At 36.6% G+C, this 72,089-nt stretch overlaps 2 protein-coding genes and 1 pseudogene across 5 annotated transcripts; 1 reads left to right on the top strand and 2 right to left on the bottom strand.

The window, feature by feature from the left end:
* Window positions 1-26,083: 26,083 nt before the first annotated feature.
* Window positions 26,084-46,676, top strand: bnip2 (BCL2 interacting protein 2). Of its 4 annotated transcripts, XM_067378895.1 has the most exons (12): window positions 26,084-26,916; window positions 31,083-31,178; window positions 33,686-33,759; window positions 33,874-34,059; window positions 36,954-37,136; window positions 37,513-37,615; window positions 39,497-39,628; window positions 40,874-40,960; window positions 41,054-41,152; window positions 41,445-41,480; window positions 44,939-44,986; window positions 45,575-46,660. In XM_067378895.1, exons 1-11 carry the CDS (start codon window positions 26,567-26,569, stop codon window positions 44,949-44,951), a joined length of 1,359 nt encoding a protein of 452 aa, XP_067234996.1. In that variant the 5' UTR covers window positions 26,084-26,566; the 3' UTR covers window positions 44,952-44,986; window positions 45,575-46,660. The 4 variants fall into 4 exon arrangements, with proteins under 4 accessions (XP_067234996.1, XP_067234994.1, XP_067234992.1 ...); XM_067378893.1 differs by having other exon boundaries at window positions 44,939-46,676; XM_067378891.1 differs by lacking the exon at window positions 44,939-44,986 and having other exon boundaries at window positions 45,575-46,657.
* A 464-nt stretch (window positions 46,677-47,140) lies between these two features.
* On the bottom strand, window positions 47,141-48,254 carry LOC137015145 (beta-1,3-galactosyl-O-glycosyl-glycoprotein beta-1,6-N-acetylglucosaminyltransferase 3-like; annotated as a pseudogene).
* Window positions 48,255-58,752: 10,498 nt separating this feature from the next.
* On the bottom strand, window positions 58,753-60,395 carry LOC137015183 (beta-1,3-galactosyl-O-glycosyl-glycoprotein beta-1,6-N-acetylglucosaminyltransferase 3-like). Its single transcript, XM_067379956.1, has one exon. It carries the CDS (start codon window positions 60,333-60,335, stop codon window positions 59,031-59,033), a length of 1,305 nt encoding a protein of 434 aa, XP_067236057.1. The 5' UTR covers window positions 60,336-60,395; the 3' UTR covers window positions 58,753-59,030.
* Between the last annotated feature and the right edge of the window lie 11,694 nt (window positions 60,396-72,089).

The raw sequence follows: 72,089 nt of genomic DNA, 5'->3' as shown, positions 1-72,089 counted from the left end.
AGATGTTCTAAGTGTCAAGTGTTTTTAAAAAGTCGTTATTCAATTGTTAGGGTGTTGCCAAGTTTCTAAAATATTCCTCCTTCAGTGAAGGTTTAGGGGATTTTTTTGTTTTGTAAATTTTATTATTTGCCAGATAAATATTGTATGTAATACCACACCCCTTCTCAAGCCACATGATTTGAGGTATTGTTTATATTTTTGTAGCATAATCGGTGCAAGACAAGTTACAGGTAAGGTGTATTTTGAAACCCATAATGTAGGTACCAACAAAATGAAAATTCTGTCATTATTTAATCAGCCTCATGTTGTTCCAAACTTGTATGTATTTCTGTCTCTTGTTGAACACAAAAGAAAACATTTTGAAATTTATATATATATTTTTTAACCACACAGTGTTGTTTTGAAACAAACAAACAAACAAATAATTTATTAATAATTTGAAATGTAAACTTTAATATCCTACATTTTTTTATTATTATTCAAAGCCATTAGTATGGGCACAAAGTGAGACACAAAGTTGACCAAAAAAAGTGCATTTACAATTACAAAACACATACAAATGAATAGACGTCGACACCTCCATCATACTACCTCACTTAGCCACAAGCAATAATTGTGCCGCTCTCATAATGTGCTTAGATGCCATCCTCTCAACAACTTAAGCAATGAAGCCAGGCAGCCCCAGGGTGTTTGTTCTTGTAGGAATTACTTAAAGACTTGTCAAGATGCCACCATCACTCCTTGCGTTCTCCGGCTTATTTTCTGTTTGTTCTTCTCACTTGTGTGTTTTTAAAATTACAACAACAGGTGCAACAGATTTGCACAACAGCGGTCTAGCATGTTTAGTTACAGACAAGAAGTAAGGAGCTGCTTATTGCTTATTGGTGACAATACTGTATTCATTTAAATGATTTCCAATGCACAATATCTGTCCTTACAAAAAATAAATCGATCAATGATGAAATCTGAATCAAATTACATGAAATGCTGCATAATCACATTGCTTGCAGTTACGCATGTCATGTAATCCAGGGGATTTCAATGTTTTAGATCCCACTGACCCCCAAATATGATCATCCTTGGGTGAGGGACCCCAACCTAAAATTTAAAAGGAAGATATCTTTTATAAAAACCCAATTTATATACTGAAAATTTGTTACATTATTATATATTTTTTTCCACTCAATTGCACATTTTTTGTTGCATTATTTATTTGTTGTGTAAGTAATCACACAAAATATGGGTTTTTGGCAAATTCAATGATTTCTCCTCACTGTGAGTTTATTTCGGTGGTTTTGCCTCACTCTAGGAGCTCAATGCAGCTGAGACATTCTTTGCCATTATTATTTGATTCCATTCATCATCCGGGCTCACAACAAAGAACCCTGCTATGTACAATTTAAATAAAGCTTTGTGTGACACCCGTGCTGACAAGCTGATGTATCCATTCAAGAAGCAGGAGAATATGTGCATGTCTATGCAAAATAAAGATGAATGCTGGGGGAAACAGACAGCGTGTGATTAAGGTGTGCGAGATCGCGGCCGATCCGTCATGCTATCCCGTTGTCTTATGATACCTTATCATTAGTTTCCCTGACAATGATTTAGCAGTCATTGTCAGGGAAGTATTCCCCCTCATTGCCTTGCACTGTGTTTAAACGTAACCTTCTTTCAGCAATGGCTGCCATTCATCACTTTTGACCTGTCAAGCACGGTAAAATTGGACACTTCCAACCATGGCCTTTTGTCCTGATGCAGGCAGGCAGGTATGCAGAATCAGGATGGAGGACGGAACCGTATGCATCCATAACGTTTAACCGCCTCTGAATGATTACTGCCTCTAATTTCTTTGGGGACGGTGGGACTCTGGTCCTGCTGCCAATTCCGTTTTTTTCTTCTTTTTTTGGTTTGTGTCTCTCTTTCTGCTTTATTTCGGGTCATGGCCTCGTGACTGTTAAATAAGAACCAGGGGCAGGTCAGCGTGCAGGCCAAGGAATGGAGGAGCCCACCGGTCCCTGTCTCTGGCGGCCAACAGCTGATGCAGAAAGTCACCATCCATCTCTGGCAGGATGCTAATGATGCAGTTTTTGGAAGAGAGGAACTTAGGCCTACTTTGCAGGTAATTCTCTGTTGATTTGTGCCTGCTGTTTAGAGCGTACGCCAGCAAAATAAGATAGGAAATGGGCCTCTGGAATCCCTTGAAGACATTGAAGGTGTGTTTGATGTCCTTGCAGTCTCGGTTCAGGCCTGTGGTTGTGTTCTCTGAGCTACGCTCGGAGAAAACTTCTCCGGTGATATTGCGACAGAAAAGTCAATGCTGCCTTTTTATGGTCCTACCCAACACACATCCTGAATTTGCCAAGTTAGATGCTTTCCTGGGTCAACATACACTGCCCAGCCAAAAAAAAGTCGCTGTTTGGATTTTAATAGGCAAATACTTAAGAATCTAGGAATGGATCATTATTACAGTGATTATGTTTCTAGCATGTTATATGTTTGGCAATGGTTCTTTTAGCCCTTAAAGATGGAGTGTGTAGCTTTTCATAATCCAGGATGACAATGTCAATATTCACCAGGGTTAAAATTGTGAAAAAATGGCACACATTGGCACCTATGAGTCCACATTTCATTGAAAGTCTTTGGGATGTGCTGGAGTATACTTTACAGAGTGCTCACCTCTTGCATTGTCAATACAAGATCTTGACCAAAAATTGATGCACCTCTTGATGGAAAAACATCACAACATTTATTTCCATCGAGAGGTGCATAATTTTTTGGTCAAAATCTTGACAATGCAAGAGGTGAGCACTCTGTAAAGTCTACTCCAGCACTTTTTTTTTTTTTTGGTTGGTTGGGCAGTGTATTTGTTGATCCTGGAACAACATTCTTATCCCAACCACCTAACCATATCCCTACCCCTAAACCTAACCCATATAACTTATCCCTAAAATCAGAGGGAAATGATATGTAGACACTAGCTGGTTTTCCATCCAAACGTGAAGCAAATCTTTTCAAATTTCGCAAAAAAGAAAAATGCGAATTAGGTGCATTTCCATCAAGTTGTTTGAGTGGATGACAGTGGTATTGGTAAGCTAGTAACCAGCAGTAAATAAAACACTGTAACCAAGCATCCGTGAAGGGTTCACCTAAACAATTATGATTATATAATAATGAGAATAAGACTCTTCTTGACTTTATTAAGCGTCACACACCTGTGAAAGAACAACCCTGAAAAACCCACGACACTCCAGTACAAAAGTGCTCACGACCCTTGGCTATCTACGGCAAGCCCCAGGGGAAAATGCATTGCACACACACACATACAATGAACGCCAGTACATCCATAACAGAATCAAACATAAAGTGTTAAAACACCATCAGCAGAAACAGACAGAAACAGAAACATGTGGGTTTAATGTTTGCTATGTCAAAATTTATCCAGCAAAAGTGTTTCCATCTCCCATTATTCGCATTAACTCTTTTTCGCACAAGTCAAAATCCACATCAAGCGAGCGTAAAAACTAATGTTGTAAACTTGACACAAACTGTAAACTTTTTCCTTAAAATCTGATTTGTTGATTGGAATATTGTATCAGTATCAACAAAGATTGATCCAGGAACATAGTGCACTTGGTGAAATCAGGTTCCAACACAATGCAGTCATGACAAATTTGCAACTATTTTACATTTTAGCCAATTGGTGGCTAATTCGTATGATATATAATCTTCTTACGCCCCACTGACAATTAAGTTTAGGGGTGGAGCTTCATGCTTTTTTTCTAAAAATTGTTTTTGTACTAATAAGGGGCCGTTCACACAGAATGCAGTTTTTTATTCCACTGCACTACTTTTCCATTGTTTTTCTATGTAAACACGTGCTAGACGGATGTGTTTGACTGTTACGTTTGCGTCTCATGTCTTTTGTATCGTCTTGCGCATGGCAGGGGTTTCTAAAAACGTTTTGATCAACTTTTAAAAAACGAGTCTCTAGGCCATTTTTGTGTTACAAATTCATTTGAAATTGCCACTTTGTAAAATAGTTATGTTTTCGCATAAGATTAGGTGTCCTTTCTGTTTCTGAAAATTTTCTGAATGGTTTCAGACTCAGTTGACGCCCCTTGGTAATTCTTTGGAGCTGTTTGCCAAACGTTGATTTCATCTGGCTGCAGTCCATGTGGAAACAGTAGTTTGGGCAGGTGGGAAACTGGCCCTCCGAAACGCCGAGATATAACTCACGAGACTTCTGTGACATTTTCAGACTGAACATGTGTTGCCAGGGAGTGAAGCACATGTTGTCCACAGGAAAGATGTAAATAATTATCTGCTCACAACAGGTTTTCTTTTCCACTGGGTGTTCTTACAAATTTGGCTGGAATAAATAAAATTATACTAATGATCTACACCCTTGAATGAAGAACTTGGGCCAGCTTTTTTAATGCTATGCAAAATTACAATAACATGCCCAGTATTTGCATTTGTAGACTAATCATTTGAGGCAAAAAATGAGGTTGTACAAATGCATATGATCTACATCACCTCTAGATAGTTCAGAATATGAACCAAGTGTTTCCCATGAGCAGAATTCAGCTGTAGATACTTTGTTTTTGCCTATAGTAAATACATATAAAGCATGAGAATTAATTCCTAAATTGACAAAATATTTTGTACACTGTAGAAAAAGAAAACCCTGCAAACCAAAAAATAAAAAACTTAAAATATTGTTGTGTAAAATTGTTGTGGTTGGGTTCCAAAGAACAATTAAATTTAAACTGATAAATAAATAGTTCATTTTAAAAAGAATGTCTGGAACACCAATGAGACCAAAAATAGCATTAAGAAATGTTGAGAAATTTAAAATATTAATATTAATGAGTTTACATCATCATTGTCTCGTTTACTCACATAAAGTAATTGTAGAATCTAGACAAATTAGCATTAGGCAAACATTTTTGTGCAAAAAATTACCTATAAATATACCTATAAATTAGAGGATTATGTTTAAAGGATAACTGTCTGCTTTTTGGATTGTGATGATCAGTAACAGCAGCAGAAATCTCCAGTGTTCTCCATGAAATATGATTAATCAGTCTTAAATCTGACAACCAATGACATCACAGTCATTATTCTGTAGCTGAGGGCTGGTTCTGCCTCGGGTGAAACCTTCAACTACAGCAAATGTCAGTTTTGAATCTCGCTTGAGCAAAGTTGTCGCTGCAAAGATGTAATATGTTTGCCTTTCGATTCAATTAGCTTACAAAAGACCTTGAAGCGATGCAATCAATTATGGGATGATGTTCTTTTACCTTACAGTAATGCTGCCTTCAACTTCAAGTCAAGTAGAAATTATTGCATTTACAACATTAGAGTGCACTCAAACCTCAACACAAGTCACAACTGCCAGTTTTTTTATCTTTCTGAGAAAAATGATGGTGAAATGGTTTTAATCATAATTCGTTGTCAGTAAAGTTTAGTATATGTATTATGTACTGTTGATTGAGAAAAGCTACAAAACATCCCAAAAAATTTCCCATAGTTTTCTTTCACAGCACAAGAATGATAAAATACATTGGGAAAAAAGTTAGACACCTAGGGTTCTATCATACACCCGGCGCAATGCGACGCCAGGTGTGACGCAAGTGTTTTTTGCTAGTATCAGCCCAACGCATCATTTTTACATCTAGTGCCCACATAGTTTAAATAGCAAATGCACTTGCACCCATGGGTCTGAAAACGAGATGTGTTCAGGCGCATTGTTGGCGTGTTGCTATTTTGAGGCAACTGAAAACGACTGCGCCATTGACCAACAAAAACCTGGTCTAAAGTCAATGCCACAATATATATATTTTTTTTGTTATTTAAAGGGCACGTTAGTAATATGCGCCTATATGTGGATGCACAACGCTTGTACACTCTGATTATTATACACACAGGGACGCGCACCAGCACACAAACCCCTAAGTGCGCCTGCTCTTCAGACAATGTGCTTAGATCATTACAATAGGGCCAGCGCAAACCCTCTTTTGGCATTGAAAAACTACTGTCGGGATTTACTAAAGACACGCAGTGCAAAATTTGCACTGAAAAAGCATGGCCTGAGTTGTTTTTGCAGCTGACCTTATTGCATATACATTTGTAGTAGTTTCCCTTTCAGACTTTCAGATTTTCAATTTATGTGAGGAGGGTAAATGAATCACACAACGCGATTTACTAATGTTTGCGCTAGTCAATTTACTGGTATTTGCGCCATTATTTAACGCGCCACCAAAAAACATGTCTTAACCCATTTTGCGACATGGCTGCAATTGTTGCTGCTAGGAGGAGACACCACAGAGAACAGAGAACGTGGTAGAAGGGAGAAAATATTTTCCACTCGTATTAATTTCTTTGGAATGCCAGAGGAAGACGTTATCCGAACATTATCGACCCGAACCTGATGAGCATCAGCTCTGCTTATTTGCGTCCCAACACTAATTTGCACTGCTCTTAGTAGATTGCGTTGGTCATTATGTAAATGATTTGACTGCGTATATGTGTTCTTTAATTTTCACGTCAGCAAAACTTGCCACTCCCATCGGCACATTTGTAGAATTGCGTTCTCATGCTAATTTGCGCAGTTTAGTAAATCTGGCCCCTAAATGTGCAACTTTTGCAACTCATTTGGTTGCACTAGTGCTAAAAGCCTCCATAATCATGATTTACTTTCAAAATACTCATGCAAAAGAGCTTTCTAGGTGAACTTGAAGAAGATACAATGAAAGAAAGTAGCCACATACTTTTGTTATTGCTAACATGAATAACGTAGTTAGCAGCCATACCAACATCTATGTTTTTATAAATTCACACAAAGTCACAATTCAAATTTTCAGATTTAAAAAAATGCTGATTATGGAAATAAGCTTCCACAGACCTTATTCACAGCAGCGCAATCTTTGATTTTTAACGGGGATGACAGCGAGGCTGTTGGGGATAGACATACATATTTTCAGTTGGTGAAACTGTTATGTTGTGTTTTTGGATTGTTCTGCTGACAAAACACTGCAAAAAATCTTTCCAAGACATTTCAGTAGACAAAAAAACTCCAGACAACATGAGCTGTAGAAAATTATAACTATCGCTTTCATAAATGGCATGGCGCCGCTCTGAATACAGTCTATAGATTTAATTGAAACTACACTGAGAAACTCCTTTAAAACAAACCAGTTTGCTAGCTGTATCCAAACATGTCACTTTCTGAGGGACCAACACTGAGCCACGGAAACAAACAAAAACCCATCATGACAAGCAGGATATGGAGACATTACACCTTTCTGTAACATCTACTTATAGAGCCTGTGACCACTAATGGTCTCCTCTTTGCAACCATGTGTTCTATCATTTGATCTCATTTGGCTAACAATAAAAGAGCCAATTAAAGCATAACCACATTACTTTGTTAATAAAGCAGACAGATTGACTCAAGGGAACATTTCATTGGCAGTTAATTATGCACAGTGGTAGTCTCGAACCCACTGAGCCAATGTGTAGCAATAAAAGCCGTTATACTGCTGCCAATTCCCACTCACAGCTGCATTCAGCTCTAAAACCAATGGATAGCGGCTTGCTAAAGCCAGGCAGACACTCTCTGAAGAGAAATAGAGATTTGCAATTCTGCTGCTACCTCTGAGAGTTGGGGAAAGGTCCGTTTTTTTAATGAACAATGAATAGAAGACCGCACTCTTTCAACGAAAAGGTCAACTTTAGGTCACTGTTGGTTTGCGAAATGCTACGATTCTTAGAATTAAGCTAAAAAAATGGCAGCAAGAGAATTAGCATTCTTGTGTACCTCTAAAGAATGACTTTCACAGAACCGTTATACACTTGCCTACAACAAACCCAACAAAGACGGCCCATTGTCTCAGTATAAAGCTATCAAACATGAATCAATGAAACTTAAGCCTGTCACGCCATTGAATGGCTTGACCTTGAGTGATAAACTTGCACGTCTATCTGCACAGGCTCTATCCGCGAATAAAGCAGTGTGTGAACAAGGACTCAGTGTGCCAGACTGACATTTTGTCAATACTATATTGGCATTCCACTTAACCCCAGAGACAGAGGGATTATTATGTTGTTTCATGGTGGTAAATGGGTTGTTTGAGCTGTTATTTTTCTAGAAGGTTCACTCACTCAGACTTTATGTTATTTATTATGTCTCTGTGTGTGCTTCACTAATTTAATCGACTGTTTCGGTGCTTTTAGTGATTCTAAAAACAGAATATTTTCCACACATATATGTTGATGCATATTAAATTTGATGTTACGCCAGAAGCACAGTTTCACATTTATATTGACGGTGCTACTTTTGAAATGCACCAACATTAAAACAAATAAACCATGAGAATTAATTTAAAAATGTAATTAAAGATAAGTTCTGTCAATAAAAACCAGGCTTTCATCTGTAACACAACATTGAACATTAACAGCAGTGCCAATGTTTAGTGGCATCAGATCTACTTTTTAAGTTGACAGCTTATAATTCTTTATAATTAGTCAGTAATGCAATAAGAATTATGCTTATTTATAATGCCCAGCATTTAAATATTCATATTCATAACAAGGCAATAAAAACACATTTTGCAGTCATTTAAGGGCATTTCATAATACTACTACTAATAACAATAATAATATTTATATATTATTTTTATTACTAAAATATTTAATAAACAATTCATTATTTAAAATATTACGTAATTATATTATTACTTAAAACTATTGACAATTTAAATTACAAGTTAATAATAAAACAATTATTTAAAATATTTTATAATCATATTTAAATATTATTGATCCATAACATAATTTTGTTAATATTATTTTTATTTTGTTTAACAATTAAAATATTGTAACTGATTTTCAAATAATAATATGTAAATTATTAATTTTTAATACTAATATTAGTTTTGCGATTTAAAACAATAAGTTATTTAAAATTTCTCTTGAAAAGATTTGATGGAACCAGCTTAGTTTATTAAGCAAATTAAATTCAAATTACATCAGCAATATCTAATTATATCAATATTTATACGTTAAATGGTGCAACTGTCCTGACAAGACAGTCTAGGCTGGCCAAAACCGAATCGCTCCAGTTGTCTAGTGTCTAGTTATGAAGATCAGTTACATCTTTATGTCATACCGGATGGCCGTCCAGCCATTTGTGATAAATGATGCTTGAAAAGCACTTAGATCAGTCACCGTTAAAAATCTGGCTGGGAGACCACTGGTACAACTTCATTTCCAAGGGTTAATATGACATGCCCTCTCCAAAACAATGAGAGTTTAAGCACATTTTCCTGTCACTCCAGAACCTTGGCTCTTTGATGAAGTGATCGATGGGGCAGGTTGAAGCAGATATGTTATAAGGACACATACATCTTGATGTGATTATTTTTGTGGCCCCATAATTCAACGAGAGCATGTCATATATTTAGGTCTTCCCATGATTCCGCTCTCTGGCAAACCATTTAATGACAATGGACATCCTGGCCTCACTGCTAATACCATACATTATCTGTTTAGGACAGAAAAAACATAATTTATTCATCCTCATGTTGTTCCATTGGGAGATTATCAGTGAATAAGAACTTACATTTAAGCCTGTTCCTCACGGTCATATGACTTCAGAAAATTTCCTATTAAGTTATGAAAATGTTTTCTCTGAACGTTCAAAATGTCCAGTTTTTTAAATGTTTAAAAAAACTTTTTAGGGAATAGTTCACCCAAAAATGGACATTTTGTGATTAATTACTTACCCTCAAGTGGTTCCAAATCTGTATGAGTTTCTCTCTTTTGTTGAACACAAAAGAAGATATTTTGAAGAATATTGGTAACAAGACAGTTGAGGGAACCCATTGACTTCTATAGTATTTTTTGAAGCCAATGGGTATCATCAACTGTCTTGTTACCAACATTCTTCAAAATATTTTCTCTGGAATAACATGAGGTAAATGATGACACAATTTTCATTTCTGAGTGAACTTAAAGGGAACATTCCATTTTATAATTTTGCAAACATTATGGGAACGTTACTTTTGAATGTTCTCTGAACATTCTGAAACATGTACAACAAAAATTCCGGAAATGTTGGGACGTTTTTTAAATTTGAATAAAATGAAAATTAAAAGACTTTCAAATTACATTAAGCCAATATCTTATTCACAATAGAACATAGATAACATAACAAATGTTTAAACTGAGAAATGTAACAATTTTATGCACAAAATGAGCTCATTTCAAATTTGATGTCTGCTACAGGTCTCAAAATAGTTGGGACGGGGGCATGTTTACCATGGTGTAGCATCTCCTCTTCTTTTCAAAACTGCCAAGACATCTGGGCATCGAGGTTATGAGTTTCTGGAGTTTTGGTGTTGAAATTTGGTCCCATTCTTGCCTGATCTAGGTTTCCAGCTGCTGAAGAGTTTGTGGTCGTCTTTGCCGTATTTGTCATTTAATGATGCGCCAAATGTTCTTGATAGGTGAAAGATCTGGATTAAAGGCAGGCCAATTCAGCACTCAGACTCTTCTATGACGAAGCCATGCTGTTGTAATAGCTGCAGTATGTGGTTTTGCATTGTCCTGCTGAAATACACAAGGCCTTTCCTGAAATAGACGTCATCTGGAGAAGAGCATATGTTGCTCTAAAACCTTTATATACCTTTCAGCATTCATAGTGCCTTCCAAAACATGCAAGCTGCCCATTCCATATGCACCCCCATACCATCAGAACCCCCATACCATCAGAGATGCTGGCTTTTGAACTGAACGCATCTAACCATAGAACACTTTTCCACTTTGAAACAGTCCATTTTAAATGAGCCTTGGCTCACAGGACACGACCATGGACCATGCTCACATATGGCTTGGCATCTGCAGATGACACGGCAGATTGTGTTTACCAACAGTGGTTTCTGTATTCCCGGGCCTATGTAGTAATGTCATGACACAATCATGCTGATGAGTGATGCAGTTTCGTCTGAGGGCTCAAAGACCACGGGCATCCAATAAAGGTCTTCAGCCTTGTCCCTTAAGCACAGAGATTTCTCCAGTTTCTCTGAATCTTTTGATGATGTTATGCACTGTAGATGATGAGATTTGCAAAGCCTTTGCAATTTGATGTTGAGGAACATTGTTTTTAAAGTATTCCACAATCTTTTTATGCACTCTTTCACTCTGGCCTTTTTTTGAGTTTGACAGACATGGCTGCCATTAACTATTGTCTACTTTTGTAGCACCATAGTTCGGATCGACATGAGGGTGACTATGAAGTATTTACCTTTTTGTATTTCTTTAATACTTAAAATTTAAAAACAATGAATATAAAGCTGTTTACAAATAGAAAACTCGCTAAAATAAAGTAAATAAAAGCTATATGTGCATGAGTGCAGCAAATATAAGTTAATATGTGACTTCAGAGGTCGTCTGGTTTGTTCCATCCATCTCTCAGTCAAATTTTCCTCCCCCCCCCATCATCCATGCCTAAAGCAGGAGGAATGGTGTCTGGAGAAAGTCTATCCTCCACAAAAAAGAAGAAATATTGTCTTTTAACAGCCACATGAAAGGAGAGATGCTGTGAGCCACTTCAACACGACAGAATAGCCTGCAGGGATTTAAACAGAACGAGAACCGTCTCAGGCAGATATGGATGCTGTCACGTACAACGCGCAAACTCACCGTTTATGTGGGGATTATAAGCAAATAGTTATTATTTTCATGAAATGGAGCATTTCCATTCTAACTAGGGCTAGGAATGTTAAAATATTGAAAAATCTATTAAACATTAAATGTTGAATACTTGCTACATCTGTCTCCAGCTAATTGAGTTGCTACCAAGAATGTTAGGACTCAGGAGAATAATTTGTCAGTGCAAAAACATCGAATGGTCCAATTTATTGCTTGCTGCAGGCTGCAGAGTTCCAACTGGCTTTGATCAACCTTTTTAGGTCAGTATCACTTGAAATACAGAGAGGTCTCAGGAACCACAGAGAAAATATTTCATCTTTTTCCTCTTTTCTTTTAAAAAAAAAGAAAGGGGGAAGTATTTTTGTAGTCATCTGGTTGGTTGTGAGGGAGATGCTAAATTCTTTATGGGACAGGAAAACCGGGATAGCAAGGTAGTTACTTGCGGATTTGTTGGTGTTGTTTATTTGCCGGTACGCACCGGTAATCGGTTAAACATTTATGATAGTGAACGCAATTATAAGTTTAGCTGCAACACCATCAGATTCTGTCCCCTGCTATAGATCAATGGATCGACGGTTGTCAATAGGCCTTTCCCACACAGCTCAAACAGAGCTTGTGCTTATATCCTGAGAATTGAAGTCAAAGCAAGGAAACATCAAACAGGAAGCACTGACAGCTCGCGCGTCCGAGTTGCATTTCTGACAGACAGACAAACCGCTGTGATGGATGGGAACAAACGTTGCTTTTTTCTTGTTTTTTCCCCAAATCTTGTTCATAGGGGCTTTGTTCATTTCCTATGTATTTATATTTAATTTTGCTTTGCATTTGCCATGTCAAGCCCCTAAAATAACTACAATTTATGATGAACCAATATTATGAGGGTAATATTCCATTGACGATAACTGTCAAAGAGGATTGCTGTATTCTAAAGAGTATAAATAAAATCATCTGTAAATCACAGAGTTCGTATCAGTAAACATTTAATCAGCGAGTCTTTCAAAATTTTTTTAACTTTTTTTTACAATTTGAAAAAAGTAGCCTATTATTATTATTATAGTTATAGTATATTATAGTATATTATAATTATTTGACGAATTAAACTGAATTAAACAATTAATGAGCAATAAATATCAATACATTTGCGACTGATAATGCTTTCATTCAACGCTTAAGTGAAGTCATGTTAATATCAAGTTACTAACATTTTTCCCAGATATGCTGGAAGTGTTGTAGACTATACTCCAAGTGAAAATAGTTTACCAATGCTTCTCAATGTTTAGTTTCTGAATGAATCAGTATTTATGAACAAATCTGTTAGATGAATGATTCAATGGTTCATTCATATTACATTTACTTTCTTTGTTCCAGAATGAATCAGCAGTTTGAATGAACCGGCTGAATGAATGCTTCAGTGAAACTGTTACAAAGACAGACTTTTTTTGTCCTCATGTAGCCTACTGGAGTAACAATGCAATGCAGACTTATTTCACTTTTTTAAAGACAATTTTCATAACCACAAATCTATGCTTTCAAATAAAATGCTAATTGTTATATTACTGTCCTATCTATTATAATGGCACTTATTGAAATGCTAGAAACAGTTCATTCATCACTTTAGGGTACAAGACACAGTCCATTGTTCTCCATTGTTAACCTTGAAGATGTGTCGAGATGCCATCTTTTCCAGGCTTCAGCCCTGATCCCATTCATTATCACTCAGAATGATCCCTCAGGTCACAGGGCAAGAGATTTTAATCACAGGGCCATAAATGGAAAAATTAAAGAGTGCATTTATAAAACGCTGAATGTGTGAAATGAAGTTTTTGGATGGCAAAGCTGCAGCGGTCTGCTCTGGTCGTTAGTTTTGTAAAAGTGAAGCCAGGTCATCTATCTGGGCCATGTGCAGTCATCTTTAAGATGCAAACACTACTATTATTCTGCTTTATGAGCTTGTCTGAAAATACTACACTGTAATGTGCAATGCCACACTTCACCTTAGTAGTAAAATCTGACTTAAGGTTTATATCTGGCCTGGGCTGTAAATTACAGTAAGATTCAGTGTTATGGTAAAAGGAACAATCGCTCGATCCTCTGCAGCCACTGTAGAACAGCAGCACTGAACATGGCTCTTGACATATTAAGGAAGTAAAAAAAAAAACACGCCAAGCAATTAATTTACAGTCAAGACAATTTAAATAGTAGTTAATATTATAGTTTACAAAATATAGGTATTCTTTATAAAACTGCCTTGTATTAGTTCTATTTTGATATTATAAATCTAAAATATACTAATATAATATTAATAAAACATGTCCATTTATTCACTTAATGTATTAAAAATGCTGTAATAAGCAGAATAACGTATAGTCAGCTGGTAATTATAACAAAATAAACTTTATTTTGCAATCATGACCAACTAACTTTACATTTTTCCTTATTCTTAACAGCTAATATTTTTTTATATGCAGTCAAAATGACAGCAATATATCTGCTCTCTCATACAATTAAGCACAGCATCCACAGAAGGATGATTCTTAAAATAAGGATGGAGAATAAGCTGAGGCGTATGTGCGCTAGAGGGCCTCGATTTAACGTGAGAGCCATGACCACGCTAACAAAACGTGAAGGGCTGTCCTCCTCATGGGGCCGAGACACCCACCCCTGCGTAGGGAAATAAACGCGCTCACTCTGGGCCGCCCCGCACATCAGTCACGGGGGTAATGATCTCCGACTTCGGACAGGGTTACAGCGACGGCTCCGATCGCTCTGCCTCGTGGCTCCTCCGGCAGCATGGGCCCCTAGATACAGCACGCTGTCAGCAGATAGACGGGCTCTGATGTATGGGCCGTGTAGGTCACTGAGATTAGTGTCACAACCTTCAGTACGCATTATAATGGAGTTTAACGTGGGTGTCATTGCATTACTTTTGTCAAGGGCCAGTGCAGGACAGTTATGTGCAATGATTAGAGTAAATTAAAAAAATCAATCCAGGTTTTGATGACCTGTAAAAGAGACGTTTCAGACATTAAAATCATTTTTTTTTAGCTTCTAGAATGCCAATAAATGTATAAATATTTCACCCAAAAATTAAGATTGAGTTATTATTTACTCACCCTCATCGTTCATAACATGTATAACCTTCTTTCTTCTGTGGAACACAAATGGAGATGTTTTGACAAATGTTGCTCTTTTCCATATAATGAAAGTGGATGGGGACTGTAAAGCTTCAAAAAAAAAAAAAAAAAACTGCATACACTCTTAAAACTAAAGCTTCTTTATAATACTTTTATAAGAATTGATGGTTTCATTAAGAACCTTTAACATCCATAGAACGTTTCCATTTCTTCTCATTTGCAAAAGAAGTCAATACTTCTCACATGCAGTATCGCACATGCAGAGAGCTCTTCCACTTAATTATTTTGTAGTATGATAATTAACCAATTCACTATGCACGACCAATTCTCAAAGGCGTCTTTGAACTAATTGTTCTCATTGACTCAATTAATTATTTGTTTGCTGATTTAATTATTTTCAGATCTGGAAAAATGGAAATTAAACAAGAGGCCAATGACTGTTGCCAGAAAATAAAAACTCAAAAAACAAGACCATACGAATGATGTACTTACAAACTCTTTCTAAAGAGAGAGAAAAAAAAAAAACATCAAAATAAAAACATTTATAGATCTCTCGTATTTGATTGCCAGGCAATATATTGAATTTTAAGATACATAATATGGTGCCATGTCAGTCTTTGGGTTAAAAGAATAAGAAAAAAATCTTTACTTGTGTTATATACGAAAAATATTTGACCGAAGTACTTTAGTCATTTAGGAAATTAAAATTCTCACTTTAATGCGAGTTGGAAAAAAATGCTCTAAATTCACTTGTTTGCTCTTTTATATAATCTTATTCTATCTATTCTGCCTTTTCCAGTTACACTCTTAATAATGAATATATTGTGTATTCAGCGTATTTAATGTATATTACAGTGATTTGCAATGCAAAATTGGGTAATAGGACTGTTCTGTTTAGACAGCAGGGAGAAAAAAAAAAAAGCAAAATGCTACAAACCATATAATCATGCAAATATATTGGTTTATAAACTTTAAAAAGCATCTGGATATGCTTCCACATATTGTAAATGACATGACCTCATTTTCAAACATAAAAAGGTCAATTACCCAATTCAGCCTGCATCATGTTAATAATTTTGCGAATTATTTGGTCTATATTTATTGTAATGTTAAAACAAGTCTGATTGTAACAATATTTTTGATTACTCTTGTATGATAAACAATTACTACTGTGTTGGTTTGCCATTTTTACTCTACAAAATCTACTTGAAGTATGCTTAAATGAGAATTATTACACTGTTTCTGTTTAAAATTTGGACTTTTACCTGTAAATAATGGAAAAAAATGCAAATATTGTTGTTAGTATTGTTGTTAAAAGCAGCACACAAATTACCTGAATCCTTACACTCTTCATATGTGTCCTCTTTAGGTAGAGCCTGGTGTCTTAACGAAAAATGCTACCTATCAGAATGTGCTAACAACACTATATTTGCATTGATTTAAGGGTAGGGTTAGGGTTTGAGGTAAATTTGGACACTAATAGAGCCTCAAACCACATCACACCATATGAATGTTATGTTGGTAGCACAATCTGTTAGGTAGCCTAGCATTTTTCCTTGTCGAACAAATCATCAGAACACCGTCCTCTGGCATAAAACATCACCTCTTCTTCTCGTCAATGCCAGTGTCCTGCCCTCCACTTGTACCAGACCAGTCGACACATTAAATTGTGACTAGCCCATGGCATCCATCCAACCGCTCTCAACAAAAAGCTAATATTCCCCTGCAACGCGCCAGCCCTCATACACTGACCGTGCCCCCGTAACGACGGGCATATGGAAAACAAATCGCCGAGGCCGGGATCAGACACCACGCGGATGTTTAAGGCCTCATGGCAGCCACTTTTTTTCTCCACCCGACAACTCCCACTATTACCCAGCAAACACAATAACGTTGTAAAAACGTTTTTTTCACGTTGTGAAAAGGTCGTGATAACGTTTTAATCGGACGTATTTAATACAACAGATGTCGGGTTTTTTTTACGTTATAAATACGTTTTTTCACAACATTGCAGAAAAGTCTTTATAACGTTTTTATCACGTCTGAATGTCTCCTTGCAACGTTTTAAAAACGTACTTGACACGTCCAAACTGGTACTTCATATGCTGCCATCAAAATGTTTTTTTTAGTGTTATCTTTCCAGATAAAATGACTAAAACCATATAAAACAAATATATAAAACATAAATGTATAGTAAGATAAATACATTAAGTGGTGTATTTTATATTTCTTTATAATTCATCATAAGCTATTATGTCAGTTTACAACATTTCTGTAAATCTGAATATTCAGCAGAACTTTTTTTACATTGCACTACCTTACCTGTAGAGCAGACCTCTGGTTGTTGTCCATTGTATAAGCCTACATTAACATATATGTAGGCCTAATAATTTATACTACACACAAATTTTGTCACTCATATTTATTCACAAAATGTAAAAAAAGTAACATGATATGGAAAAAAAGGTAAATATGTAAATAAATAAAACACATGAAAATTATGCAATGACTGGCGAATTTAAATATGGGGTCATTAACAAATTCCAAGAAATTTCAGAGGACAGATGTTTTTACAGAAGAAAAAACATTTAATTTGTAAATTGTAAAGTATTTCATTTTAAATAGATACAAATTATTTTATTGCGATTATAATAATTATATTTTAATCACTTGTTTGCAGTAAAACTAATGCTTATATTTTAAGGATTTTTTTCAACACAAATTACAGATATATAGGCATCGGAACTTAAATAATATATATTAAATAAGAAGTTTATTGTTCAATAAATACCTGATTTTGAGAAACTATGTTAGCGATTTCTCGATTTTTCAGCGCTTTCATTGCAGGTTACATTGTTATGCCAGTAGGTGGCAGCTAGGAGCTGTCTTAATGACATAGTAAACCCAAAAATGAAAATTATGTCAATATTATTACTCACCCTTGTGCTGTTCTACAATATTAAGACCCAATACTAATATTAGTAGGCCCGCTGTACTGTTTTAAACGTTTTAGTACCTCTCTGGGCACTGAAAGTGTAAATTAAAGGATTAGTTCACTTTCTGAATGACAATGTCCTGATAATTTAGTCACCCCATGTCATCCAAGATGTTCATGTCTTTCATTCTTCAGTCGAAAAGAAATGAAGGTTTTTGATGAAAACATTTCCAGGATTATTCTCCTTATAGTGGTCTTCAATGGATCCCAGATGGTTGAAAGTCAAAATTACAGTTTCAGTGCAGCTTAAAAGGGCTTTAAATGATACCATACAAGGAATAAGAATCTTATCTAGTGAACCGATCAGTCGTTTTCGAAAAAAAAAAAAAAAAACTGTATATGATTTATAAACACAAATGATCGCCTTGCGAGTGCTCCTGTGTTGTGTATGCTTCAAAAGCTTACGCTGTATGTCCTACGCTCTTCCCTATTCAACTTACGGAACGAACCCGGCACCAGTTCAGTTTTTTTCCGTACGTAGAATAGGGAAGGCATTGGATATACAGCATTTGAAGAATACGGAACATGAAAGCACTCGCAAGGCGATCATTTCTGTTTATAAAGCATATGCAGTTGTATTTTTAAAAAAACGGCTGATCGTTTTGCTAGATAAGACCCTTATTCCTTGTCTGGTATCACTGAAAGCCTTTTAAGTTGCACTGAAACTGTAATTTTGACCTTCAATCGTCTGGAGTCCACTGAAGTCCACTATAAGGAGAATAATCCTGGAATGTTTTCATCAAAAACCTTCATTTCTTTTTGACCAAAGAAAGAAAGACATGAACATCTTGGATGACATGGGGTGAGTAAATTATCAGGACATTGTCATTCAAAAAGTGAACTAATCCTTTAACTTGCTGGCAATGGAGGCCTCACTGAGCCATCAGATTTCAGCAAAAATATCTTAATTTGTGTTCCGAAGATCAACGAAGGTCTAACGGGTGTAGACTGACACAAGGGTGAGTAATTAATGATATTATTTTCATTTTTGGTTGAACTAACCCTTTAATTGCTGATCCAAACAGTTATAATGCCGAATTCTGTAACCCACTAAATTATGTGACCCTAGTAGGTTATAAGGTGTAGGTTATGGAAATTTATCATGGTTTTACCATGATTAAAAGCAAAAAAATATAGTCATTGTAGTAATTCCATGGTTACCACAAATGAACCATGGTTCTGCTAGAAAAACAGTTTTAACTATGGTATTTGTGTGATTATACAAATGGTAATCAATACGTCAAAAAAACAACAACAACAACAAAAAAAACAACAACAAGATTTTACTATAGTAAAACCATGGTTAATTATCAAAAGGGTAGGATTAGGGTTAGGTTTAGTCAGATTAGGTCAATGCAATGCCTATAGTCATATGATTTGGTAGGTCACAGAATTCGACACAACACCAGAAAGAAAGAATGTTATAAACATTTGTCTGCATGCACCCAATTCTGAAGCGAATAATAATATGCTAGTATACAGCAATCCATATGAGAAGTCTGGTGTTGAAGGTGGATCTGGAACTGACTTCTGTCCAGGTTGTCACAGCATCTTGTCTTCACAAACTGCCCTGAAATGCAATTCACACACCAACAATGATTGTTATTAATATAATGTGAGGCTCTTACATTCACAATGCTCAGTACTTTTTTTATTATCATCTGTCTCATTTTGAATTATGTTGGACCTTACTGTAGGTTGCTAACTCTATACCAAGTGTCCTCAATGCAGAGTTAAACAAGATGGCCATAGAGGACTCAAAAATATTTGATGAATTTTTTGAAAACTTGATAAACTTTTGATCAAACTTTAACATGGAAGAATCTAGGAACATAAACAAGTTGTCACAGGGCCAACAAAATGTAGTATTCAATGTCAGGTTTATTAAAAAAAATAAATAAAAATAGAATAGAGGTGAAATGCAGAAATGAGAAAGAATAATATACAGAACATATATATGTGTGTATATATATGTGTATATATATATATACATATATGTGTATATATATATATATACATATATATGTATATATAGGCTATGTGTGTTTGTCTGAGTGTGTGTGTGTGTGTGTGTGTGTGTAAAAAAAAGTCTTAAGATGCCAGCATTTACATTTGTAGCTTTACTTATTTAGTATTCCTCATACAATGTCACTTAATTATGTTTGGACGCAATAAATATAAATTATTCATATATCTGACGTTCCTGAAATCACAGTGCAATTTTAATCAATATTTATTTACCATGAAATATCAAAACATGTTTGAAATAACGTTAGTTTCACCCCATTTTCACGCTCCATATAAGTGACGTCACCGATTAACAGTACACCGCATACTTTTAAGTTATATTTTCTAATCATCCATTGACAAATTGCCAGAAAATCATTTACAAAACTATCAAAACCTCTAATCTACACATAAAATGTGATTAAAAGCCCAAACTTTCATAAATAAGAGTTTAAGTCAAGTTAGTCTACCTCTTAAAGTTAGCCTAACGGTTGAGATTCTAACGATCTTTTTCCAAAGACAACAAACCTTTTCTATGAAGAAAATATTCAACAGAAGCTTGTCAATTACATGTATGAACGTGTCAAGAACAGTTGTATGTATTATTTGTGTAATTTTAGGCACTAAACTTACCTGAAAGCAGTGAAAATAACAGTGACAGACGGTCGTGCTCTTGCTTGACACTTGTCAGTTGGTTGAGTTGCCGCCTGGTTGCCGCCCCGTTTCCATGGTGACTCCAATCCGATTGCTCACGGGACTCGAAATGTTAAATGCGCACGCCAATTAAACATGTCAAAAGTTAAGCAGCTATCGTTTACATTACAGCGTTAAAACAATAGGCTACTGATGGAGTCAAGGGCGTAGATTTGGTTTCAACATTGGGGGGGTTGAGCGTTGGTATGCTGCCTGTTTTTTTTGTTTTTTTTAATTAAAAAAAAAATCTGTTTTATGTGTAGCGTTATTGGATAATTTATTTCTTCTCTATCTATCTATCATAACTTTATGGAATATAACTATTCATCAAATTCTAACATAACGGAGTGATTCTAAAAATAAATAAATTATGTTATATATTGAAACCGCCAGTAGGTGGCAGCGATTCGACGTTTTAATGAGTGAGCTACTTAAATCGTTCATTCAGCCAATTCATTCAAAAATCAGATTAATTAAGGAAGAAAACAAACACCGATTTGAATACTTTTGTCACTAAGACGCTATTGAAAAATGAAGTAACAAAATAGATGGCTGTTTTAGTAATTGGTTACAGTTACACTGATAGTTATGGCTAAATTGCAATGGATTAGCTAGCTAAAATATATGTGGAGTGTACTTAACTATTACAATGTTTTCATACCTCCTTCTCAGTACATGCTTTATTCTTTTTTAACGTCCCTCTTTGAACAGAAGTTTAATATAGTCGGCTGGGCAGCGGTTCTCTTCTTTTTTTGTGCTACCCGCTATCATTCATTCAAACAGTATAGAGACACTGGCGATGTTTTTTTGAAAATGAGATGAGCATTGGTTTGGCGATAACAATCTGTTAAATGGAGGGGGGGTATTTTTTTTACTAATTTATTATGACAAACACATATTCGATTATAAACAAAATTATTGTTACAAAATAAATGAATTATACATATTTTAGTATAGATCTACTGTGATTTTCATGTTGAAATATTGGGGGGGGATTGTAACTGATGGATTTGAATATGGGGGGGGGGGGGGGGGTTAATATAATATAATATAATATAGCTTTAGAATACTTACGTTTTCTTTTTCTTTTCTTTTTTTCTTTTTGACTAAAGAAAACATATGTTTTATATACCAGAAATGATCAACGTGGTAATAAAAGTAGGCTATAGGCTATTGCACAACAAATAATAAAAAAAACAGAATGTATGTGTTTTGGCCCTAGCATAGTCTTTGTTTTGACATGGTTGTATTTTGGTACTGTCATGACGTTTTTTAAACGTCGTATTCCAACGTGCAGATTACGTTATTTTAACACCTGAATAAAACGTCTCCCAAAAGTTGCAATTTGGTATAGTTTCGTTTTCGTAGTAGACAAACGTGATATTAACGTTTTTTTGGCTACTTAAAGAAAACATACCAGCTTGGTATTTTCACAACGTTTTTAAAACGTTTTATTTTGGTTACATTATTTTTTTATTTTAAAAAACGTTTTTAAAACGTTTTTAAAACGTTGTACTACAACATTACCTAATTGCAACCAAAATACAACGTTGTGAAAAGTTGTAAAAACGTTTTGTGTTTGCTGGGTATTTATCATGCTTTATTAAATGTTTTTCTCATTTGTTTCCATTAAATATTTCATAGTCCCTTAAATATTCATTTAACTACTTCTGCTTTTGAATTTTTTACCAGTTTCTCTTTCTCCACGCGTCTTTCTCGGGCTCAGCGATCATAAATAATTATGTATGTGCTCCTAGAAACAGACTGCATAAATCACGCACATGGATTCCTTTTTTTTTTTTTTGGTCTTTTCTCATTAAGACGTGTACTTCAACTAGCCTAAACACTTCCCACTGCCCCACTTGTGGAAATTGGATGCTGTATCCCTCAATATAATCGCTTAAATTGGTTATAGCCTCTTGGTATTACACTGAAAAGTGCCTTTTAATTCCTTTTGTTACCTTTATATGCGGTCATCTTGAATGATGCGTTGTTAGCGCAACCGTTAGTGCGATTTAAACTCTTGCTAACTTGTAAACATTTAGGCAATTATCTTTTCGCAAAACCAAAGCGCGGGCTTTCTCGCCCTGAGTGGCTCTTTCATGCCAGCCGAAGCAGGGAAATATGTTTGTTTAATAGCTTCCTTGTTATGTCCTCATAAATTAAGAACTCACTTCTTCTCGTCGAGCTCCACAAGAGGAAAACATCAAACATCTCTGTGCGGAACTCGCGCCCCGACTCAGGAAAAAGAAAGTTTGCTTTTGAAACATTCACAACACTGACGGAGAGAAAGGGAATCGTATTCACCCCGGATGTCAACGGAATCAAATCCCGTTGAACACACATATGTTTCTCAAGCATGATCACACACAGGTTTCCAAATGTTTGAGGAGGGGAGAGGTTATTTGTGAGGAATGAGCATATTTGAGCTCATTTGCATACAAGCAAATCAATATTTTATTCTTCCCACTAGTTCCTGTAATGTATTTTACTCTTGTAACACCATCCTTTGGATTTTGGCAAATATCTCAGTCCATCTGTATGGAGAAAATAAGACATTTTAATATCAGACAACAAACATTGATAATTAGAAAGGAGAAAACTATAAAACGTCTTGTTTGCAACCTATTTAATGTGTTATTAAGCAAATTTACTTTAGTTAATGAGAAATCCATGACTAACCATCACATTCAGGGTAATTCTGATGGTCCAGATATGCACTTTTTTGGGGCTCAAATTCACACATCAAAGTCAGCATCTGCTCTTTATTTGTGTATAACGCCTGTATGGAGCCTCGGCAAACATCTCGGCGAGCAGAAACAAAAAGGTACTGTAAACTTTGAATATTGTGGGATTATCTGTTACTTAATGAGGCCGTTCGATCAGACAGAGCAAATAGCAGTATGTTAATTAGTGATTATACTCAATGATCCTGAGCACACATCGCAGATATCTGTGGTACATTTATCAGTCTTCCATAGCCAGAAGCAACCAAGACATTATGCAGCATCCATATCCTGTTAATATGATGCTGCAATGAAAATCAGTCCAATTTATGAAAATATCTTGGGTACAATATTTTTTAATGTGACTATTTTGCATTTTAGATATAAGCTCTCTAAATTTTCTTTGTTCTGTCACAAAATTAGTGAAAGCTCAGAGTCCTCTCTCATTTGCATACGCTAATTGCTCGTTCTCATCATGCAGTATGAAGTAACCTCATTTGATAAAAAGACAAGACCAATAAATCATGGACTTCATCATTAAATGAATCACTTCCTGGGGGAATATTGATTGTTTTATCTAATTGTTTTTGTTATTTTTTTAAAAAAAGTGAAATATTTATATACATATGCCATTTATAAGCTATTATAAATAAGTTATAATTATTTGAATAATTATAGTTTATAATAAAAGTCTTTGCATTAATGGTTTTTGCTCATAATAATTGCTCATTTTGAAATGGACAGTGATTTTCAGTGGTTCGGTTTTGAAAATATTCTCATAATATTCTATACTGACAAAAAATTCTGGCGTTTCAAAATAATTTCAGAGATTTACGTATATATATATATATATATATATATATATATACATACATACATACACACACACACACACACACACACACACACACACACACACATGTGTATACATATTTTACTTATTAAGATTTAAGCTTACACATATGGTTGAATTATTGAAGAAAAAGATCTGTTACAGCAAGTCATCAACATTTTAGTGTTTATATACACACACACACACACACACACACACACACACACACACACACACACACACACACACACACACACACACACACACACACACACATGTGTATAAATATGTTACTTGTTAAGATTTAAACTTATAAAATGCTGGGTTAACAAAACAACCCAAGCTGGGTAAAATATGGACAAACCCAGCAGGTTGGGTTAAAAGGCACCTATTATGCCCTCTTTCACATGATGTAGTTGGCCTATAAGTCTGTGGTCTGGTCAAGTTTCATCTTAAAATACCCCACAAATTTGCCCCTATTTGGGGGTGAGCAAAAACATGCCTTTTACTATATTATTATATTGCTGGCTAAAAAAATAAATCCAAAATTGGTTGAAAAAAATGGCTGGGTGAAAACAACCCAATCCCTGGTTTTGTCCATATTTAACCCAGCAGTTTTTAGAGTGTGAAGAAAAAGATATGTTAAAGCAAGTCATCACCATTTTAGCCATATATATAATATTGTGTGTGTGTGTGATAAAAATGTTGTTTGCTCTTGAAAACTACAGACTGATAAAAGAAGTCTCTGCTGTAGACATGCATAATCACTAAAACATCAATGACTTAAATTATAACCAGCTGTATTGTTGTAATCAAATAAGTTAAAACAGTTTTATAAATATTACTTTTGTCCAGATTTTGGAGACACCGAAAATGGGAAAAAATAACTTGTATATTTTCTGTTTACTAAACCTCCTGGTACTGACACGGAGTAGCTATAAAAACATTCATCTAAAATAAATCATGTTATTCTAATATATTGTGATTTCAGTGTAGACTGAATCACTAATCTTCAATTATTAGCGAGGTCCTTCTATAGTGTTCTGCCGCCATCTAGTGTAGGCTATTACTATACTTGACAGCCTAATGTTATATGTCATCTATTCGACTCATTAGGTCACAATGTCCACTGGCGGGGCATATTGGGTTTCATTAACTAGTCTATGCGAAATTTTCGAAACAAACAAACAAAAATTTCCTCCACGTCATTTGCACCACATCTCAAACTCCGTGACGGAAAGTCTTGCTAAGGCTAATTTCATGGCTAGCATTCTATGTATTCCATACACACAATTAAATGTTAGTTTTGCACTTTTCGCATGATTTGACGAAATAATTGGAATAAACATTGTGTTGAAAAGTGATATTTACCTTGAATTACTTCAGACATCACGTCTATTTCGTCTTAAAATCTTCATTGAGACTGTTGACTCCTTGGGAAACTACACTAACTTTTGAAAAAAAAAAAAAAAATTAGCAATATTACTGGTTGGCCACTCTTCGATTAGATTATCATAGCTTTTATTTTTAATTTTACATTTAAAGTTGAAATTCAAATTATAAAGGTTAACAATAATAATACGATTTTTGATAATTCTATTTCTAGATGCTAGTTTTATAGGATTTTCATAGTATTTGTGCGGGTTTTCAGAGTTTAAGATTGAAAAGCCGAGTCTGGGACAAGGGTAAAACAATAACATTTATAAATGAAAGATTTTTAAAATCAGAAAATGAAATGATGATGGCATGGAAAACAGTTCTTATGACTTCTACATAATAAAAAGTTGTTTAAATAAATGTCAACACGTTAATCTCACATCCCGTAATAATCTAATAAACACTAAATAAAATATTTCCACTTTTTAAAAAAATCTACAGAAATAAAAATGTTAATTTCTGAGCTCATTCGTAAAGAAACCGGCGACTTTTATTTTGAATGAGATCACAATAAGGACCGGAAGTTTGGGTATTATTGAGTCATACTTCACCTTAATTTCCCCGACACTTCCAAAAGAAGAATGACGGCCGGTTAAAGCAACAGATGAGATGGGTCCGCAGAGTTTGTCAGATATTAAAACTGTCCTCTAGACCGTTATCGACCATTTTAAGTATTATCTGCATGTGTTTTGATATGATTGACACGCATTCTCACCTTTATATCTTTTAAACTGACAGCAGTTGTGCTGTAGGAAGGAAGCAGGAGAGGAAAAGGGACTGACTGCGCACTAAACACACTCATCGGGGAGTTTACTTAAAAGGACAAGATTGTTTTTCAGCGTACTTGATAGCCACATAAACGTTCGTATTTTAAACACAATCTATTATAAGTATTAATATTAATCAGAGATATCTTAGACTATGTAAAGATCTGATTGGTTTATTATTAAGGTTTGTTTTTCGTGCAAAGCATTGTTTTTCTTGTGTGTTTTGCTGATCGATAATAATCGATCCGACGTGATCGATCATGGCCACAGATGTGATAGCGACTGAAGAAGTCTCAAACCAGAGAGACTCGAGTGATATGAACGCTAACAAAAGTAATCCCGAATCTGACACACCCAGCCGAACATTTGAGACGCAAGAAAACAGAAATATAAGTAGCCCAACATCATTATCATCGGCTCATTCTGCGGAAGAACTACCCGAAGACTCCATAACAGGGAATTCGCTGGCGAATGGGAACAGTGGGATCCGAACAGGAGATCCGCCGCAGGAAGCAGCGACTCCAGACAATAGACAAAAACAAGGCGTGAGGACTTCAACTCCTGTGCGACCACTGCACACTCTCTCTTCAGCCGCTGAACACAATGGAAGGTAATGTTTTTAAAGTCCCTGTGCAATCAAAATTCACAATCCCTGTTTTTATGGAATATAGCAGTATTTATTATAAATGGTTTATCTGTGCACTAAAAAAAAAAAAAAAAAAATCGTGCCATCTTGATCTTTAATCAAAATAACTGATGATGAAGTGTTTATTGGCATGAGGGTGGGACAACCTGTCATTCATGAGATCGACCAGTAGTGAACCACAAACTTCCAATCAGTTCCCCATGAACAAAATCAAGTCCCGCCCTACATTTTATTCTTGTTTGAGAAGTCGTTTGACACTGATATACGGTGTTGGGTAATGCGTTACAATATTGCTTTGCTCCCTAAAAAAGTAACTAATTGCATTACTTTTTATGAAAAGTAATGCTTTACTTTAGCGTTACTTTTTTCACCTGGGTTGAGCTTGTTTGATTGTTTTGTTTAGTGACAACAACAAAAAAAGTTCTATTTTTGGCAAATGTTAAAGGGATAGTTCACCCAAAAATGAAAATGTAATGTTTATCTGCTTACCCCCAGCGCATCCAAGATGTAGGTGACTTTGTTTCTTCAGTAGAACACAAATGATGATTTTTAACTCCAACTGTTGCCATCTGTCAGTCATATAATGTGTGCCAATGGGAACTCCATCTATAAGAGTAAACAAAAACACGACAGACAAATCCAAATTAAACCCTGTGGCTCGTGGCGACACATTGATGTCCTAAGACACGAAACGATCGGTTTGTGCAAGAAACTGAACAGTATTTATATCATGTATTACCTTTAGAACACAACTATGTCCAACTGCGTTCAGCATCCGGTTAGAGTATTACGCAGCGCCTCTCACAAATGTCTCCATGGTTGCAAGGCACACTCCCCGTGCAAGCAGGGGCTCACAGGCGCTGCTCAATATCATTGCTCCTGCTGCACCCATGGTACGGCAGCAAAGTTCCTGCAGCTTTTTTGTAGAGATCATCTGCAAGCTGTGACATCATTATAAATAAAAAGGAAACGTGCACTTTTTATGCACTTGCGTGCCAATTGCCAACAAAACACAGACAGTTGATGCAGTTTTACTTAACACCAGCTCTTTAACAGTGTAAACAAGTCAGAATACATGAAATAGCATTATAGCCTCCCCCCTTTAATTACATGCAAAAGGGAAAAAAAAAAATCATTAGTTAAAATAAAGCTGAAATAATCTAAAATAAGTATTAGATTAAAATCTCAGAAAATTAGAAATGTCTTGTAATTAACTGAAATTTAAGTTGAAGTACTAAAAGTACTAAAACTGAAATAAAAATAAAAATAAATAGTAAGAGTTGACAAAAAGCACATAACAAACTAAAATTAAAATGAAAACTGAAAAAAAAAAAAATCAAATTCAGAATAATAAATGCGAAATAATTCTAAAACAAACATTTGCTCCCAAAATAGCTACTCTGTTATTTGCAACACTGTTACCAATTCTGAACTAGCTTTTATTTTAATTTTATTTGTGTAATTTTTAACTATTTAGACACAAACCAAATTGATTGAAAACCCAACTAAAAAAATAAAAATAAATTGACAGTTAATAAAACTTTAATTTTGAGTTTCACACTTTATTTTGCACCCTTTTCATGGAGTGATTCTGTGCAGTTATTTTCACTTACTTATGGGTGTGGTTACATGCAAAAGATATACGCCTGCAGGTTATATATTCATAACAGTCTCCATGTGTGTATAGTCTATTCAGTCATCTACTTTGACCTCAAGTGTGTACATAGTTTCCGTAAGTAATTCTCTTTGTGCCACTTTAATCAAGTATGACAGGTTTGATTTGCAACCATTGAATATTCTATCCATTAAAAATCTAATAAAAAAATCTTAAAAAGATACTCGCCCTCATATCATGAACACATTTTTTTTTTTGGTATATATATCAATGTTGGTTTTGTCCATACAGTAAAAGTCAGTCGAGTCCAAAGTTGTTTTGGACCCCTTTTGACTCATTGTATGGACAAAAACAGTTGCAACATCATAAAAAAAAAAAAAAAAAAAAATGTGTGTTCCAAAGAAGAAAGTAATTTACATAAAGCTAATTTTAGCAAACTGACATGAGAAAACATGCGGCGTTGTGTCCCATGACACAACAGTGTGAACTGTTGCAGATCTCTTCTAGGCAGGGTGGCATAAAGAGCAGCAGACATTCCCCCTGGAGGGGTATGACGGCTACCACATGGATGGCATGGCAATTAGCTCCCATCCACAGTTAACCAGTGTCCACGTCTCCCCCTCACATCTGAGCGCCAGCCTCTCTTTGAAATGACTAAACAGCTGGTGGATGAATGACTCCTTTGCTGTGCCTCATTCATTAAAATCAGAAGACATAACAGCCTGTACTCACAAAACACACACACACACACACACACACACACACACACACAAATAACAGGACAAAGTTAGGACAAATTAGATATTTTTAGGTTATGAAAAGCGTATTTTATATAGAAACTTATTTTTTTTATTGAAAGTCATGCATTTAAAATAGTATACTTGTATGCTGTTTTCGCAGTATGTGTGTAGTATGCATGTTTTCCGAATGCATGGAATATCTGGATAATTTATATGTATGTATTCACCAAAATATGAAGTATGCAATCTTATCTCTATTTCCTGTGTGACAAATGAACTAGAATTAACACAAGCAGAAATTTTTAATGTCTCCTTTGACTATTATTCTTTTTTTTTTTTAATTAAATTAATTAAAATATTAAAATTAGTGTTTTTATGGTAACACTAAGGTTCTAAAAGTTAACATTATATTTACGTTAGCTATTGTGTTAACTAATGAACAATTTTTACTGTATTTAAATAAATAAAAATAAACTAAAATATAAGTATCAACTTAGCTTCAGGTTAGAAATGTTAAACTAAAGTACTCCCTGATCAAGTCCTAAACTGAGTACTAAAGTTGAAAAATAAAGCTAAATAAATAATGATAAGCACATAAACTAAAATTAAATTGAAACTTCAAATATAAAAAAGCTAAATGCCACAATACTAGATATACGAAATTAAAATAACACTGCTACAAACAAACATTTGCTCTCAAACTAGCTACTCAGTTATTTTCAATCCTGTTGCCAATTCTGGCATATATATATATATATATATATATAATATTTCTGTGTAAAGTGGATGTTTATTTAATGTTAATTGTTAAAAATCACCCAAATATGGGTTTTAAACTCTTTAGACACATACCAAATTATGGTAACAGGGTTGAAAACCCCATAGAAGATGAACATTATTTGTTGCTATGATGTTATTAACATCAAGTTAAACTAAATGAAAATGGAAAATGTTGTCTTGGCAACTAGCTGAAATACAAAAAACTTAAAATTGTTTTATATTTAATTTCTGTTAATGTTTATTTTATTTCAAGTAATGAAAATGTGTGTTGTTTTTTTTAGTTTTTTTTTAGTTTCAGCCTGAACACATCTCATGACGATACATTTCAGTTTTTTCTTCTGTTACAGTCTAAATCATAAATGTATTCAAACATTGGATCTAGTGTTTGGTAATTAAATATAAAATATCAACCCTGTATTCTTGAGGAGCATCCTGTCCTACCGATGATTTCACTGTGAAATGACTTTAGTTCTAGCAAGAAGGGCATCCTAATCTGCTCCGTTTCCAAGAAATTAGAGCGGGTTTGTTCTTTACGGCAAAACATTGAACTTTGAACACAGTCCAAGAATTTCAAGCCTTTTCAGAGTCACCACCCAAATCTTTCCCCAAAGAAGGTGAAACTCTTTCGCCTACTTCTATTTGTAAAAGAGCTTATCTCGTATGTAACAGAATTTGTTGTGTATGAAGGGTTTACATGCCTTTGTATTTGAGATTATCACACCAAAGAGGCCCATATGGATTTTTTTTTTTTTTTATGCCATAACACTGCGTCTTAATGTGCAATGGTCTTATTAGGCAGTTCAAAACTCTTTTCAGCCATTTCTCAGTAACTATTGAGCTCTGTGATGAATGACTATCGGCCAGTGTCGGATTTTGACTTCTGGACTCTTTCAACTCGGACGTATTGGTTTTTTTAGTGAGTGAATAACAGACTATGAACTACGGTTGTTTTATAGTCAAAACAGTTGCCTAATGTCATTTTCTTTTTACTTCAGTTTTGAGCACCAGGAGTCCGTGGCGACCACAGAGGCACGGCTGAGAATGGAAGGGGTGGAGCTAAAGGAGGAGTGGCAAGATGAGGATTTCCCCAGGTAGGCTGTTATGTATGTGTATGATGGCCTTGAGTTTTTTTCTTTTTTTCCTTTTTTTCATGATATATATTGCAACATACATTACCATTCAAAAGTTTAGGGTCAATAAGAGTTTTAAATGAAATTATTACTTCAGTTAGGACACATTACATTTATCAAAAGTGACAGTAAAGACTAAAGACTTTTACATTGTTGCATTTTTTTTTTTAAATCAAAGAATCCTGAAAACCTGTAAACAGTTTCCACAAAAATATGAAACAGCACAGCTGTTTTCAACACTGATAATAAGAAATGTTTTTTGAGCACAAAATCATATTAGACTGATTTTTGAATGTGACTCTGAAGACTGGAGAAATGATGCTGAAAATTTGCATCACAGGAATAAATTGCATTTCAAAATATATTCATATAATTACTAAAATATTTTTAGTGTAAAATAAAAAAAGAAGTGTAAAAGAATTTTGAACAATAAATGCAGTCTTGAGTTTTTTTAGACTTTTTTTTTTTTTTTTTTTTAAACATTAAAAAAAATCTTACCAACCATTGTGCTTGTGCTGGAAATTCAACCCAAAAATGTTTATATTTTTACCGGCCCACACTGCTTTAAGATTTTCAGGAAGGTCTAACAGTAATAATCAGATAGAAAATATAAAGAATCTGAAAAAAGTAGGCTAATCAAATGTAAAACAACACTGCACAGTCTTCACTGTATAAATTAAATATAGATTAATTCTTGTTAAAGCTACAATAGTTATTCAGTAAAGAGCAGTGAGTAAGTGAGTGAGAGTTTTAGTTCTTTTATTACAACCCGAATTCCAGGAATGTTGGGACATTTTTTAAATAAAATGAAAACTAAAAGATTTTCAAATCAACATGATTAAGTATAAAAGGGAAGTCTTAGAGAGGCAGAGTCTCTCAAAAGTAAAGATGGGCAGAGCTTTGAAAGAGTGCGTAAAAAGATTTTGGAATACTTTAAAAACAATGTTCCTCAATGTCAAATTGCAAAGGCTTTGCAAATCTCATCATCTGCAATGCATAACATCATCAAAAGATTCAGAGAAACTGGAGAAATCTCTGTTTAAGGGACAAGGCTGAAGATTGGATGCCCGTGGTCTTCGGGCCCTCTGACGACACTGCATCGCTCATCAGCATGATTGTGTCAATAACATTTCTAAATGGGCCCAGGAATACTTCCAGAAACCACTGTTGGTAAACACAATCCGCCGTGCCATCTGCAGATGCCAACCAAAGCTCTATCATGCAAAAAGGAAGCCATATGTGAACATGGTCCAGAAGTGCCATTGTGTCCTGTGGGCCAAGGCTCATTTAAAATAGACTCTTTCAAAGTGGAAAAGTGTTAGTGGTGGTCAGACGAGTCCAAATTTGACATTCTTGTTGGAAATCACAGACTCTAAAGAGGAGGGAGACCTTCCAGCGTTCAGTTCAAAAGCCAGCATCTCTGATGGTATGGGGGTGCATAAGTGCATACGGTATGGGCAGCTTGCATGTTTTGGAAGGCATTATGAATACTGAAAGGTATATAAAGGCTTTAGAGAAACATATGCTCCCCTCCAGATGACGTCTATTTCAGGGAAGGCCTTGTGTATTTCAGCAGGACGATTCAAAAGCACATGCTGCAGCTATTATAACAGCATGGTTTCATCGTAGAAGAGTCTGAGTGCTGAATTGGCCTGCCGGCAATCCAGATCTTTCACCTATAGAGAACATTTGGTGGATCATTAAATGAAAAATACATCAAAGATGACCACAAACTCTTCAGCAGATGGAAACCTAGATCAGGCAAGAATGGGACCAAATTCCAACACCAAAACTCCAGAAACTCATAATCTTGATGCCCAGACATCTTCAAACTGTTTTGAAAAGAAGAGGAGATGCTACACCATGGTAAACATGCCCCCGTCCCAACTATTTTGAGACCTGTAGCAGACATCAAATTTGACATGAGCTCATTTTGTGCATAAAATTGAAAAATTTATCAGTTTAAACATTGATGTTATCTATGTTCTATTGTGAATAAAATATTGGCTCATGTGATTTTAAAGTCTTTTAGTTTTAATTTTATTCAAATTTAAAAAACGTCCCAACATTTCCTGAAATTCGGGTTGTAGTATTGACAGCAGGTTTACATTCTTTTAAGACTTTATAACTCATTTAGCACTGTGCTTACAAGGATACTTTCCACTAACGGGAATTTTGACATAATTTTGTTTGTTTTTGTCCATTCAAGTGCAAAAGAGAACTCCGTCTGAGAAGCAGCTTTCTGTGTGTGTGTGCTAAATGTCTGTGCTCACATAGAGCCGATTTGAGTTGTTTTTGTCTTATGCTTGAATGTTTTAAAAGCATTTGAATGAATGACAGCTTGATCATATAAAGTAAAAGATGCTCCATTAATTGCGTTAAATATTTTTAACTCATTAAACAGAAATCACAAAAATAACACGTTAATTTTGACAGCCCTAAAATATATATTTTATTTGGGTTGCTAGGCCACTTCCAGAGGAGGAGGATATTCATCTTGATGAGGAGCTTTTCACTGGATCTTCTGGCGAAGGAGTACCTGGTAAGCAATAATGATATGTACTCAAATATACATGATATGTAGAGAGAATTATTCATTTCTTACTATTGTCAGGAAACGATTATTTAGCTTTTGTTCTTTTAACTTAAATCGCAGCTTCACAGTCTTACGGACTAAACAGTGCAAAGAAAACTAAAAAGAAACTTTTGGCTCCGGAAATCAGCCTAAACCTAGACCACAGTGAAGGCTCGATCCTGTCAGATGAGCTGGATGAGAGTACAGAACTGGACCTGGATGATATAGACACCCCTTCAGACAACAGCAACGAGTTTGAGTGGGAAGGTATGATGGTGGTTTAACCTTTTAAATGTAAATGGTTTAACATTACATAACCCCTAACAGCGACTAATCAAATTATTTAGTCATTTTGCAGCCTTTTGCAAACTTGTGTCTTTCTGATCCTGTAGAAATGCTCCTTACTAACTGCACAGAGATCTTTTCATGGACCAGCTTTGTGCAATAACTCTTAGTTAAACAGTATTATGTGTTCTTGTTTTGTTTTTCTGTCCCGCTGCTCTCTTCTCTATGTCCTGGAAGGATTGTTTCTTCTCATTGGTTTGCGACAGGCTACAGGCCTGCGGTTTGTGGTAAGGTTACCTGACTGGATGTTTTTACTCCCTGATCAAGTCCTACAACATTGATTTCATTTTCTTTTTGAGATATCACCCTTTTGGTATGGTTTAAAATGGCACTACAAATCAGACGTTATCCATTGTTTTTGTGTTGGAAAATTTTGATGGTTGGATTTTGATTTGTGCATGGTTTTTCCTCCAATCTCATCAGATCTGATTCTGTTAATCAGCCTCATTTTGGTGTCCTGATCATTTTTGTTAAATCACTTTTTGAATTTAAAGGCAAAACACTGCAGCTTTATTTGGTGATGTTGTTATTTACAACTAAATTAAAATGTTTGTAAAATTTGTTTGGTGAGTGCATGTTATTTACAACTAAATTAAAATGTATTATGGTTTAAATTTATATTAAATGCAATTTCTTGACATTTAGAATCACTTAAGTACATCTTTAAATGTAACTTCATAATATGGTTAAAGTTTACAAGCCTTTTTTGGTAAACTACAATATAGTTTAATGTCATTTTTATGTAAGTAATGTATTTAAATAGATTCTAATTACACATTTATACATTTAATACATTTAAAATATATACATTTTAAATGTTATATTAAATAACACTACAGTTAAAATTATAATCAGGTACTGTAGACGTGCTTTAGTGTGTTTGTCAAAACATCGAAATTTGCGTATTTTAAAGCACAACAAATGATTATTGCAACATAATGTTTTAAAATATACTTTACAGTAAAACTTGTCATTTGAAATTATTGCAAAGTGTACTTAAGTGTTTTAAGAAACCGACGAAAGTGAAAGGTTCTTAGACATTATAAGAGATTAATCTATATTGAGCTATTAAAAACTCAAGTATATTTTCACTAGCATGTATGTAGGTACTGGTGTATTAGCATTAGCTCTGTTCAAAAAACCTAGTTAGCTGCCTCACTGTCTACTGTTACCTACTGTCTACATTGGCAGCTCCCTTCTAAGACAGTATATCAAATTTGAAGTGACTGATTTGAAAAGCTCAAATAAGATACGCATACAGTTGATTCCTGTTGTCTTATATTTGCATGTTGCTGAGCTAACCACTACATACTTTTAAAAAGCTCAGAAAATACATTGCACACGCAAATAATCCTTGCCGTTTCTGTCGTACTTAAAATTCATGTAATTCCCTCTAATCTGCCATCTCGGAACTTGTTCATGGAGCATCTTGAAATGGATTCAGGATTATTCCCCATTGAAGAAATATATGCGATGCTACCTGAGATTTTTGGCCAACGTTTGTGATACAGACAGTTTTGTGCTACAGGTTTAAGAATATCATAGAGAAATGTACACACATAAAAGAGTTTATTTTATCATAGTCATGTACTCATTTGTGTTCTGGCACACAGAAGCGAGTAAACAGAGTTTTCATTTGTACCTTGTTTTGAGCTTTTAGGAAGCTTGTTTCTGCCACTGAATAAAAATTTTAATTGACTTTTTTCACAATTGCGAGTTTATATCGGAAAATTCTGACTTTCTGTTTCAGAATTGATACAAACTTGCAATTTTGAGTTATAATATCAGAATGGACCCTTCGCAAAGACCCGCCCCCCCCCCCTTAGTTACTGTTGCTTTGTCTGACAAGCCATGGTGCTGTCACACCACACAGAGTGAAAAATACATCACAGAGCAAAGAGGACACTGACAACATGTCGACAGACAAGACAGAGCAGGTTACTTATGATTTTAAACAAAGTCCCAGCTTTAAAATTGTATCATTTTTTTAAAAAAGAAATTCGAACAATAAAAAACGTTTTGTGGTTCTTTAATGTGTCGTGACAGATCGCTGTAGCGCCTCAGCTCAAGCGGCTCGTGAACCGATCATCTCTTCCTACTAGTTAATTTATAGCATCAAATAAACATGAATGAACATCAGAAGGAATGTTGTTTCAAACGCTGAAAGACGTCAGTACACACCATTTTTCAAGTTCAAGTTCACTGAGGTTAATCTTAACTCCTGACTGCTTTGTCGGACAAAATGGCGAATTCGGCGTTATGATTGGTTAAATCGCTTGTCAATCAAACTCCCTGCGAAGGGTCAGTTGCGAGATATAAACTCAGTTGTGAGAAAAGTCAGAATTGTGAGTTTAGATCTCGTAATTATTACTTTATTTCTCAAAATAGTGACTTTTATATCTTGCAATTCAAACCTTTTCTTAAAATTGTGAGATATTACCTCACAGCCGTGAGTTATAAAGTCTGAATTGCGAGGTATAAGCTCACAATTGTGAGGAAAAAATAAATAAAATATTTAAAATATTAAAATAAAATAAATTTGTAGTTGATATTGCTAATCCAAAAGACCATAGGACAAGTGCAAATAATTTGTTTTGGGGGATGGGGGGGCAGATTTCTCTTATCGGAACATGTTGTTTTTTTATTATTATTATTATTATTATTATTATTTATTTTTCATTTGAACTGTAAATCAACAAAGCATCATTCCCAATCATACAGTCACGGAACTGAATCCTGAAGGAAACGCCGCACATACACTCAAAAAAAACCAAACAAATCTTAAATTGAAAACACCCCATTATTTCCCTCATCAGATGATCTCCCAAAACCCAAAAGCACAGACCTGCTGCGTAAAGGAGTGGAGTCGGTGCAGGAGTACACCACCACAGAGGAACGGGAGGAGGGCCGTCGCTGGAGAATTTTCCGTATCGGAGAGCAGGAGCACCGAGTGGACATGAAGGCCATTGAGCCCTACAAGAGGGTTATCAGCCATGGAGGTCAGTGACCACACATTTCCATGTGTGTTATTTACACAAGGATGTTTTCTTTTTGCACCATTCAGGAAGTGAATTCCAAACTGTCAGTGGGTGAAACCAAATACATTTTTGTGGCAAAAACTTTTCTAGATCACCTTTTCAGCCAGAAGCGCCTGTTACCGTCTGTCACTCCTCTTTTTCCACTTCCTCCCTTTTGCAAACAAACAGCTGCTGCTTTCATTCTAAACACCTCTTTTGCATGCTGTTATATAATGGACAGTTACACAGACTCCACAATGAGCTGATCAGTCAACTTGTTTAATAGCTGTAAAAGTGCAAACTAACCTTCAAACGTCTGCCAGTGGCCACTTTCAAACATGGTTCCCCTTTTTCACAGGTTACTATGGCGATGGATTGAATGCCATCATCGTCTTTGCTGTTTGCTTTATGCCTGAGAGCAATCAACCAAATTACAGATACATCATGGACAATCTTTTCAAGTGAGTTCTAGATGGTTCTTGTGATGTTCCATATGGCCTTTTTTACGACACCATTTTCAACTAAAAATGGTATGTTTTGGCTATTAATTTACATGACAATGGCGTTTTGGCAGCCTGAAAACTCAAGCTTTTGAAAATGTACAGTTATCTTCTCCATGTAAACAACAAAAATGCAAATTTGTGGAAATGGTGACCTCATGTGTATGCGTATTACGTGTTCAGTCTATAGGCGCGTAGTGTTTCTTTACAAAGTGACATCGCCAACTACTGGCCTGGCATAAATAATACAGCGTTTTTAGTCATTTTTGTGGATCTGTGTGAACAGGGATTATTTTCAGTTTTAGTATACCATTGTTGTTCACTTGTTAACAGATTTTTTTTCCAACTTTGGACAGATAAAAACCTGTCAGTTTTTAATTTGATTTAGTTTTAGTCATAGTCTTTAGACTGAAATGCCATTTCTTTTTAGTCATATTTAGTCATCGGAATTTTTTTTTAGTTTTAGTCTAGTTTTAATCGACTTAATATCATTTAGTCGACTAAAATCTAAAGGGTTTAGATAAATTGTAATGCATTAAGCAAGCATTTCTCTAACAATACACAGATCCAATACAGTGATATACATCTGATATTCTGATATTTTTGTTTCAAGTAATGAGGTTTTTTTTTTTAATGGTTTTAGTTTACTATAATAACCCTTATACTTCTAAAATCTATATATTGAAATATTTGTCAAATAATATTCTTAGTCTTTCCTTCCTGTGACAGAAGCTACAATAGTTCGCTATGAATTAAATAGAAATTAAATTTAATACAGTTTGTGTAAAAACGATAAAATATGCATTCCTACAACCGTCTAAAACATATTACCATATAAACATCATGTAGTAAACATTGTCATAATTCATCAACATTAGTTTGTAAGCAATCACTTAGCATAAATGTGCACTATTCAGTTCATTAAGTTCTTCTGCGCGAGCCTGTAGAGGGCGCAACAGCGACGTGTTTCCCGCGGTTAGATCAGCACGTTACACTTCAAATGTGTGCATCTTCCACACAGGACAGCAGTTCTGACTGGATATTTTCCCAAATCATCCCCCTCTATCATTTTTGTCTCGTTTTTATTAGTTGACGAAAATGATAGTAGATTTTCGTCATAGTCATTTAAAACTGTTTTTTATTTAGTCATCGTCTCGTTTTCGTCTGTGAAAAACTGCCACTATTATGATAAATTATTCGACGACAAACACTATATACAGTAATAATCTCGTCAACACACATTCATGGACATGTAGAAGTTAGCCAATCAAATTGGATCTTACACTCCTGACCTTTTCATATGCAAAATATCGCAATTCTTGGGTTACAGTTACAGCATGCATATTTTTGCAGTAATGTCTTTTCCCCCCAACAATATGAATCATGATTTTGACTCTGTAGTCCATAGCTGTGCCACCTGAGGCTCTTTTGTGTTTGTTTTGGAGACCAATGATTCAAGTTTTTCTGTTGAACTAACTGACATGTCTAGATATCTTTGAAGGTGCAGTCACATTTACCATTGTTTTCAGTCATTTCAATAGGAATCCACGCAATCGGGAATTTCGCGTGAGGGCGAAATGTTTACCCATGCTGATTTTGAAAATTTTCAAGTGGGTTACATGGATTTGGCTTGTTGTCTAACAGAAAGCTGCTTGATTTAAAAGTGATTGTCAAACCATTGATCAATATGCTATTGAGAGAAAATGTACCTTTTTTTCCCTTGATGATTTGCCAAAAATTCGCTAATGTGACTGCAGCTTTAGTTTCTCGGGGTGATGTAGACAAGTCCTGATGCTTCAAACCTCAGGTAGTTTTGCAACTAACATTTTGTGTATCATTCAGGTATGTCATAGGAACCCTAGAACTGCTTGTAGCTGAGAACTATATGATCGTATACCTGAACGGAGCCACCTCGCGCCGAAAGATGCCGAGTGTGGGCTGGCTCAGGAAGTGCTATCAGCAAATAGATCGAAGGTGAGAATCTCTTTGACAGTGTTTACTAACAGAATTTCATTTGAGTAATTTAAAGGGATAGTTCACCCAAAAATGAACATTCTGTCTTTATCCTCAATCTCATTTCGTTCCAAACATAAATTACCCAGAACGATGTTTAAACTGTACAGCTGTTAAAGGATTAGTTCACTTTCAAATTAAAATTTCCTGATAATTTACTCACCACCATGTCATCCAAAATGTTCATGTCTTTCTTTCTTCAGTCAAAAAGAAATTAAGGTTTTTGATGAAAACATTCCAGGATTTTTCTCCATATAGTGGACTTCAATGGCCTCCAGATGGTTGAAGGCCAAAATTACAGTTTCAGTGCAGCTTCAAAGGGCTTTAAACAAGACCAGACGAGGAGTAAGGGTCTTATCTAGAGAAACCATCACTCATTTTCTAAAAACAAACAAACAAAAAATATTATATAATTTTAACCATAAATGTTCATCTTGAACTAGCTCTCTTCTTCTCTATTTGAATTCTGGCAGTGTAGACACTGCTAAGTGTATTACTGCCCTCCACAGGTCAAAGTTTGAACTAAATTGTCATATACAATATGCTAGTACAAGTATATAACAATTAGTTCAAACTTTGACCTGTGGAGAGCAGTAATACACTTAGCAGTGTCTACGCTGCCAGAATTCAAATATTATAATTATAATATAAGAAGAAGAGACCTAGTTCAAGATGAGCATTTATTGTTAAAACGTATACAATTTTAATTTTTTTTAATAAAACGAGCAATGGTTTCTCTAGATAAGACCCTTATTTCTTGTCTGGGATCGCTGTAAACTGTAATTTTGACCTTCAACCGTTTATCAAAAACCTTAATTTCTTTTCGACTGAAGAAAGAAAGACATGAACATCTTGGATGACATGGGGGTGAGTAAATTATCAGGAAAATTTAATTGAAAGTGAACTAATCCTTTAAACTACCAATAATGTGTAAAAACACACTAATAATAATGAACATTTGAATAAATTAAAAATATATATATTTAAATTTAAATACATTATATTTTTTGTTATATTATATTGTTATACTATAAAACGTATATTTTGACATTCAAACTATCCCTTTTAATCTATTTTTAATCATATTAATTTTTTGTAATATTAAGAAAAAATAATAACATTTTCTCAAATCTTTAATGTATACAATCTCTGAACCCTGGAAACAAAATTCTAGTTTTATGTTCGCACAACCTTATTCTGTTAAAGGTTAAGGAAGAATTTGAAGTCTTTGATAATTGTGCACCCGTCCTGGTTTATTCGCACTCTCTTGGCCCTCACGAAACCTTTTATAAGGTCAGTCCTTTTCTAGTTATCTTCAGATATGATTTTCTGCAGTGGCTTCATATATTAATACAGCCTTATTCAATGCAAATCTTCCAATTACAGCTCAAAATTTAGCCAGAAAATCAAGTATGTGTACAGCCTGACAGACCTGGCTGAGCTTGTCCCGATGGAGTATGTTTCCATACCAGACTGCATTAAACAGTAAGTATCCCTCCTCCTGCCTGAACACTACTTCATTTGGTTTTTGTTTTGTTGTGACAGGAAATAGAAATCAGTTTCTACTGTAAATACATTTCACTGAACAAGCTATGCTAAATACCTAAATTACCTTCCATACTGAAGTTTCCATACTGTTTTCTTCTCTCTGCAGTATTCCAGCTTCGTTATTATTGTATTGAAAGTCTGATCTGCTGCTAAGTACTAGTTTCTGTTGGCTGTTGTATCTTCAGAAACTTTCTATGCCCTAACCCCTTCTCCCTGCCTTTCCTCTAAGGTTTGACGAAGAAAAAAATAGGAAAAAACATAAAAGGTATCTGTATTTTCATTCCAGAGATCCCTGCCAGATCTCTGTAGACTTTATCTGAATTGCACGAAACTAACAATTAAGCGTTTGGCTTTATTAAGTGTCCACCTATACATGGTCATTGGCCCAAAAGTTGCTTTTTGAGCTTTTTTTTCCCATCCTTGATTGTCATCAAGATGCTAAATTCCTTCTGTGTGTGCCATCTAACTATAATTATCTGTTGTAAATGCAGCTGATTTGTACAATTTGTCAAATTTCCAAAGCGAAAAGCTTTGACTTGCTCTGAAATTGCAGCATCGACCTTTCATTATAAAATCCACTGAGGCTAGCAATATTTACTGTAGTTTTTGCCTATCACTGTTGCGATTTCAGATTCTTTGTGGTGTTCCATAAAAATCAAACAAACATCTGAGGCAATTAATTTCTTTACAAGGTGATGTATTTATTAGAACAGTTTCTTTCTGTATTTCATTTTGGTAGACTCCATTTAATTTAATAGTATAAATATTACTACGCTTTTAGTTCATTTTTTAAATTTTACTTAATTTTTAATCAAAAACATGGAAATAATATAAAAAGTACAGGGAGATCCAAAGGACTGGACAACATTTTATTTAATTTTTTTGGGGGAAAAATATCTGTCAAGGTATGACATAAAATGAAGAAGAAAAAATACTGCATTTATTTACTAAGCTCTTTAATTATCTAGATAATATACCCTCACCTGCCACTTTATTAGGTACACATGTTTAACTACTCGGTAACGCAGATATCTAATCAGCCAATCAGCTCAACACATTTAGGCATGTAGACATGTTCAAGCGCCAATTTGGGAGCAGCGATTACATTAATGGTGGGTTCAGTATTCTTCTTAATGAAAAACGCAACAACGAAACAGTATAATGTCAAACTCTCCTCAATTGGCGCTTTTACATTTCGCTTTGAAACCTAGGGTGCATTCACACTTGTAGTTTGGTTCGATTGGTTTATTTGGTCCGGACCAAAGAAGAAGAAAAAACATTTAGGCCGTGTGTCCACCTAATAGTTTTTTTTTTCCAGCTGCTAGCGTACTTTTTCAGTTGTTTTCAATGGGAGTGCCGCGTTTTTTTTAAACGCTTTTTTTTTTTTTTTAAACACTCAAGCGCTGAGAGCTGGGCATTTTTTATTGGTCTCCTCGAGTTAAAGAACGTTCAACTTTGAGTAAAACGCTGCGATCATCACTGTCACTTTTTAGCCAGCCGTCCAATCAGAGTGGAGGAGGGGCGGGATAAATACTACACCGGCCAACCGTAACAACATTCTTGCTGTACAACATCACCAACAAACAGAGAAAGGAACAAAATGGATGAGAAATTAATATTGCTGCTCTCCGAAAATACATAGCAAAGTAATTTCACATTGTGTGAACATTTTTAGTCTGAAACAAATTACCTGCAAAATCAGTTATAAGTAACAGTGCCGCAGATATTCCGTATCATAGCAACAAAGTGTCTCAATGGAAAAAAGAATTTTCTGGCTAAAAACGCTCTGGCGGACACACGGCCTTAGTCTTGGTCTGGTTAGCGTTCAGATTGGCAATTTTATCACCGAACCAAAAGATACCGAACCTTAAGGCATAGGGATACATTCACAACGTGATTGGTCGGATTTTATGACTTATTGCCTATTTTGAGACGGAACTTATGGAATATCTGAAACAGTGCTGTGTGCTGAGGTAAATGCGCTCGTTGTGTGTGCGTAGCCTGCATGTGATGGTATTTTGGCCAGCTGGGAACTCGTGAAGAGCTTATGAAATGTGTAAAGGAGTCAAAACACCGGCGGGAATCCATCCGTCACACACACAAACAATCTGCTGCATGGAGACGCGAGTCTGATGCCTGTGATGGGCAAACTCGCGACTATGACGAGAAAAACCGACATGCGTGAAGATTCTGTCCTTTTTAGGGTCTCTACTTCCTGTTTTTGGTTCGTTTACATGTCTTTGGTCCGTGTTGCGTTCATATATCATTCGAACCGCACCAGAGTTCGTTTGGAAGTGGACCGAGACCCATCTTTTCAGCGGTCTCGGTCCGCTTGTTTGGTGCACACCAGGGTTCGGATGGCAGCGTTCACATATGTTCAAATGAACCGCACTAACCTAGCAATCGCACCAGGGTTCGTTTTAATCGAACCAAACATGACAAGTGTGAACGCACACCTAATCTTCCGCCATCGCCTTGTCAGTGAAAATTGAGGTAAAATCTGACTCCTGCTGCTGATCTGTGCTGCGACTCTCGTTCGGCTCACGCTGAACTGAGCAGACACGGTTAGTTTTTAATTCTAGTGTTTGTTCTCTAACTAAACTATAGGATTTTTATTACTATAAAAAATCAAAACGGTGGTGGGCAAGTGATGATATCAGCCGATGTTCAGCCGCAACACCGACTACCGCAGCGAGCCTACTTCAAGCCATCATGATTTCAGGCTGCCTGAACGCGTTATAACATATCGTGAACAGCCTGAATGACGGCACTTACGTGCACATTAATTTTAACATCTGTTATATGCCACTTTAGACTACAGTGTGCGTGTGAGACAATCGCTGCGTCCGAAATCGATTGCTTCTCTACTGTATAGTATGCGAACAGAGTAGTATGTCTGAATTCATAGTATTCATAGTAGGAGAAAAGTACCTAGATGACTTCCGGTGAGATTTTGAAGTGCGTATACGATGGACACTTTACTATCCCATGAGGCCATGGGTTTGTGAATGGAGTTGAAGGGACGTGACTGATGCTGGTAGGTCATGTGACAGTAACAACATGGTGGATGTAGTACGTCCGGATTTCATTCATACTAGAACATACTTTTTCAGCTATCGTGAAGTAAATTTAAATTAAAATGTAGTACCTACTCAGCTGATGTTTTGATTGACAGTTTTTAGGTGCATTATTGGCAGCGGTGGTTGGCAAACTGGTTTCTTGAACATGACTGTGAGTTCACTATACTCAAATGACCTCCACAGTCACCAGATCTCAATCCAATAGAGCAGCTTTGGGATGTGGTGGAACGAGAGGACGTGCAGCCAACAAATCTGCAGCAACTGCGTGATTCTTTCATGTCAATATGGACCAAAATCTCTAAGGAATGTTTATAGCGCCTTGTTGAATCTATGCTACAAAGAATTAAGGCAGTTTTGAAGGCAAATTGGGTTCAACTGCGCACTAGCAAGGTGTACCTAATAAAGTGGCCATATATAAAATCCAGTTGGAATGCTTATTTAGCTCAAATTCAGTAATTCTGTTGCTTTTTTTTTTTTTTTTTTTTACCAAATTAATTGTTATGGTCTGCATGAAAGTGTGTTGTTTAGATGGAACATTGGAGGCTAGTGATACTCCAAATCTGAGTCATCCAATAACTGTTTCTAATTCAGGTTTATGGCCAAATGCACTAACTTGCTTGTGTTTGCAATGAACGTCTCACAGATTTAGATTCTGACGTTCTGTCCTCTCAGTTCTGCTGCTGTTAGTGTGGTATGTATGACCATGCCAGTAAATCAGACTTTATGGTGAAGGATTTGAACAGTAAAGTCATGGGTGGTTTACATTTTTTTTTTTCAAATGCATGCCTGGCTGATGCACATTCTCACTTCTCACTGCATGTCCAACTACACATCAAAGAATGCATTGTTTAAATCTCATAGCAGGGAATAAACGGAGAGTTAGAGTCAGAATACACTTCAAATACCTTGTTTTCCTTATCATAACACAGAACTTCTTAGCAAACTTATGACAACACATTGAAAACCACCCACAGCAGCTTAACGTGCACAAGCTTCAAATAGTATAATGAACAATGCAGAATCAACTGACTTAAGTTTCACATTAATTGATTTAAATGCTTGTTGTTTGTATAACAATGTTTTTAACCTCAATCAAAAAGTTGTTGTCTTGGTGATCAAACTAAACCTTTTGAGTGTAAAGTCATGAGACCCTCTTTTTGTTTTCTCTGTTTAATTGTGTGAGGAAAAAAATCAAAAGATGTTCTTTTCGAATCAAACTGAAGTGTTGGTATGTTTTTAATTCTTATCCCTTATGGTTATCATTATTTTTTCTTCTTAGGATTGACAAGGACATGCATGGAAAAGTGGAGATAGCAACTGCTGCAGTGCCAGAGTGAGTCAGAAGAAGAGTTGAAGAAGCTGGAAGAATTAAAGAATGTATTGGGTTTCTTTTAACTGGAGAATGCAAGATCTTGAAGTCAGAATAGTGCCTTTTAAAGGAATATTTCAACCCAAAATGAAAGTTTTGTCATCATTTACTTACCCTCATGTCATTCCAAACCCATGTTTTGTTTTTTTCCTGTGGAACACACAAGAAGATATTTAGCAGAATGTCCAAGCTACTCTTTTTGATAGTCACTTTCATTGAATTTAATAGCGCAACTTGTACTTTCTGCTAAATATCTCCTTTTGTGTTCCACACAAGAGTCATCTACGTTTGGAACGACATGAGGGTGAGTAAAAGATGTCAGATTTTTTTATTTTTGAGTGAACTATCCCTTTAAAGCTGCGACTGCCTGTTACTTTATGAACTTTTTTTCTGCCTGTTGCATTTGTGTGCCAAACACCTGTCAGATGGCATCTGGTTTCTGTGCGTTAAACATTTTAATAACCTTTTATGTATCATTTCAGTAAGTAAATAATGTCAACATGTTCTAGTTCTTATATCTTGCTCTTAGTTAAGGCACTCTGTTTTCGAACTAGTCAATGCATGTTCTTCATTACATTACATTTAAATATCTATATTTATATCAAAAGGCGATAAAGGAGAAAGATTAATATATTTTTATGACTGAAATGCTTTTTTAGGGCCACAGTCTGGCATTGTTTGTCATCTGCTCACTGAACATCTCATAGTTATACCACATATTGTTTACTGCTGAATGTCTTGTTTGATTTGAGAACATGGAGAAATGTTCAAAGGAGATGGTATGGAAACAATCAAAAATGTATTGAACCAGTAACATTTCTCCAATTCACATTCTTTAATGGTTTGGGAGGGTGGGGTTCTTGTATGTTATGTTCTTGCAAGTAAACTTCCACACAAAAATCACATTGTCATCGTGAATATTATACAACACTGCAATCGTTATTCAATATTGTGTCAACATTTCCCTTACAGACAACAGGACATGATGAAGTGCTTTTATACATAGTGGTATCTGTACTTCTGTTGTGAGCTCCTTTATAACAAAATAGAAAACTGCAAAAAATATATTTGCTTCATATTCCTGGGTACTGACTTTGTAATGTCAAAGATTCAGGCCGGAAATTTACAGTTGATATCTGTAAATGGTGTTTTTATATATAATATATATATATATATATATATATATATATATATATATATATATATATATATATATATATATATATATATATATATATATAATATATATATATATATATATATATATATATTACATAGAAATTGTATTCTATCCTTATATATTATACACTTATATATTAGCTTTCATAGATAGAATGACAAATTTAGACAATTTTGTGTAATATAAAAATATTTAATACATTTACAATATATATAGTAGTGGTAGCATTGATCAGTTTGTATCTTTTCAATAAGGTATAGAATTTAAAAACTAAATAAACATTTTCTTACAACACTTCTATCCAATTAATTAAAAAAAAAAATCATACTGACTGTATTTGGCATCATAATATAATGTCAGATTTATCAACTGTTAGTAATGATCGACCATACATTTGATAGCTACATCATCTACTTCTGGATCAAACTTATTTGCTAAAAGATGGTGTTGTCTCACAATCCATTTCAAGTCCCCAGCTCCATAGACACACACCGCCCGTCTGTGCGTCCCAGTGCATGGTGGGTAGGGAGCCCCACTCTTTAGATCTCCTTCATGGTAGCTCCATTTAACTAGACGAGCAATTGCGTTCATGTCTGATTGGTCGAACTTTCTGTTTGAAGGGTTGGACTCTTTATTGGCGGAGGTGACTTTTTAACATTGGTCTGAGTCACAACGTTCGTAACATTGTGATGATACTGCCAGCGCCCCTTTTTGGAGTCTACAGACTCGGACTCCATACTGTTCCTTCCATTCAGGTGTTTTAGAGACTCAACTATTTCTGCATTGGTTTTGATGGGGAAATCAGTGCCACAGGTGTTGAGCAGATACCTCCACTGGACAGGTGACTTGAGCAGATCCTGCATGCAGTTGATGTCCGCTTGAACTCGAGACCAGGAGGCGTAGATCACATCCTCCAGTTTGCTGGCCACAAACACGTTTGTCAGGCAGGACACAATGGCCCTAACTGCTTCTTTAAAGATCTCAGGAGACCTCTGGTCCACATGAACACAGTACACATTGTCAGGAGTGTAAATGGCTCTTAAGAGCCTTTCAAACATCTCAATCTTCTCATGGATCACCATAGAATAAGCAATAGGGAAATCTTTCTCCTCTTTACTGAGAGAAACTGTCAGAAACCCTCAGATGTAGGATGGACAATCCTTGGTTGCGTTGAGATAGAATGACTCGGATAGCAGGGATGTTCTTTTTTCGAGGTCAGGAGCTTCCTGAAAATGTCTTTGTCCACTCCGTCCATGTCTCCTTGGATAATAGCAGAACAAGCCTGTAGTTCTCCAACATCCTGCTTTAGGAAGTGATTCAATTCCAGTTTCCCATGAGAAGGGCAATCCTTCCTTATGTAGTTCAGCAGATAGAGGGACAGTGTTGTACTCTGACCAGACCAGACCTTCCAGAAACTACTCTCGCTATGCCACTAAGGTATGAAACAGCCTCTCAGGTTCATATACCACAGAGATTCGGCAATAGCTAAGGCGGAAACAGTAGGCAAGGTAGGGACCGCTCATCCCTGGTTCCTAGCCACAGATTCATTTTTATGGGGAAAATTAAGTGACATTTCCTTTCATCATAGCTATATGTAGAGGCAAAAACATGCTTATAAGGATGTTGTCTGTACAGTCAAATGCAGGTTGTATAAATGTAGATAAAGAAATTGATACAAGCAATTTAGTGAAGATGTTTAGTATATTTTTGTAAAGACACACACAAGCTACAAAAAGCATTTAAAAAAATAGCCTACCATGTATATGGCAAAATTATGTAAATTATCCAATCTGACAGAATGTATTAAAGAAGTAAAACATTGGATTACTAGTAATTTTCTTGTATTAAATTCAGATAAGACTGAAGTATTACTTATTGGGCCAAAAACCTGTACACAGAATCTCTCAGACTACAATCTGCATTTAGAAGGATGTATATTTCATATGTTACAAAAACAGCCTTCTTCCACCTCAGAAACAATGCTAAGATATGGGATATGTTATCTATTTCTGATGCAGAAAAGTTAGTTCATGCTTTCATGATGTCTCGACTAGATTACTGTAATGCATTATTAGCTGGTTGTCCTGCTTCCTCAATAAATAAGCTACAATTAGTACAAAATGCAGCTGCTAGAGTTCTTACAAGGTCAAGAAAATATGATCATATAACACCAATTTTATCATCTCTACCCATTAAGTTCCGTATTGATTATAAAGTATTGCTAATGACCTATAAGGCTCTAAATGGTTTAGCTCCTGTGTACTTAACTGATCTTCTATCACCCTACAATCCTTCACGCTCTTTAAGATCACAAAACTCTAGACTTCTGGTTGTACCTAGGATAGCTAAGTCCACTAAAGAACAGTGATTGTAAATTAATTGCCTAAATTATTACATTATTTGCTAATTGCATTCTTTAAATTGTAATGTTGACATTCATTCTCTGTAAAGCTGCTTTGAAATGATATGTATCGTGAAAAGCGCTATACAAATAAATGTGAATTGAATTGAATTGAAAATGCCCAAACAGTTGGGCATGTTTTTAACCTATACTGCATGGGGTAAGTTGTTACAAAGAAAAATGTCATCATTGAACAGGCTTTATAAGCAAAAAATGTAAAACAAAGTCACAAAAATAATTACGAAGCACAAAATAAAGATAATAAAGAAATCTACCTTTTGGCCAGCAGATATTGTAATTAATAAAGTGTATACATTTTTATTTTTACTTTAAAAGGTATCAACTCGCCTCAATCTGGCATTTATAAAATATAATTTTATGTCATAATTTGCTCAATTTAAACAGACAGAACACAAAACCTATCATAAACAAGAAACATCTGACAAAGTGCATATGTATGGTTACAAAGTAAAATTATTATTATCGAAGGCGTCCTTTGGCGCACTGTGCAGACACTAGTGAAAAACGACTCAGTGGTTTCTCTCACAAATCATTCATATGGCTTCAGAATACTTGAAACATCACATACCAGTTATTCACTACGTTTGTGATACTTTTTTCTTTCTTTTTTCGTGCTTGCTGTTTAAATCACCGTGCTCTTGTATTGCACGGAAATGCTGCTTAGTGTTTCACTGAAGAAAGAAAGATACTGGTGACTGGTGAGTATAAAATCAACATTCTGTCATTATTCCTAGTCTGTTGTAATGACGTACAACTTAAGCAATGTCAGCCTCGGGTTGGCCTACTGCTATTGCAGTTATAGGAAGTTATCTGCTTATCTGCGCTATCTGCTTTGGGAGTCCACATTAGGTTCGGTGAAAAGAAGCTTCAACATAATTCCATTCTGTAGAAGAGTTTCTTCTACATGGCACTATATTCTCATACAGTTCTAGTCTATTAAATTAGAGTCTATTTAAAGGAGTCTCCAGCAGAGGTCACCAAAAAATCAGCTTATCAAACAAGATTTGTAATTATTTCAGTGTGGAGGTTAGTTGTAGTTGCTCGGTTAACACAGAACCCCACAACACAGCTTTGAGACTATCAATTCGGCTGTGATTAATCATTATGCAGAAGCAATAATAATTGAAAAAAAAAAAAAAAATGTGATGACGATGATTGGCTCCATAATAAACGAGCCGTGACATGAAAGGCTGCATAGAGTCCCATTTCATGCTTTTAAGATCTCTCATCGCAAAATTGGTCACTGGTAAAACATCTACTCTGATATATTGAAAATGTATAAATTAATATGCTCTTTGTAAAAGAAAGACACAAAACACAGTTACTTTTGAATGGCTGTCAGTAGCAAAATATAGTTTTTCTAACAGAGTGCTTAAGGCACACAAAATAAAACACAAAGTAAACAATTTTTGAGTTCAACACATTAATTGTCATTGAATATTAACAATAAAAACAAAACTCAAACTGCAGAAACAGTTCTTTTTCCAGTTTTATTAGGCAGATAACCCTTTATCTGATGATTGTGGCAGTCTGTACTCTGCCATCTTTTCCATACGAGTAGCCTAAAAGTAATCATCAAAATATTAAACTTCAACAGTCCTTAAAAAAAAAAAAAACAAACACACAACTGACTTCACATATGTGATGATAGCAGCGCTGGAACAACTTATCCAAGCCACAGGAAAGCTCTTGTCTTCCAATGAAATACAACTTTGTCATTTTTGGCAACAATAACAAACTGGTGGGATTCACTGGTCAGGTTTCCAGTGCAGACTAGCTGTGGTTGCTGGCCTCTTGGGGAAAGAAGGTTAAGGAAAATTTGTCATGTTTTTGAAGAAAAAAAAACAAACAAAAAAAAACATTAAAGCTCTCAGCTCAAGGGTTAAAGGGTTCGCTCACCCAAAAATGAAAATGATTTACTCACCCTCAAGCCATCCTAGGTGGATATGATTTTCTTCTTTCAGGCGCATACAATGAGAGTTATATTAAAGGTGCCCTAGAATAAAAAATTGAATTTACCTCAGCATAGTTGAATAACAAGAGTTCAGTACATGGAAATGACATACAGTGAGTCTCAAACACCATTGTTTCCTCCTCCTTGTGTAAATCTCATTTGTTTAAAAGACCTCCGGAAAACAGGCGATTCTCAACATAACACGTAACAGTCGGGATCATTAATATGTACGCCCCCAATATTTGCATATGCCAGCCCATGTTCAAGGCATTAGACAAGGGCAGCCAGTATTAATGTCTGGAGCTGCACAGCTGAATCATCAGACGAGGTAAGCAAACAAGAACAACAGCGAAAAATGGTAGATGGAGAAATAATAACTGACATGATTCATGATATCATGATATTTTTAGTGATGTTTGTAAATTGTCTTTATAAATGTTTCGTTAGCATGTTGCTAATGTACTGTTAAATGTGGGTAAAGATACCATTGTTTCTTACTGTATTTGCAGAGACAAGAGAACCGTCACTATTTTCATTTTTAAACACTTGCAGTCTGTATAATTCATAAATACAACTTCGTTCTTTATAAATCTCTCCAACAGTGTGTAATGTTAGCTTTAGCCTAAAAGCATACTATCAAACTCATTCAGAATCAAATGTAAACATTCAAATAAATACTATACTCACATGATCCGACGCATGCATGCAGTATGCATGACGAACATCTTGTAAAGATCCATTTGATGGTTATATTAGCTGTGTGAACTTTGTAAATGCACTGAGAGCTCGGGGGGCAGGGAATGCGCGATTTAAAGGGGCCGTGCGCTGTATCGGTGCATAGTTAAAGTTAGAAGTATAAAACAAGAATTTTTGAAGAGAAATGTCAGAGGATTACGATATAAGAGGAGGAGCTTGAGTTTGTTGCACAGCCTTGTTTGTTTGAACAGCAAGAGGCATCAAAGCTTACGCTACCCCTACATCATTTCAATGTACGGTCGTCTGCTGGAAGCCAGTTATTTAAGTTTTTAAAGTTTTAAATATTTATATTTTTCTTACACAAACACAACACTTCGCTTCTGAAGGCCTTTATTAAAGAGTTAGTTCACCCAAAAATGAAAATTCTGCCATTAATTACTCACCCTCATGTCGTTCCAGACCTGTAAGACATTCATTCATCTTCGGAACATAAATTAAGATATGTTTGATGAAATCCGGTGGCTCAGTGAGTGCGCGCAAAAAGTATTCTTGTCGCTTCATAAAATTATTGTAGAACCAGTGCAGTCATGTGGACAGCTTTAACGTCTTTAGTACCTTTATGGATCTTGAGAGTTTGAATGGCATTGCTGTCAATGGAGGCCTCTCTGAGCCACCGCATTTCACGAAGGTATTACGGGTATGGAACGACATGAGGGTGAGTAGTTAATGACAGAATTTTCATTTTTGGGTGAACTAACTCTTTAATAAAGGCCTTCAGAAGCAAAATGTTGTGTTTGTGTTTAAAAAAAAAAAAAAAAAAAAAAAAATCAAATTTTTGGGTGAACTAACCCTTTAACCCCCCTAGAGCTGCATCATTATCTTTTATGATGGATAGTTGCACTTTTTTGGGCTTCAAAATCTCATCCTTTATTCACTACCATTATAAAGCTGGGAAGAGCCAGGACATTATTTAATATAACTCTGATTGTGTTCGTCTGATAGAAGAAAGTCATATACACATAGGATGGCTTGAAATCATGGGATAATTTTCACTTTTGGGTGAATTATCCGTTTAAGTCAAAAATGATCAATAACACACTTAAGCAGTTAATTATTACTCACTATTGTTACAGTTTGTAAGATGATCGAACAGGAAGTAAGGAGGTTACATTCCTTCTCCAAAGCCACAATCTGGCTTAGTTCTGGCTTACCATTTTGTTTCGCAATACTCAATTAATGATAGTAAACTGAGGTTGGTGTCTTAAGAAGAAGTATGTGAGCTGAATTTGACATAAATCACAACAATCCTGTGCTGTGGGCACAGCCATTGATACAGGCCGCAGTGGAAGTATGGTGGCTGGCTGCCTTGTATGAGAGTATGTCATCAGTTTCTGAGCTTTTCTTACATTATTCATAAGAATAAACTCTTTTAGTCCAGTCACTGCATATTATGCATTAGATCACATTAAAGCGGAGAATACAAATGCCACAAAAGACCTTTTCAGTGCTGTTCGTTCACCTCTGCATGTTCAGCTTGCGTGTTGTATGTGTATCTTACAGTAGCACAAAAGTGTATGCAGTCAAAGCTGGAGTTTAACCACCAATGCATCGAAAATATGACTGTAACAATATTTAATACATAACAGTGTGGTTTCTGCACGAGTTTAACAACACTTAGAATGTGGATCACAGTTCATATTCATATCCGGACCAGAGTAATCATGTTTTTTATGGATATGTGCCATTTGTCAGATTGTAGTGTTTGTAAACGGTATTAAAAAAAATACTAGTAGACATTTTAAATGCTTTTCCTCATTTTTTTTATATAGACCAATAACTCTGTAAAGTTATAATGCTGAATTGTATTTCTAAGAATAATTTAATAGTTGTTAGTAGTAGTTTAGGTTCCTGTGTAGACAATGCAAAACTGTTCAAATGAGTTCTGTGGTCTGAGTAGGAGGAAATTTTATCAAAAGTTTTGCATGCTTCTGGTTTTGCTGCAGCTATTTGTTTTCTTGTTTCAGGATTTGCTACTCCATAATCTACTGCATAAGTTCACGTGGTATATGAATATGGAATATACAGTGATATATGAATATGGAATAAGTGTTTGCCCCCTTCCTGATTTTTTTATTTTTTTTTTGCATGTTTGTCACAGTTTAATGTTTCAGATCATCAAACAAATTTAAATATTAATCAAAGATAACGCAAGTAAACACAACATGCAATTTTTAAATGAAGTTTTTTATTATGAAGGGAAAACAAAATCCAAACCCACATGGCCCTGTGCTTAGAGACATTCTAGAGATATTTCATAGATGATATAGCATTGTTTTTAAAGATAAGTTGCAAAAAAATAAGTATATTTTAAATTCATTTTATTTAGTAAGAAAATTCAAGTATATTTTTAGTATACTTTATGTAGTATTATACTTGCAAGTGTACTATTTCAGTACTACTTGGGACTAAATTGGCCCACATTTTAGTGTATAAAAGTATAATTAAGTATACTTTAAGTGTAACTATAGTAAACTTTTGAGTACACAACTAGTTTACAACTATGTTTTTCATTTGTACTGCAAATTGTACTGTACCGTATTAGCGTTACCTGTAGATTTCAATTTCTGTAGCCACTCCGCAGTCCAAAGTCTTTTGCTTTTGAACACGGGTGAATTTCCAATTGCCACTGATGATCGTCATTGGGACTAGCCTGACGTGGTCATACTCAATTCTATTTCGAATATGAGTCTGATACTGCTCCATTGGGCTTTGATTATGGGGGCGTATTTCAACCGATCCAGGAAAGACCTCAATTGGATAGACCTACAACCAATCAGAGCTACAGAGTAAGTGATGTATGTTGAGCGACACATAGTTGTCAACAGAACTCAACTGCACACATGCTGGAACTAGTAGAAGATGAGCGTAAACAATTTTTGCCAGTGTTGTAAAAAGAATAAGTATACACGGAGTACTTGCCAATTAATGCGCTGTCGATATCTTCTGTAACGGACGCAATGGCGGAATCTACACATCTCAATTCTTCAACAACAGCCATCATTGTTGTATTCAACCCAAGCGCTCTTTGATGACGTGGCTGATTACGTTTCTGGTGATAACCTGTCAGTCATCGCCCTGACAAATGTGATTGGTCTGAACAGTTTCTGTTCGGGCATAATTACCCCTCCACTGATCGAGTCCAGACCGAACTCCCTGACCTCAAAATGTTGTGGGCGGGGCTAAGTTCGGCTGGCATCCAGGCTACATTGGGACCTTTCTGAATTACAATCCACCATCAAAATGATACGTTTAATTATTTCAGCTGCTGTAAGAAATGCATATCAGCAGCATCCAATATGCATAGCTGGGACTCCTTCCTTTCTGTTTACAGACGTGACGTAATGACGCATGTTCAGCTTGCGTGTTGTATGTGTATCTTACAGTAGCAAAAGTATTTTGCATTTTCCCCGCAATGCAGTCAAAGCTGGAGTTTAATGTATCGAAAATATGACTGTAACAATATTTAATACATAACAGCACACAGAGCGCGCACACGAGTGTGGTTTCTGCACAAGTTTCAACACTTAGAATGTGGATCACAGTTCATATTCATATCCGGACCAGAGTAATCATGTTTTTTATGGATATGTGCCATTTGTCAGATTGTAGTGTTTGTAAACGGTATTAAAAAAAATACTAGTAGACATTTTAAATGCTTTTCCTCATTTTTTTATATAGACCAATAACTCTGTAAAGTTATAATGCTGAATTGTATTTCTAAGAATAATTTAATAGTTGTTACTAGTAGTTTAGGTTCCTGTGTAGACAATGCAAAACTGTTCAAATGATTTCTGTGGTCTGAGTAGGAGGAAATTTTATCAAAAGTTTTGCATGCTTCTGGTTTTGCTTGTTTTCTTGTTCACTCCGCAGTCCGAAGTCTTTTGCATTTGACCACGGGTGAATCTCCAGTTGCCACTGATGATTGTCATTGGGACCTTTCTGAATTACAATCCACCATCAAAATGATACGTTTAATTATTTCAGCTGCTGTGAGAAATGCATATCAGCAGCATCCAATATGCATAGCTGGGACTCCTTCCTTTCTGTTTACAGATGTGACGTAATGACGCATGCTCGATTTTCCGCGGAAATCCACCAGTATAATTTTATTATAAAACATTATTACAAGCTTACTGTTGTGAATCGGGCTTAAGTAAGGAGATAGTTTTGAACACTGGCTGGTTATGTACTTGCTCAAAAATTAACCAAAAAAAGTTACAGACTGCAGCTTTAAATGCCCTTATTGAACTAAGGCCTAATCCTGGCTCAATCTAAGCCCGTCTGTGAAACCGGGCCATAGTGTCATAAATAATGGAAAATTCTGTCAATGGCGGAGAAAGAGTTAAGTGGATCTTGAATAAATTCCTATGTACACTACCATAGGACTACACAAACTACACTTAGAATTAGGAACATATATGTTTTCTTTATAAATCAATATTTTAAAACAATGTAAGTTTATAAGACAGTATGTAAAACTATGGGAAAAGGTATTTAATAGGCTACTCAATCCAAAGATTAAACACAACTACAAGCCAAGTATACTTAGAATAATGAATTATGCTTTTAATTAAATAAATAAAAAATCGTGTACACAAGTATTTGCCAAATATACAGCAGTAGAAGTACATAAAGTATATTTTTTTAGCAACATATAAAACCATGCAAGTCATTTAGCTAAATATTATTCTGAATTGGTAAGCTAGCTAGCTTTTCCTAAAATGGCAGCTATGGGGCAAAGTGAGCCAAATGCTGTGGGGTAAATTGAGCCAGTGTTTTAACTTACCCCACCATAAGGCAATGAATTTAAGTTAAATCTGAAGTATAAACTGGTGTCATTTCAATGTAATATTACACAACTGGTTTAGTTTTTCTTTATGTTCAAGTTTATTTGATAGGAATAGTGTAGTATTAGTACACCAAATCCTTCTGATACAGTATGAACCAGAGGATGTTTAATCATATATATCTGTCCACCTGTAGTCTCTAATGGCCTAACATGGTCGAAAATTGCAGAAAAACTACCATGTCAAGAACCTTTTGACTAAAATGTTTATTAGTTTCAGTGATATGTAATCATTCTCTCTGTTTAGTCTGTTTATGGGAAGGTTACAACTTTGATGTTCAACATAACAAATTTAAAGAAATTTTAACTTAATTTGGTTGGTTTTATGTTGTTTAATTTAGCTTTAAAAAATATTTATTTTACAAAGAATATTTGTAAAGGAAAATGGTAATTAAATTAGTTTTTAAAATATTAATATATTATTGTTAAAATTTCACATGGGTTTGATTCAGATTCAGTTAGATGGTCAGTTTACACCCACCTACTGACTCGGATCAACTTACCTCTAACCTGGGGTAAACTGAGCCAGAGGAACACTTTTTTTATAAGAAGCCATATTTTCTGAACCCTTTGTCATAGATGTATTCTGATCATTAAAACTGATAGGAAACATCCTGAAATTACTTGAAATACTATCATTGTACTTCTGCCTCATTTTCCCTTATCTTGAGGACCACATAAGTAAAAATACCCCACTCTCCCCCTACTAATAGCACACTTGAAAAAACTTAATTTTTGTAAGGGTCTCTCTTCCAAAGGTATGTCCCAACTTTTTTTTTGCTGTGACTTCACACATATGCTATATCTATACATCTAAACAGCTGCTTTGTAAGACATTATATAGGTGTAAGAAATTCTTCTGTCTGTGCATGTGTTGACTGCTCTTCTGGTCACATATTAACCACATCCTGTGAAGAAGTTTCATATCTTCTATGTTGACATAAATTTGCAGTTATAAATATATTTGTCATACGTTACCTCACAATATCATGTAAGTAGTAGTTCACTGTAAACCCGGATAAGTAGAATCTACTTAAAAAAACCGAGGTAACTCGTTGCCTTAAATTTTTTAAGTAATGTTAACTTAATAATTTGAGTTCATTTAACTTAAAATGTTTTGTAATATTAATTACTTTTGTAGTTATTATACATAGTATATTTAAGTTCAATGTACTAAGCAAGTTAACTTGCCACCAATCAAAATGCATCCATGCCTCCCATCATGCATTGCTGCATGAATAAATTATGAGCTGAAATGTTTTAGTAATTTTCTTTATTCTCACTATTCAAGTTTTGCTGTTTTTCTGTGACTTTTTAGTAGCTTGTTTTTTAATGTTCAGAGTTGAACTGTTTATCAGAATATATTGCTTATCAGAGATTGAGCTCTAAATGAGTTCAGTGATTCAGATCAAATAATTATTATGTGAAAACATAACCAACACCACCTGATCATCTTATAACTTTGCTTGTCTGGTTAGTTTTAATGCAGTTAAAACTGCCCAAACAAAATGTAATATTAAAAAGTCAAGGGTCAAGAGCTCAACTAAAACAAACCCTGATCTCGATGGTGGTAACTTAAAAATTGAGAGTTTCTCATTTGGTGAAAAACTACAGGATAAAAAGGTAAATGTTTGGAAAAAATGTCTGTAGAACAGCCAAAACAAATGTTCCAACTGTTCATCAACAGCTCCTTGAATTCACACACACCAGGACAAAATGGCGTCATTACCTGCCACAAACCAGTGTGTAGGAGGCGTGGCCAGGAGAAAAACTTCATAATTTAAGTGCATTTAACTTACATTTATTAACACATTCAAATACACCCACAAATTAGTAGAATATACTCATATTTTATAAGTAAAGCAAACAAACTTAAATATTTTAAGTATATTGTAGTTATATTTTTAAGTTAATATAAAATCCGGGCTAAGAGTGTTGGTTTATCATAAATTCATGTACCTTGTGTCACAGACACACATCTAAATTATATATAATTTCTTACCTTTGCTTGTGAGATCTTTTCTTTTTTGTACTCTGTTAATATTTTAATTCTGAATTAAATTCATTAATATCACATCTTTATATGAAGTATTATGTGTAACACAAAGAAAGCTTCTCTACAAAAAAGCACAAATGATTTTTAAAACCCAAAGTATTAATTTAATTTAATTATCTAATATTTACAAACATTTTAAAACATTAAAAACATCATAAAATAATGTCAGATTTATCAACTGTTAGTAATGATCGACCATAAATAGCTTTGTACCTTAAAAAAGCCTCCATACATTTGATAGCTACGTCATCTACTTCTGGATCAAACTTGTTTGCCAAAAGATGGTGTTGCCTCACAATCCATTTCAAGTCCCCAGCTCCATAGACACACACCCCCCGTCTGTGCTTCCCAGTGCATGGTGGGTAGGGAGCCCCACTCTTTAGATCTCCTTCATGGTAGCTCCATTTAACTAGACGAGCAATTGCGTTCATGTCCGATTGCTCGTACTTTCTGTTTGAAGGGTTGGATCCTGGTACTGAAGGCATCCGCTGTAACGTAGCCCACATGTGTTCATCTGGACTGTGTGTGTCTTTCTCCCATTCCATGAATTCTTGAACCTCTTTGCTTTTGAAAATGTGATCCACAAACTCTCTTGAAACCACAAAGTAAGCATTTCCTGAGAACATAGGGCTCTTAATTGGCGGAGGTGACTTTTTAACAATGGTCCGAGTCACAACGTTCGTAACATCGTGATGATACTGCCAGCGCCCCTTTTTGGAGTCTACAGACTCTGACTCCATACTGTTCCTTCCATTCAGGTGTTTTAGAGACTCAACTATTTCTGCATTGGTTTTGATGGGGAAATCAGTGCCACAGGTGTTGAGCAGATACCTCCACTGGACAGGTGACTTGAGCAGATCCTGCATGCAGTTGATGTCCGCTTGAACTCGAGACCAGGAGGCGTAGATCACATTCTCCAGTTTGCTGGCCACAAACACGTTTGTCAGGCAGGACACAATGGCCTTAACTGCTTCTTTAAAGATCTCAGGAGACCTCTGGTCCACATGAACACAGTACACATTGTCAGGAGTGTAAATGGCTCTTAAGAGCCTTTCAAACATCTCAATCTTCTCATGGATCACCATGGAGTAAGCAATAGGGAAATCTTTCTCCTCTTTACTGAGAGAAACTGTCAGAAACCCTCTGTCTTGGATGTAGGATGGACAATCCTTGGTTGCGTTGAGATAGTATGACTCGGATAGCACAGATGTTCTTTTTTTCGAGGTCAGAAGTTTCCTGAAATTTTCCTTGTCCACTCCGTCCACATCTCCTTGAATAATAGCAGAACAAGCCTGTACTTCTCCAATATCCTGCTTCAGGAAGTGATTCAAGACCAGCTTTTCCTTGCGAGGACAATTTGTGCTTTGTTCTGGATAGTTCATCAAGACGATGGACATGGCTGTAGTCACAGAAAGGATGGAGATTATTTTCAGAATCATCTGATTGTTAAATGTCATGTTAATTTATTTAAGATTATAACCTGCCATTAACAACTGCCAGGAGAGGAGATCTGTGTGAGTGAGGTATAAAACAGCCTCTCTTGTTAATATACCAGAAAAGTGTGTCTGGAAGCGACAGCTAACAAATCATACAAAGGGGAAGGGCTAACCTCTGCAAAAAGTCACAGTAGTTACACAGCAGAGGTGTGGCTATCATCTTCCTGGAAAGAGTGATTGTCTGATATTAGTCAAAAAGAGCATTCGATCAAAAAGTTTGTGAAATTTTTTTGTACACCAAGATGTTTTTAAAACAAAATACTTTTTTAAACATTAAGGAAAATTTAAAGTAACAAGTATCATGTGTCTTACACTGTATTTTGAAACTAATAGTGGTCTCATTGAGGAAACTGATTATCTTATCTATTAGTTGCCAGATCTGTAGCTTTTCTGACAAAGGTTTCATTGTAAGCATGTTAACTTTGTGTTGGAGAAGTTCATAGCCTATTGCCACTCCTTTAGCTCATATAGTCTAAATGCAGTTTTCAGTTTTTTATGTATTTCTGCAGAGACATTATAACCTTGATGTCTAACTTGAATTTTGTGTTCTCTATACTAGTATTGTTGTTCAAAGATGCCTGCATTTGTCAGTGGTCTATAGCCATAGTAATGAATATTTTGGGCAGGTTAAAAAAAAAAGCACATAATCCTCGCAGAAAGAGTTTGCATGGGGCTGAAGGAATGTTGTTGAACGTGCAAAATGGCCTTATGAGTTGTCAGCTACTTTTTTTTTCTACTTTGTCATAACTTTGATCATATTGTGTTTCAAGAAAAATCGATGGCTCTTGAAACTATTTTGTGAAGTACCCAACCTAGAAAACTTTTTTTTTTTTTTTTTTTCTCACGTCACTAACTGACTGTGTAGAAAGGAAGTACAAACATTCAGATGGGCAGACCTGGTTGTCAAACTGAAACTGTGTCCAAAATTGCCCCTTTTTAGTTGTTCCCTGTTTCAGGTTTGACACATTTCATAGTGGTATCTGAAACAACAATTTAAATTATATAGTTAAGTCATTCAATCCCATAATGTACCACATTAAGAAGTTACCAAATCATACACTCAATGACTAGAGAATAGGCATGTATACTGTTAGGGTGACATCAAATTAAATTATGTATGTGAATTGTTTATGTGAGAGCTCTGGACTAGAGCCCTACTAATTACTTTCTTGAGCAGTGATGTCAAAGGCAGCAGATATTCCATTGTGCTTTTGCTTATTTGTTTCATTGTTTTCTTGTTTAATTTACTGCCTTTCTGAAACTTTTTTTTTTACTTAAAGGTGAAGTATATCTTTTGTGACACTAGCGTCACCTAGTGGATTACAACCTTGCAAATGCCCCTTTTGCGCGTCGCACCTCCCCCAAGCCACAAGCCACAACTGTTTGAGGCTTCCTATACTGGACATGTCAAAGTAAAGAATATAAACAGGAACATATGTCTTTCTGAACGGGCACATGCTGATGTTGTATTGAAGTCCATTTTAGTTAGTAGCATCGACCCATTTGCTTTGACATGTTCATGATCCGTTTAATCCTTGAAAGTCCAAATTCAGGGAATTTTGGCTTGCACTTCTGTAATCAAAGATCTGTCAGATCAGAGCGAACCACTCTCAATATTTTGATTGTGCCTGGAAGACTCAGTGTTTACACTTTTGGGAGAGATAAAACCCATGAATGACATAATAATAGATGTCAATGCACAATAAACTAGGTTAAGAGAATGTATTTTAACAAAAACCTTAAAATAACTTTACATACTTGACCTTTCATTTATATGCCACTATTTTAATATTTATTTATAGTTTTTTACATTTTCAATAGTGTGTGTGTGTGTATACATTAATGGCTGTGTGTTGAGTTATTTTGAGAGGACAGCAAATTTACACTGTTATACAAGCTGTACACTCACTACTTTACATTGTAGCAAAGTGTCATTTCTTCAGTGTTGTCACATGAAAAGATATAATAAAATATTTACAAAAATGTGAGGGGTGTACTCACTTCTGTGAGATACTGTATACACACAAAACAAAATTAATACCCGTGGCTACTGATGATACACTGAGGTCTAATGAACAAAACGATCAGTCTGTGCAAGAAACTGAACATTATTTACAACATTATTACCTGTAATCCACAGCCTCGGCAAATGGTACTGAGCACGTTCATGGCATTCTGGAGCGTGAGTTTCCTGTCACATGATGACATATGCACCGAAATAAACTCACACATGAGCTGACACTGTTTGTTTACAACAGAGAGGGAAGACGTGCGTGTTGTATTGTTCAGCAGAGTGGTACTTTTGCTTATCCTGGATGCTGCAAAATTGGGAAAACTGACTTTTTATGGATTCTCAATGTTTGAGCACCTGTGCATACGTCATTATGTGACAGGAAGCTTGTGCTCCAGAACTGGTTGCCGAGGCTGTGGATTAGGTTGGCCTCACACTTGAAGATTCTATGCCTGATCTTGGACTCAATTTGTAACTCCCAACAATCCAAGGGATGTGGCCTGATTCAAGGCTTCTCGCAACCCACTCTTTGTCCAAAAAATTGTGTGGTGTCATTACGATTCATTTTCTGCTGGTTTTTCGGGCTTCACAAACGCTCTGTCACTGTTGGTTACTATATATATATATATATATATATATATATATATATATATATATATATATATATATATATATATATATATATACTTTGTTTTATAGTTCTATTCTGTTGGGATTAGTTACATAATATTGTTGTGAGTTTAAAATGATGATGGCAGGACCATATGTGAGTTAATGAGATGAAATATCATTGAGATGACAGAACCATTGCCATTTATGATAGATATATCCAGAAACATATAGGCCTATGTGTCCAGGGTGCAAGCGGTCCTGCTACTCATTATGAATCAGCTGATCAGGGGGCTCATTTATAAAACTTAGAGTGTGCATACGTTAAAATCAACAATCATAGTCTAAAATGGTCTTTGACGTGGAAAAGTGCTTAGCCCCATGCCAGTTTCTAAGCAGATGTATGCAAAATCTGAGCAATTCTTGCCATTCGCCATTCTCAAGTACAGCATTCGGAAGTTGACTGGTGATATTTTATATTTCAATGGCAGCATTTACAAGGCAGAGATTTGAAACCATTTAGCTGCACACAATTTTAAGATGTTTTGTGATTTATAAATTTCACATCTGGAAGAGAGGCTTATGCACGTTGTTTTGTGTGTAAGATTGATGATTGTAAGATTAAATGTAGGGCGGTTTCTACAAAACATTTTATAAATGAGGCCCCAGGGTCTCATTCACTAATAATTTCATTCTGTAATGATACGGGACTCAAGGTAAGATCCATTTGCAAGCTTTTATTTAAAGTGAGCATAGTCGTACAGGCTGGGTTGAACAGGGGCAAACAGGAACAGCAAGGGACAGGCAGAGTCGTAGTCAGGAAACGGGCAAAGATCTGGACAGGCATATATCACTCACAGGACGGTATACAAAGCACAGGTCAGGACAGGCAGCAATGGGTCAATAACGGGTAACAGGCAGGAACAATAACAACAACAAACAGACAGGATATAAACGCTCAGAATTGTAACAGGAATTAGCAAGAATTCGCGGTGAGGTGGTGTGTGTGAAAGTTCTTTATAGTCCTGGTAATGAGCTGCAGCTGGGTGTGGTGATTAGTGATTAGTGTGAACGTGACTGGCAGGGAGGATTGTGGGAAATGAAGTCTGAGAACTGACAGGAACAGACAGTGATCATGACACATACACTATTCATATTTATACGCACAATTGTTCTAAACCTCGCTCTAATGATTTTGAATTTGGAGTATTCTAATGAGCGACTGCATGCCTGAGGCATGTAATTTATAAGGGCATTATGCAATCCGCACACCCTTTTCTTTCGTTACTCGTCAAACATGATGTTCTAGCCTTAGAGCATGTGCAGCAAGATCCCAGAGTAGGGGAAAGTGGGGTAAGATGAGACATTTTGTTTTACTTATGTGGTCCTCAAGATAAGGGAAAATGTGGCAGAAGTATAATGAAAGTATTTAAAGTAATTTCAGGATGTTTCCTATCATTTTTAATGATCAGAATACATCTATGACAAAGGGTTCTAAAAATATGGCTTCTTCCAAAAAAGTGGCTCCTCTGGCCAGAGGAAAAAGTTCCTCTGGCTCAATTTACCCCAGGTTAGGGCTAGTATAGTATAGTATAGTATAGTATAGTATAGTATAGTATAGTATAGTATAGTATAGTATAGTATAGTATAGTATAGTATAGTGAACAGCACATTCTAGGGCCCAGTTTATGGCCGGGCCCCTCTCTGTTGTAACAGCGGACAAAGGTTTGCTACATTTTGATTGGATCTTGGTGGCCTAACACAAACAAACTGTCCAACGCCATCTGATAAAGATGTAAGGACAACATCCAGACCTCTCTTAGAGGGCAAGAAGAAGACCTCTTGTACCAAGCCTGACAAGGACAGGACTTCTCATTGGTCCACAGGCAGTTTCTGCCCTTCACCCATCTAGAGACTACCTCCTAAGGTTGACCACAGACCCGCCATAAAAATTCCTCGGGACCTTAGCAGCAATGGGTGAAACAAAGAGAGATCACAAAGATCCATCCAAATCCATTCAAGACTATGTTTGAAAACCTTGGAACTGATTCAAACTAGACATCTATTTCATACTTATTCACAGAAATAAGTATTCTCAGTGACCGCTATTTGTAGTGCAACATCTGATACAGATTCAGCTGTTAATGTACAATTGAATGACATTTCAATCTTTTCCATCATGTTTAGTCTCTATTTGTTTAGAATATTGCCAAAGGTATTCTGGGAGGGGAAGACATAACAGATATACCATTCTGAGTCCCAGCTTGTGAAGCTGAGATACAACAGATACACCGTTCTGAGCCTCTGGTCCATCCAGAGAGACAACAACAGGTCCCATGATCTGAGTCTACAGCTTGTGAGGCAGCAACAGAGATGACCACGCTCTAAGCCTCCAGCTTGTGAGGAAAGAGACATCAACAAACACTACGTTCAGAGTTTCCGTCCAGTGAGACAGTGACGACATCTGCAACAAGGTTAAGCTCAGGAGAGCAAACCTTCACTCCAAGGTACCTTCGTCTGCGTGTTCCAGATTAAGGACCTTCTGCACCTACAACAGGGCCTCATCTGCATGTTCCAGATTTTAGGTCCCTTTCGTGCTCCAGGAGATCAGCATCCCACAGAGCTTTGTGTTCAGGACTTTTGAAACAAATTCTGGGTCCTCTCCTCAACTGCATTGTCACCCAGCACAACCAGTGGAAGACGTCACCGTCATCGGACTCAACCAAGTGGAACGTAAATATCACTTAACCAAACCTCTTTCCAGAGACCTTGGCATTGTTGTATATTATCAGTATATAGTTTCCTAATTCCTATTAGATTCAATATAGCCGTCAACCATTTAACCCGCTCCCTGCCACAAGAGCGGCGGGCAGGTCTGGGCCGGCCTGTTGGCGTTGCGGGGACCCGGAGCACTTTGTGGACAGGTGTCCAGTGATGGAGGTTGGGACGTTGATCCGGGTCCCGGACGATCCGCAGGCTGCCCCCGGTCAAGCTGGCGAGTACCAAATACCTGTGAGTGTCAAGGGGGGTACCTATCAGGCTTTGGTGGACTCAGGATGTAACCAAACCTCGGTGCATCAAAGCCTGATTTCGTCCGGGGCATTGGATACAGGCCGCTTGGTTAAGGTGAGGTGTGTGCACGGGGATGTGGTGAAATATCCGTTAGTGCCCGTCATTATTCAATTTAGGGGTCAAAAGCATAGTGTGGAGGTGGCAGTTAATCCGCACCTCCGGCATCCGATAATTTTGGGGACGAATTGGCCTGCATTTAATAAATTATTGGGGTGTTTATGCTCGGATGCCTCTTGGGGGGAAAAATCGCGGGATAAGGAGGTGCGAGTGCAGGCGGGAGAGACTGATCAGGGACCGGTGAGTTCAGCTTCAGGGGAACAGAGCGAAATTGGAAGACTTATTCTTTCGGATCGCGATGACTTTCCCCTGGAACAGTCTCACGATGAGACGCTAAAAAGCGCGTTTGAAAAGGTCAGCACCATCGATGGTCAGCCTTTCCAGCCTGGGCGTCCACTTTCTTATCCGTATTTTGCGATCATAAGAGATAGGTTGTATCGAGTGACCCAGGACACTCAGACAAAAGAAGATACGACCCAATTATTAGTTCCAAGGAGCCGCAGGGAAATGCTTAGCTTTCTGCTAAGAGTGTTGCGGATGCACTGTTTAGTTTAATCTCCCGAGTGGGGGTTCCGAAAGAAATCCTCACTGATCAAGGCACGGCGTTTATGTCACGCACGTTACGCGAACTTTACGAATTGTTGGGCATTAAATCCGTACGTACCAGCAACTTTCACCCACAAACGGACGGCCTGGTCGAACGGTTTAATCGCACGCTTAAATCCATGATTCGTAAATTCGTTCAAGAGGACGCCAAAAATTGGGATAAGTGGTTAGAACCTCTGTTGTTTGCAGTGCGAGAGGTCCCGCAAGCCTCCACGGGGTTTTCCCCCTTCGAGCTTCTCTTTGGACGCCAGCCCCGGGGGGTATTAGACGTCCTAAGAGAGACTTGGGAGGACGGACCATCTCAGGCCAAAAATGAAATTCAGTATGTGCTGGACTTGAGAGCAAAACTCCACACGTTGGGGCGGCTGTCTATGGAGAATTTGTTACAAGCCCAGCACAGACAGAGCCAGCTGTATAACAGGGGAACTAACTTGCGCAAATTTTCACCGGGAGATAAGGTACTTGTATTGCTTCCCACTTCAAGCTCGAAATTACTTGCAAAGTGGCAAGGACCGTTTGTGGTGACACGGCAAGTCGGTGAGCTCGATTATGAGGTTGTGCGTTCCGATAGGAGAGGAGCACGTCAGATTTACCACCTCAATCTCCTTAAAAAATGGAATGAGGCGGAATCAGTGATGCTGGCGACGGTGATTAGCGGAGAGGATGATCTCGGGCCAGAGGCGAATGTCAAAAAACAGTCCCTCGCTCTGGCCCCAGGGGGAGATCACCTCTTGCCCTCACAGCTCACTGATTTATCCAAGTTACAAGCAGAGTTTGCAGACGTGTTTTCTCCCCTACCGGGCCGTACAAACCTCATTCAGCACCACATCGAGACAGAGCCGGGCGTGGTGGTTCGCAGCCGGCCGTATAGATTGCCTGAACACAAGAAAAATGTAGTGCAGGCAGAATTAGAAGCTATGCTTGAAATGGGAGTAATAGAAGAGTCCAGCAGTAACTGGGCGAGCCCATTAGTTTTGGTTCCCAAGACGGACGGTTCAGTTCGGTTCTGTGTGGACTATCGCAAGGTGAACGCAGTGTCGAAATTCGACGCGTATCCAATGCCTCGGGTGGACGAGTTGCTTGACCGGCTAGGTACGGCTCGATTTTATTCGACACTGGACTTAACGAAAGGGTATTGGCAGATCCCCTTGTCGCCATTATCCAAAGAAAAGACGGCTTTCACGACGCCGTTTGGATTACACCAATTCGTCACCCTTCCGTTCGGGTTGTTCGGGGCACCGGCTACCTTTCAGCATCTCATGGATAAAATTTTGCGGCCCCATGGTGCATATGCTGCTGCCTATCTGGACCATATTATTATCTTCAGTAATGACTGGCAGCGGCATATGCAGCATTTGAGGGCCGTCCTGAGATCGCTGAGGGGAGCCGGGCTCACGGCCAACCCGAAGAAGTGTGCGATTGGGCGCGTGGAAGTAAGGTATCTGGGCTTCCACTTGGGGCATGGACAGGTGCGTCCCCAAATTGATAAGACGGCAGCGATTGCGACCTGTCCGCGCCCCAAGACCAAAAAGGAGGTTAGACAGTTCCTCGGGCTGGCGGGATATTATAGGAGGTTTGTTCCTAATTATTCGGCCCTCACTAGCTCGTTGACTGATCTAACCAAAAAGGATGCGCCAGATACGGTCCAGTGGACGGAGCTGTGCCAGCGGGCCTTCACCCAGGTGAAGGCTGCTCTGTGTGGCGGGCCATTGCTTCGCTCTCCTGATTTTTCTCTCCCTTTTCTGTTGCAGACTGACGCGTCGGACAGGGGGCTGGGTGCTGTCCTGTCCCAGGAGATAGAGGGTGAGGAACGGCCGGTGCTGTACATTAGCCGTAAGCTCTCAAAGAGAGAAGCTAAGTACAGCACCGTTGAGAAAGAGTGTTTGGCTATTAGATGGGCCGTCCTCACCCTCCGCTATTATCTCCTGGGGCGGGAATTCACTCTCTGTTCGGACCACGCTCCCCTGCAGTGGCTCCACCGCATGAAGGATACCAATGCGCGGATCACTCGTTGGTATCTGGCATTACAGCCTTTTAAGTTCAAGGTGGTCCACAGGCCGGGTGTTCAGATGGCTGTGGCCGATTTCCTCTCCAGAAATGGGGGCTGCAGGCCGGACGGCTCCCCGGCCTGAGTCGGGCGGTGGGGGTATGTGGCGAGGGGGCGTGGTTCAGCGAGGTCTGCGGCGGGAGAGAGCATCGGGAGATCTTTGGTGAGTGAGCGAGTTAAATGTAAATCACGAACACCTGTTTCTCATTTCAGTAATTGGCGCGGAGACAGGTTAAAACGCCGCGAGAAGCAGGAGTCGGCGAGAGAGAGGGGAACTGCTGACTGAGCAGCTGGTGCACGACTAACTGGAGTGAAGCCCATTGTGGATTGTACAGCCGTGACCAGGAGTGAAGCCCTTTGTGGATTGTATATGCCGTGACTGGAGTGAAGCCCTTTGTGGATTATTTTATTTGCTGTTGTGCCTTGCACAGTTTTTGTTGGACGTTTCTAATTCTTGAAATAAAGCTCAGTCAGCAGTTGAACGCCGACCCTGTCCCCTTCCTTCCTACACATAAGAACATTAGTTGTATTACACTGATGTTAGTCAATAACAAATAACCTCTCGTTTATTTCTTTGTTGCATAATAAGGTTCTCCACCTTATTATTTTCAGTGAAACAGTTTATCTTTCCATAAGATAACGTAACTCTTCCATAGCCACACCCAACTTAATCACTTGTATTCTATGTGTCTTATGCACTTTATTCCTTTATCATTCATGGTATTCATTTAGTAGTCGTGTTAGTTATTCTTGTTTATCTTTTTGTTAATAAAATGTATTTTATTACACTTGTGTCTTCCTTGTGCTGATAATACAGAAGAGGTTCTACAAGTTGGCAATCTCACCAATATTTCAGATAAATCAGCTGACCACTTTACATTAATTCTAAATGAATGAAAGCCCCAGTTGGGTGTGTTCTCATACTGCCAAGGTAAAAGACCTTGACTGGTGCCCTGAACTAGGGAAAAAGGGGGAAGTGGCCATCTGATGTACTCATAATCACACCTTAAGAGACGTGTGATCCAAAAATCACAATGTCAGCGGTGACGTGAATACCAATCCCTATTTTACTTTGCGTCCTTGAATGGACAAAGTAAAAATCACTACATAATTGGCGTCCCTGGGTGGGCTAACTTGGAATGAAATGAGCCTTTTGTTTTATCAACACAAGTCAATACACTGAAAGATAACAAACTAAGTAACTTTAGTAGGAAACATAGTCTTTCACCAAGTCAGAAACCGATTGCATAGCAAGAGTTGTTCTCTCTAAGCCTGATTGATAGTTTCCTTGCTAGACTCTTTGGTACTATTTATGAATAGGATTGGTTGCAAAGTGTATAGAATTGTGATTTTATTGTGGCATAAAGCTTGCATTATTTTTGCAACATTGTAATTGTTGATTATAACCAATTGCTACTAGAAACATAGCATATGGTGTTCACCTTGTAAGTCTATCGTATGGTTTTGGAATTTTATGTGAACCTGTCAGTTAAGGGTAGTTCCCTCTGACAAATTAGAGAAAAGTGCTAGAATTCTCACCCCCTAGTGTGTGTGACATTCATTGTCTAGAGTGGCTTAGAGCTGCTTACACTTGTGGTAAACTCTCAGAGTTTAAGCTAATTCAGGTGGTGTATTTATTTATTATATATACAAGACAAGTATATATAATAAATAAAGATGGCTGATGTGACCGCTGAAGCAGTAAGCCAGGCCTTAAAGAGCGCTTCACTGATAAAACTTCTTTCCAGCCTAGCACTAAATTGGCCCGTACAACCAAACCAGGCCACAGACAAAATATCCCTTGCCCAAGAACAGAACAAAGATTTGTTCCAGGAACTCATATCTGCATAAGGATAATTCTGAAATTAAGGACTAAAATATGTAGATTGTCATCCGAGACAAAAAACTTACAGTCCATTACTGACAGTCAGGAAGTCGAACTTAAAAGAGTCAAAATTGACATGGACACTCTGCAAACAGAGTTAACCCATACCCGAAATGACCTGCTGGTACAGACAGAGAAGTTAAATTCTCTAAGCTCTAGTGAGAGTAGGACTAAAGCTGAGTTACGTTCAGCTTTGCTTGAAATTTCTGAGCTGAAAAAGCAACAAGAAATAGAAAACGAAACTTGTGTTCTGTGCAAACGACAGCTTCCCGACTCAAATGGTACCCAAATCCAGCATAGGCAACACTTGGGTAGAGTAGGAGTTGAGACTGCAGCTAAAACATCAATGTTGGTAAACAAAGATAGCATTGCAAGGCAGAGATGTGAAGGAATAGGAACAAGGATCAGGGAATTGGAGAAAGGCAGGCATTTCCCCCACCAGCAACCTGAACCACAAAGTGGGCACCCCCGCTCCCTTGGTTCAACTGTTAGGGACCCACTGTTTTATGGCTTTGAACTGTGTAAAGCCCTTCTGGTAGAGTATACTCTGTATCAGAACCCATCTGCCTCTCGCCTCTCAGCTTTCCTAAAGCAAGGTCGCCATGAGTCTCTCAGAGAGTACTATGAGCGATTAAGGAAAATGTATTTTGCTGGCAAAGATGACCCTAGGGCAGAGGAGGATGTAATGTTTAAGAGCCTGTTTCTAAGTAACCTTTACCCCACTGTTAGGAAACCACTCATACTCATGGTAGATGTTGAAAACATGTCCGCAGGAGAACTGAGGCAGCTCGCCATGCGAGCCTGGGACAGTGGGAAGGTAGGCACAGACAGGGAAGATAGAGAGCCATTTGCTTCTGTGCATGAATCTAGACATGACTCTAAAACTCCCATTCAAATGGAGGAGTCAGAACTTCCCCAAAACAGCTATGTCCATTGCAGCAATCTCCAGCAGAGCACAGAGAGCCCTAGGTTCTCAGGTTGCAGGGGACATAACAATCACAGGTATGCCCCCAGAAATGAGAGCAGGCAGTGGGATGACAGAGGGCAAAGACAGAAGAAGGGTAGAGATAATACTGCCAAGGTAAAAGACCTTGACTGGTGCCCTGAACTAGGGAAAAAGGGGGAAGTGGCCATCTGATGTACTCATAATCACACCTTAAGAGACGTGTGATCCAAAAATCACAACATCAGTGGTGACGTGAGTACCAATCCCTATTTTACTTTGCGTCCTTGAATGGACAAAGTAAAAATCACTACAATAGTATAGTCAAAGCAGCTTTACAGTGATAACAGGTACATGATGATCAGTAATGCAAAGAGGGTTCATTTTGGCTGTACAGCTCTAAAAGAAAATAGTGTCATTGTTCAGCTGAAGTCAGTTCAGTGTTGATTCACTTACATTGTGAAGACCATCAATTATTATGTAAA

This window comes from Chanodichthys erythropterus, chromosome 24 (genome assembly GCF_024489055.1).
Source record: "Chanodichthys erythropterus isolate Z2021 chromosome 24, ASM2448905v1, whole genome shotgun sequence".
In the NCBI taxonomy this organism is placed as follows: domain Eukaryota; kingdom Metazoa; phylum Chordata; class Actinopteri; order Cypriniformes; family Xenocyprididae; genus Chanodichthys; species Chanodichthys erythropterus.
The sequence above is the reverse complement of the archived record's forward strand: the minus strand, read 5'-3'. Positions and strand labels throughout refer to the sequence as shown.

Coding starts and splice junctions, on each gene's coding strand:
- bnip2 (XM_067378891.1), top strand. CDS start 26,567: ATGGCCACAGATGTGATAGCGACTGAAGAAGTCTCAAACCAGAGAGAC. Junction 26,917..31,082: donor GCCGCTGAACACAATGGAAG/GTAATGTTTTTA, acceptor TTTTTACTTCAG/TTTTGAGCACCAGGAGTCCG. Junction 33,760..33,873: donor TTCTGGCGAAGGAGTACCTG/GTAAGCAATAAT, acceptor CTTAAATCGCAG/CTTCACAGTCTTACGGACTA.
- LOC137015183 (XM_067379956.1), bottom strand. CDS start 60,335: ATGACATTTAACAATCAGATGATTCTGAAAATAATCTCCATCCTTTCT.